General features: G+C 45.5%; 1 pseudogene; it reads left to right on the plus strand.

Annotated features, from left to right (window-relative positions):
• Window positions 1-16966: 16966 nt before the first annotated feature.
• On the plus strand, window positions 16967-59547 carry LOC144683206 (histone chaperone ASF1A-like; annotated as a pseudogene).
• The last annotated feature ends 6948 nt before the right edge of the window (window positions 59548-66495 follow it).

The following is a 66495-nucleotide window of genomic DNA, read 5'->3' on the forward strand; positions in this document are numbered from 1 at the left end:
TGGCCCAAGAGACATTTGTGAAGGTCGAGTTGCAGGTCAGGTGAGAGTAATTTCCCTTGACATTAAGGCAGCATTTAACGAAATGTGGCATCAAGGAGCCCCAGAAAATTTAAAGTCAATGGAAATCAGGGGGAAAACTCTCCACTGCTTGGAGTCATACCTAGCATAGAAGAAGATGGTCATGGTTGTTGGAGGCCAATCATCTCAGCTGCAGGGCATCATGGCAGGAGTTCCTCAAGGTTCCTGGGCTCAACTATCTTCAGCTGCTTCATCAATGACCTCCCCTCCAATATAAGGTCAGAAGTGGGGATGTTCACTGATGTTTGCACAGAGTACGTATCCTTTGCAACTCCACAGATACTGAAGCAGCTCATGTCACATGCAATAAGATCAACGTTCAGACTTGGGCTGATGAGTGGCAAAAGACATTCATGCCAAACAATTACCAGGCACTGACCATCTCCAACAAGAGAGAATAGCCTTCTCCCCTTGACATTCAATGGCATTACCATTGCTGAATCCCCCACCATCAACTTTCTGGGGTTCCCATTGACCAGAAATTTAATTGGACCAGCCATATAAATACTGTGGCTATGAGAGTTAGTCAGAGGTTGGGAACTCTGAGGTGAGTAACTTATCTCCTGACTTGTCACAGCTTGTACACCATCTACAAGGCACAAATAAATCTGGTAAATCTGCATCAGAGCAGTGGGACTCATTCAAGAAGGAAATAGGGAGAGTACAGGGCCAACATATTCCAGTAAAGAAAAAGGGTGGGACCAACAAATCCAGGGAACCCTGGATGTCGAGGGATATACAGGATTGGATAAAGAGATAAAGGGAGGCTTATGGCAGATACTGAGGGCTCAAAACAGCAGAAGCCCCAGAGGAGTATAGAGTGTGTAGGGGGGAACTTAAAAAGGAAATTAGGGGAGCAAAAAGGTGGCATGAAAAAACATTGGCACATAAAATAAAGGAAAATCCAAAGTTATTTTACAAGTACATTAAGAGTAAAGAGGATAACTAGGGAAAGAGTAGGGCCCATTAAGGACCATAGTGGTAATTTGTGTGTGGTGCCAGAATACGTTAAGTAGGGTTCTAAATGAATACTTTGTGTCAATGTTCACAAGTGAGAGGGATGACGCGGGTATGGAAATCAGGCAGAAGGACTGTGATATAATTAAAGAAATTAGCATAAAAAGGGAGGAGGTTCTAAGTGGTCTGGCAGGCTTAAAAGTAGATAAATCTCCAGGCCTGGATGAAATGTAGCCCAGGCTGTTGAGTGAGGCAAGGGAGGAGATAGCAGGGGCGCTGGCAATAATTTTCAATACTTCTCTGGCCACAGGAGAGGTGCCAGAGGACTGGATGACAGCCAATGCGGTATCGTTATTCAAGAAGGGAGGAAGGGATAAACCAGGGAACTACAGGCCAGCCAGTCTAACCTCAGTGGTGGAGAAACTATTGGAAGCAATTCTGAGGGACAGAATTAATCTACACTTGGAGAGGCAGGGATTAACTAAGGACAGTCAGCATGGTTTTGTTAAGGGGAGGTCATCTCTGACCGATTTGATTGAATTTTTTGAAGAGGTGACCAGATGTGTAGATGAGGGCAATGCAGTTGACGCAGTCTACTTGGACTTCAGCAAGGCTTTTGATAAGGTCCCGCATGGGAGACTGATAATGAAGGTAAGAACCCATGGGATCCAAGGCAATTTGGCAAATTGGATCCAGAATTGGCTGAGTGGCAGGAAGCAGAAGGTGATGGTCGAGGGGTGTTTTTGTGACTGGACGCCTATGTCCAGTGGCGTTCCACAGGGATCGGTGTTGGGTCCCTTGCTATTTGTAGTATATATAAACAATTTCAACGTGTATGTAGGAGGGTTGATCAGTAAGTTCGTGGATGACACAAAAATTGGTGGGGTGGTAAATAGTGAGGAGGATAGCCTTAGATTACAAGAGGATGTAGACGGGCTGGTCAGATGGGCTGATCAGCGGCAAATGGAATTTAATCCAGATAAGTGTGAGACGATGCACTTGGGCAGGACAAACAAGGCACGGGAATACACGATGAATGGTAGGACCCTAGGAAGTACCGAGGATCAGAGGGACCTTGGTGTACATGTCCACCGGTCCCTTAAAATAGCGGGACAGGTAGATAAGAAGGCATATGGGATGCTTGCCTTTATTAGCTGAGGCATAGAATATAAGAGCAGGGAGGTTATGTGGAACTGTATAAAATGCTGGTTAGGCCATAGCTAGAGTATTACGTGCAGTTCTGGAATCCGCATTATAGGAAGGATGTGATTGCACTAGAGAGAGTGCAGAGGAGATTTACCAGGATGTTGCCTGGGCTGGAGAGTTTTAGTTATGAGGAGAGATTGGATAGACTGGGGTTAGTTTCCCTGGAGCAGAGGAGATTGAGGGGGGACATGATTGAGGTGTATAAAATTATGAGGGGCATTGATAGGGTGGATAGGAAGGAACTTTTCCCCTTGGTGAAGGGATCAATAACCAGGGGGCATAGGTTTAAGGCAGGAAGTTTAGAGGGGATGTGAGGAAGAATTTTTTCCCCCAGAGGGTGGTGGGAATCTGGAACTCACTGCCTGGAAGGGTAGTAGAGGCAGAAACCCTCATAACATTTAAGAAGTATTTGGATGTGCACTTGTGATGCCATGGCATACAAGGCTATGGGCCTAGTGCTGGAAAATGGTATTAGAACAGTTAAGTACTTGTTTGACCGCAGCAGACTCAATGGGCCAAAGCGCCTTTTTCTGTGCTGTAGACCTCTATGACTCTAAATCAGGAGTGTGATGGAGTTTTCTCCACTTGTCTGTTTGAGTGCAACTCCAACAATGCTCAAGAAGCTTGACACCATCCAAGACAAAGTAGCCTGCTTGTTTGACATCCCATCCACCATCTTTAACATTCACTTCCTCCACCAACGTGGCTAAAGTGTGCACCATCTACAATATGCACTGCACCAACTTGCCAAGGCTCCTTCGATAGCACCCTCCGAACCCATGACCTTGACTGCATAGAAGAAGAAGAGCAATAGGCACATGGGAATACCTGCAAGTTCCTCTCCAAGTATGGTTGAGTATAAGCACTGTAAAATGCCTTGACTATGGTACTTTGATGAGAACTCACCTCCTGTGAAAAATCTGAAAAATACAAAAAGATTCAGATGGTGTGGTAAAAATATATAGTCACCTATGACTCTAAGAAATACCCAATGGTATAGGAACATTGCCCTTGATATTCCTTGGTTAATGGGAAGGTAACTATGCATCAGTGCATAATAAATTACCTGAAGAGGGAAATGTCCAGGCATAGAGTGAAAAATGGCTCATAGTGGAGATGTTTAAGGCAGATGTCAACTTCACAGTTACAGGCAAGGTTGTACTAACTACTGACTGCAATTCAAAATTCTCCTGCAAGTCAGAACATAGATTAACTGTCATCTGTCTGCTTAGTTTAAATCTATGTCTGACTTGTCTTCACTAAAAGTCAAGAAACTCCAGTGGGACAGATAAACTGACAGGAAAGGATATAGCCTCCTCCTCCATCTTCTTCCCATGGCAGCAGCTGCCACTTCCATCATAATGTATCCCTCCATTGTCACTCTGTGTCTCCTTGCTGAAATTTCCTGGTCTGCTTTAAATGGCTCTAGTATTATTAAACGAGCTACACTTAAATGAGGCCTAAAACTGACTTTGATTTTAAAGTAGCAATTTAAAAAGCTTACCTCAAGGCAATCCACTTGCTCTGTGAACCACAATGGTTTTTTTAACACTTTTAATAATTGAAAACAATTTGTCTTGACATAGTGCACCTCTAATAGCACTGAAATCTTACTTGAAAGTGCAAGCCATACATGACATGGTCATTTTGTCGAAAGCATGAGCACAGGCTCTGCATTTTAACTGTGTTAGCCTTCATGTTTGATATGGCTTTCTGTTACTTATATTACAGTTTTATATTCTTTAGCACTTGTAAAATCAGTCTGAACATTACAATGATATTAATATAGATTGGACAAGCTGAAGATTAGATATTCTGTTTCTTTGAGCTCTGAGGTAGCCTACGGTTTACAGTAATAACACACAGACAATAAAATTGAATTATGAAATCCTTCAGACAAATATTAGAGCATACAATTTAAATGAAAATGTTAATACTGGTCTTGTATATGTACGACAAAACGCAACACCCTGTATGGAGAATGTGTGACATGCAATGCATTTCCACTCACTTAATTTAACAATTTTCAGCTTCCATCAGCTCTCCTTTAATACCCTTACAGTGTGCTACCTGGAACACAGACTTTTACTATAAAACTGCATCAGCTGCAATGGAAATAACCTCAATGCTGCAGTTTCTCATCATTCCAGAGTATTGTTAGATTGATGGGCCAGATTTGCCTGGAAAATAACCATGTGTTAACAATGTACTGTTGTTATTAATGCATAAATCAGCCAGCAAGTTCAGTGGATGAAGAGATACAAAGTGAGCCTTCAGAACTTGTTGATCAATTAACACTGCTTTGCCATTTACCTCGCATAAAGAGCATTTTACCTTAGCCTTCCTGTTATTTTAAAACTTGCTGTATTTGCACATTAATTGAGAATTAAACTTGCCACAGAAAGTTAGGGTTCATAATTAAGGGTGCAACTAACCTTAAGTCATTGTCAACCAATCTGTCCAATATAGAAACAAAACAATTGAAATTGATAAATTTAATTCCTGCATGGAATAAATTGTTAGGCTTGGATTTTTCCTACGCTGGGCGGGCTGGGTGGGAGCAGGTGCGGGCCAGCACAGAGCCGATCGTCGCTTGTGATTGGCTCTGCACCACTATTTTATGCGGGCGGGCCAATTAAGGCCTGCTCAATGTGAATTGTGGCTCCTGGCGGCGGGAGGCCAATGACCACTGGGTCCAATGGCGACCCAGTGGCCTATTCAATAACGATGCAGGCAGCCTTCAAAAGGCTGCCACTGATGTCACAACAGGAGGATGTCAGATAGCTCTCGGAGAGCAGGCCAGGCAGGAGGGCAGGTCGGCAGGGCAGTCTGCCCTGAGGTTTTTGGATGAGTGCCTTGCTGCCCTCCTCAAGGAGATGGCAGCACGCCATGAGATCTTTGTGCCAAGAGACGGGAGGAGGAGGCCCCCCCCACATAACAAAACGTGCCCGGGAGAAGGTGGCAGAAAGGGTCGGCGCCCACAATGTGGTGAGATGCACCTGGGCGCAGTGCCGCAAGCAGTTTAATGACCTCTTGCAATCAGGAAGGGGGAATACCGTGTTTGCATAGGTCACTGAGCACAGCAGTTAGGTTGGCCCCACCTGGTCACCCCTCCACCTCAGAATTTTGTTTTTGCATTCATTCATTCACAGGATGTGGCCATCACTGGGTGGGCCAGCATTTATTGCCCATCCCCAGTTGCCCCTGAGAGGGTGGTGCTCAGCTGCCTTCTGTATCTGCTGCATGTGGTGCTGGAACACCCATAGTACTGTTTTGAGACGAGCTCCAGGATTTTGACCTAGCCACAGTGGTGAAGCGCCGAAACATTTCAAAGTCAGGATGTTGAGTGACTTGGAGGGGAACTTCCAGGTGGCAGTGTCGCCATCCGTCTGCTGCCCTTGCCCTCCTAGGTGGTAGTGCTCGTGAGTTTGGAAGGTCTTAGAGTGTGATTGGCAAATGTGATGGAGGCAGCATCTGGGCAAGGGGGTCAGCCCTGGCTGCTTGGAGTGAGTATATGACAGCTCCAGGGTCACGAATTGAATGAGCCCTGCAATGTTTCACTCAGGTAGGGGTGACAAGGCTGCAATGGCAATGCAGGTACAGGGTGGACTAATCAATGCTCCTCTCTCCTTTCAGGAGAAGACAGCCCACAATAATGCCGAGCGGCTGTGGATTGGCAGAGGGCAGCCCCACCTTCTCATCATGACCAGATAAGAGCAGGAGGCACTGGAGCTGGAGAGGCGCCATGTGCCGAGATCAAATGGCTGCAGTGAGGTTGGGGAGTCACTGGGAGGTAAGAGTGCCGTGCACTGAGGCCACAATGTCTGTCAGTGCAAACATTCCACTGTTGACTGTATATTGATTTCAGCATCCAACATGGGATTCCCATTGATAATGAAAGGAGGAGCTCATCCTGATCTGGGTGCCAGGTATGCACATTAACAGCGTAATGACTTCTACTAACCAAATGTCCTTCTTCTTCCTTTCAGCCTCACCGGAGCATGCCCGGACTGAGGAGGCAGGGGGACTGCCGCTGACCCCTGAGGGCACAGAAGGTATAAATGCACCAGCGTCACACCCTCTCAGCCAGGCAGGCACCAGTGCAGATACCAGCACCTCAGTGGGGATAAGATTGTCGGCTAGTATCTCGGTGGACAGCGGTGAGGGCACTTCACACTCGCTTGAGGTGCAAGGGGAGACAGAGAGTGCCCAGGGCACCGGCAGTCGGAGGACTGCTGAGGACCAGGAGCATGCTCAGTCGGTGGCTGATGGAGTCTCTGGAGTCGTCCCTGAGGCAGCAGATGCTGGACGTCCAGCCGGGTGTGCGGGAGGATCTGGCAGAGATACATGAGGGAATGTGTGCCATGGTCTCCGTGATGGAGGAGTCCATGCGGAGCATGAGCAATACAATGACCCTCATGTCCGAGTGCAATGCCTCCTCCATGGAGAGATTGGCTCCTCCAGGAGAACAATCAGGGCTTCCTGTGGATGCGCTCAGACCTACAAGCCCTCACAGCGGCATTGACCTCGGGTGGTCAGTGTCAGTGTGGGAGATGGATTGCACACCCAGTATCCCAGCCAGGTGCACATCCATCAGTGGTGAGCAGGGAGGTCCAAAATGAACTTACGTTGGTGTACAAGTCACCTGTCACCTCTGCAGGCTCCTCTCAGGGCGGTCCGGATGATGGCTGCAGCTCCTCCGCCCCTCTGCCAGTGACCGTGGCATCTGATGAGGCTGCGGTGACTGGGGAGATGCCAGCCATGCCACTAGCTGCTCTCTCCCAGTTCGGGCCAGCACAGGCTCCACGGGCCAGAGGATGCCCGCCGAGGTCATCAAGGCCAACAGAATGAGCAGGCTGTCTCCAATGCCAGTACCAGCGAGAGGGGAACACCTAGATGTAGCACCTGCAAAAGTAAATATAAATCATCTTAGGCACAACACGGGGTTATCACTGGTGGTTTTCTTTTGCCACCCCCCCATTTCAGTTGTTTTTCAGTAGGTGTGCTGCTCAACACCTTTTAATGGACTTTGATTTCTGTATGCAAGTTGACAATCATTAAATGTTTTAGTTCTCAACAAGCCTCTGGGTGCTTCATTAGTTCTGCAGGTGAAGGGGAACCCATGATGCTATGAGTGACTTGTTTGTCATTGAGCTTTATTTACAAGGCACATAGTTAATGTTCCTGACCAGGCAAATGTTGCTCTCAGCTATTGAGTATGGAGCCTGCAGCCCTGGCATGTGTTGGAGGTTCATCTTTGATAGGCTAGCTGAAGGAGCGTTGGATCAAAGCCTCCTTGGGGTCCCTACCTCCCTGGGGCTTACCTGGGTCGGCGTCTATCCCCTCAGCATTCTCCTGAGCATGTTCCTCCTTGGACTCACCACTGGACTCATCATTTGCTGCCAGAGTATCTGCGTCTACATCTTCCTCCTCCACTGCGTCCGCCCATTTCAGCACCAGATTGTGGAGAGCGCAGCATGCAGCCACTATCAGTGACACACGACCTGGGGTGTATTGGAGTGCGCCCCCTGAATGGTCCAGGCATCGGAAGCACATCTTGAGAAGACCGATGGTTCTCTCTACCACTGCCCTTGTGGAGGCGTGGCTCCCATTGTACCACTGCTCGGCCTCTGTTCTTGGATGGCGGAGGGGTGTCATGAGCCACCTTTTGAGGGGATAGTCCTTGTCACCCAGCAGCCAACCATCCAGCCGAGCCAGAGCACTGAAGAGCCTCGGCACCTGGGAGTGTCTGAGGATGTAGGCATCATGGAAGCTGCCTGGGTATCTTGCTCAGACTTGCAGAATCTGCATCCCATGGTCACACACTATCTGCACGTTCATGGAGTGGAAGCCCTTCCTGTTGAAGGCGGCTCCTGGCTCACCCGCTGGCGCCTTGATGGCCACATGTGTGCAGTCGATTGTACCCTGGACGAGGGGGACTCCAGCAATTGCTGCAAAGCCTCTGGCTCACTCAGACTGGCTAGCCTTGTCCGAGTGGTAGTGAATGAAAGTCAATGCACGCCTGAACAGAGCGTCTGTCGCCAGCTTGACACAGCTGTGGACAGCTGATTGGGAGACTCCACAAAGATCACCCACCGACCCCTGGAAAGAACCGGAGGCATAGAAGTTGAGGTCAACCGTGACCTTCAGTGCCACTGGCATGGGGTGTCCACCCACACTGTTGGAGCTGATCTCAGGGCCGATCATCTGACAGATGGAGGTCACTGTCTCCCTTGAGAGATGGGACCTCCTTCGGCACTGCACCTCAGACATATTGAGGTAGCTGCATCACTGCCTGTAAACCCTGGCGGCAGGATAGTGGTGTCTTTTGCAGCCCCTTCCGCCTTGCACTTCCAGTTGGCCCTGCGTCCCTTGTGCCTGCGCCTGTCCTCCCAAAGGTGGCTCCCCTGGAGGCTTAATAGGGACACCTGGGCTTCTCCCCCTTCTGGCCCTCTCTTCCTCCTTAGAGGAGGTGCCTCCAGTAGAGAGCACAATCCCCATCCCAAGGGTAAGGGAAGGCTGTCTGATACCTGCAAGGCCCCAAGTGTTAAGATTCCTCCAGAGTCCTCAACTGAAGCCTGTTCTTTCTGTCAAAGTAGCTCTGAAAAGAATTGAAGTTGTCCTGTTCACACAAGCAAGTAGCAATAAGTTTAAAAACTAAAGTACTAACAACTCGCTTTAGCGAGCCCACTCACCACTCTTAACCCGCCCGTGGATGAGATTTTAAAAAATGTGGCCTACCTGCCTGCCCTTTGTGGCTATGCGACACACTGAAAACCGCGCGGGCTGCGAAAGATCGCTGTAAGTTACTGCCTCAAGGGCCTTAACTGGCCCAGTTAATTAATGGCGGGCGCGCCTTGGAACTCACCGGAACACACCCGCCCTCCGAAATATCGTGATGGCACAGTGACATCGGGATGCACACCCGACATCATCGTGCATCATTTTACGCTTCGGCATGTCGGGCCCTCCCCCGCACACCGACTGGAAGTTTCAGCCCTTAGAGATTTGTACAATGTCAAATTTAAATCTTTTTCTTCCATTTGCTTTCCTTTTTTCCCCTTGTCTCTCTCTCTCTTAATCCAATATTTCTTTTCCTCTTTCATTTCCCTGCTTGTACCTAATTTGACTTTAATACACCTTCCTCTGTCATTCCTCTATTGTTTTCTCATTAGATAAGAAATTACACTTTTGGCCCTATCATTTATTCATATCCTGGATTTCTCATTGCCCTCGCACCCAGCAAGTTACAGGGCAAAACATTTTTAAGCTGAATGTTGCCGGGAAAATGGCACACACGAGATGCCCCACATACTTCAGCAAGATTTGTTGTTCAATTATATTCCTTTTTCAGTAATAAATTTAGAGTTTATTTTGGAAGTTTTGCTTCCGATTATTTCACTTCCATCAAATCAAGAAATAGGGATCTGACAGTGAGAGAAAGATTCCTTCATACATTGGCCAGGATTTTCCAGCCCCGCAGCGGATGGGACTTACCGTGGGCGAGGCGGCGCCCCAGCCAGAAGTCCACTGATTTGCGGCGGCGGGTGGGTGCGGGAAATCCCGCCGATTGTGTGTTGTAGTCATATACACAATGCTGAATTACATGTTCATGGTTTTGCTGTCCCTGGTGCACAGCGAAAATCTTCTCGCAATGTGTGGAGAATCAGATTTGGGCTAATCCCTTACATGCACTTTCCAGCAGATGAATGAAGAAATAAAGGAAAGTACTTGCATTTTAGCACCTTTCACATTGGTAGGCTGTCCCAATGTGCTTTACAGTCAATGAAGTACCTTTGAAATGTATCACTGCAATGCAGGCAAATGTGGCAGCCAATTTATGCACAGCAAGGTCTCATAAACGTCAGTGAGATAAACAACCAAATAACCTGTTTTATCAGAGAACTATTGGGGAACAGGAGAACTCCCATACTCTTCTTCAAATAGTGCCATGGCATATTTTACCTGAAAGAGCAGAAGGGACAATAGTTTAATGACTCATTCAAAAGATGGCTTCTTCAGCAGAAGAGCACTCGATCTCTCTGAAGTCTCACTTAGTTTATGCGCTCAGACCTCTGGAGTGGGAATTGAACACACAACCTTCTGACTTAGAAGACAACAGTTCTATAACTTGGACAAGGCTGATACCAGCTAATAGGTAGGAACTTTATTATTATCATCAATAGAAACATGTTGCTGAAGCTTTTTGTCTTGCACTCATCAGGAGAAATGCTAGAATACCAAATTTCAAATGATCACAACAATTTATATTACAGGGGAAAATAGTGCTGAATGGTTGGCAAGTTGACTCTGATTGGCCAAGGCATTGCCATGGAGAAAGCAATGGAGAACTATAGGTTCCCAAGCTCCCAGTAATTCAAAAAAGATGCTGGGCTTGAACATATTCCTTTCGCTTGCAGAGAATGGATCCCTGTGTGTGAATGTATGTTGCTTTTAGAAAGAATAAATGAACCACATTACAAGCTTGACTGATTTTCTTAAATTGGTTGTCAGTATAGCTTTAGCACACTCAGGATTGTTCAGCAGTAGATGTTTTGTTTTGGGTAAGCACAGGCTGGTTGAGTATGGTCTGTACTCTGCCTATTACAAACAACTGAAAGAACATGTTATTTGATTTGATCAGCCAATTGCTGGGATGGATGGCCTATGTACTTGGCATTGCACTGGCACTGAAATTCATACATGATGTTGTTCAATTATGTGGTAAGAAGAATGTCTTTGAGGACTGACGGCAACATCCAGTTAGTGGAAAATACCACTCGCTTAGCCACTGCGTAGAAGCAGCGTAAAACGGCTTTCTTAACCAGTTGTTCAAACTTTTGAGATACTTTGCCCTTTCAGGGTAATTTGAAGCAGGCCAGACACTTTTCAGCTTCAAAAGTGGCAGCCATTGGCCCATTTGTAAGTTTGCGTGATACACAGCGAACAGTGATCTGATCAGGATGGACATGGCCCTGCAGAATAGCTTGATGCACTCTTTCTGTATCAAGCTTGCAAGGTGAAAAAATCTGCAGGGAAATCACAGGTATGTTCAAGAGCTATAGAACGGTGATATTGTGGTACTTTAATTACCCAGTTATTATTTGGGATAGTGTTAAAGGGTAAGGAGGGGGAGGAACTTATGAAATGTGTGCATGAAAATTTCCTTGACCAGTGTAATGTCAGTCCAAATAGAAAGGAGGCATTGCCGAATCTGATGTTGAGCATGAGGTGGTTCAAATGGACCAAGTGTCAGTGGGGATCATCGTATAATAAAGTTAGACCAGTAATGCAGAAGATAAGCAACAGTACAAAATAGAAGGTTTAAATTGGAAGAGGCCTAATTTCATTACAATGAGAAGGGATTTAGCCAGGGCAAAATGGAACCAAAGACTTACAGGAAAAACTGTAATAAAGCAGTGATCTTTAAGGTGAAGATGATTCAGGCACAGGCTAGGTATATTCCAAGAAGGGCAAAATGGAGGGGAACCAAAACCAGGGCCCCTTGGGTGACAAGGGAAGTAGAGAATATGATGAAACAAAAAAAGTATGTCTGATACGTGTCAGGTGAATTCTTCAAGTGAGAACTAGGTCAAAAGCAATAATTTGAGAGGGGAACAGAAAAGGAAAATAAGATTGAGAAAGGGAAAGTTTGAGAATAGAACAGGAGTCAACATAAAAGGAAACCCAAAACTCTTCTCCTGGCAAGTAAATAGTAAGTAGGTCATAAAAGGTGGATTGGGTCCCATTAGGGACAAAGAGGGTGATATATTCTTAGAACAGGAATTCCCAAAGTGTGGTCATGACAGTTGATCATTTGGGGTTGTGAGCTCCAAGGCAGCAATAGTGACTGTTGAGCGGAGGCTGTGGCCAGTACATGATTTTTTTTCCCCCAAACAGTTTTTCAATGGGACAGCTTTTCACTGCCCTGATTGATCGTTCTTTCAGTGCACAGATTGGCCATTCAGTTCAGCGCTCCAATTGGCTATTTGAGGATTGTCTTGGAAGCACTCATAATGGACGAGATACTTTGAATGTGTGCTGTGGTGAATGACCGGACAGTCCTGGGATCAGCACCAAGACGGCATTACAATCAGATGCATGATTTTTAGCTCCAAGACCCCATCAGAGTCTTCAAAACTATTGTGCGAAAGCCATTTGTTCTTGTTCAACAACTACTCATCAGCCCCCCTGCTGAACAATTCCCCCCATCCTGGCTCTCACTCTGGGGTCGCACCAATTTCCAAGCATTAAAATGGGATCACAGTATGAAAAAGTTTGAGTAGCACTGGCTGAGAGGCACAGGGGAAGGCTAGAATACTTAATGAGTATTTGTATCGGTATTTACTAAGGAAGATGAAGCTGACAAAATATCAGTAGAAGCAGAGATGGTAGAGGTAATGTATGGGGTGAAAATTGAGAGGCAGCATGTACTGGAAAGGCTGGCCATGCTTGGAATGGATAAATCCCCTGGTCCAGATGGCTTGTATCCCAGTTTGTTAAAGGAAGTAGGTATGGAGATAGCAGAAAGGCTTACAATAAGCTTCCAATATTTCCTAGGTAAGGAATACATGTGCTGTGCTGTAGATGCACTGTACTTGGATTTCCTGAAGATATTTGATAAGATGCCACATCAAAGATTATAGCAGAAAATAAAAGCTCATAGTGTAGGGGGTAACATATTGGCATGGATAGAGGAGTGGCTGGCTGGCAGAAAACAGAGAGTATGCATAAATGGGTCTTTGTCTGATTGGCAAGATGTGACTAGTGGGGTCCCGCAGGGGTCTGTGCTGCGATTTCAACTTTTTGCAATTTATGTCAATGACTTAGATGAGGGGAACAAAGACATGGTAGCTAAATTTGTAGATGACACAAAGGTAGGAAAGAATGTTGTGAAGAAAACATAAGTGGCTCCATCTTATCTATGTTAGGCAGGCTGGGCGGGAGTGGGTGGGGGCAAGGGGGAGGGTGCGAAGCTGATCACTGCCCACAATTGGCTGCGTGTCGTCATTTTACATGGGCTGGCCAATTAAGGTCTGCCCAGCGTAATATGTGGCCGGTAGTGCTCAGCGCTACTTGTGCGGGTTGGGGGAGGATGGAGAGTCATAGCTGCCTCAGGGAGATTAAGTTGGTAATGAAAATTTTGAATAAATAACCTAAAAAAGTATTTAAACATGTCCCCTCATGTGACAGTGTCACATAAGCTGGGACATGTTTGTGCATTTCACAAAATTTATTTAATTAGTTTATTAAACCTTCAGGAAACCTCATCCCGTACATGGATGAGGTTTCCTGAAAAACACGAAGGCCGCTTGGGCTCTTCGCCTCCCCGCCAACCTTAAGGTTGGACGGGCAGCACTGTTAATGAGCTAAATTACTTTCCTAATGGCCTTAATAGGCCTTTGACAGTTTGGTGAGCGTGCAGCCGCCTCCGGCACGCACCCGCCAAATGCAATATCGAAATGACACCCGACGTCATCTCGCATCATTTTACACATTGGTGTAAACATGCCAACTTTGTGTTCTTTTTCGGGCGCACTAAGTCTCTCTAAATACCAACACAATGTGTGCCATCTCCAAGATGCACTGCAGAAACTGGTAAAACCCCCTTCAACAACACCTTCTAAACCCATGACCTCTACTACCTGAAAGGTATGGGCAGCAGATGCATGAGAACACCACAGCCTGCAAGTTTCTCCTGAAGCTACACTTTACCCTGACTTTGATCTACATTGCACTTCCTTCACTGTCACTGGGTCAAAATTCTGGTATTTAATCCATAAAGGCACTGTGAGCCTATTTAAACTATATGGACTGCAGCAGTTCAAGAAGATAACTAACCAACATCTCAAGGGCAATTAGGAATGTGAAACAAATACTGGCCTTGCCTGTGATGCTCACAGCCCATGAATAAATAAAAACAACTCTACCTTGTGCCTTTCTCTTTTCAGATATCCAAGAACTGGGATCTTGTCAGCTGGTCATTCAAAAGCTGCAGGTTAAAGAGCAAGAAAAAGTGATGATGAAGAAGCACCGTCGCTTGCTCTGACATTTGCAGCCATCAGCTCCGATAATGACACTGTTCATACTTTAGAGGATATCTTAGAGGTAGAATATGTATGTGGTAAGACATGGGCATCCTGCAGCCAAGACAAGAAACAAGGGTAATGCAAGTGCCAGCATGAAAGAGAGCCACACATGAACTCTGCTGCACAGAATTCAGATGAGCACTTTGATGGTTCAGTCTACAGAAGAAGTCTACTGAAATGTTTGGTGCATTGGCAGGCCTGCCAGAGAGCCTCTGTCCAATGTCAAGTGTTATAAAACCATGTTTTATATCCAAGTGGCTTTATTTACTGAATGGGCTGAAACCACAGGATGAATTTTAAAAAAGACGGTCAACGGTATTCTTTTAAGTGGCCTAAACAGCAGTTCTTAAAATGGCCGAACGATTACATTACTTCACCTTGAAAATTACAAAGTCACCAAAAAGGACACTTCAAGTGGACCACCAAAACAATCAGCATAAATGAGTGTGAATGGCTCATCTCCTGAACTACTCATAGGCTAGACACAAAGGGCAGAATTTTACGCGTCGGCAATCGGGGGCGCGGCCCGCTCGCCGACACGTAAAATGACGCGTGGTGACGTCAGAGGGAACTCCCAATTGAGGCCGTTGACAGGGTCAATTAAGTAATTAAAAGACCTGCCCGTCCAACTTTAAGGTTGGCGGGCAGGCCAGGAGCCCCAGCGCGAACTAGAAAAAACATGAAACCTCATCCACGGGCAAGATGAGGTTTCATGTAGTTTGTAAAAAATTTTAATAAAGGTTTTGTAAAAATTATGGACATGTCCCAACTCATGTGACATTGTCACATGAGGGCACATGTAGGGAAAATGCTATTTTTCTATTTTTATCTTTTTTACATTTACAGCCAATCCCCCTGAGGCTGCACTTAGCCTCAGGGAGATGAGTGCGCTCTTTCGTGTGCATGCGCGAAAGAGCGCACTCTCAATTTTGGGATTCCCCTCCCACCAGCACAGGGAGCGCACAGCGCTCCCATGCGGACATCACTCTGGGCGGGCCTTAGTTGGCCCGCCCACATAAAATGGTGGCACACCCGCCCTTCAACTTCCTCCCCTGCGGGGGGAAAATTCAGCCCAAAGTGTTTATTCAAGTGGATGAGGGCTGATCTATTAAACTCAATCACTTTAGACAGTGGACCCCCGACTGAGAGAGGGATCTACTAACCATTTAATCTAATCACTGTAAAAAAATAGACCTGGAATGAGGGTTCCCCAGCTTGCTATGAGCACATTTAGTAACCAGCTAGTTTATGATTGGAGGTCATGTGATAGCAAGCTAATTCTTTGGGCAGAATTTTGCCCTTGATGGGTGGGCGGGCCCGACCGACTCGGCAGCGGGCGAGCAGCTGATCGCCACTGCCGAAACGGGCCCCGCCGCCATTTTAAGTGGGCGGGCCAATTAAGGCCTGCCCAGTGGGCTGCTTGACGGGAAGCGCTATGCACTTCCTGTGTGGGGGGGAATTCCCCAACTGCGAGAGTGCGCTCTTCCGCGCGCATCGCACATCTCCCTGAGGCAAAGTGCTGCCTCAGGGAGATCGCTGAAAGGCTGTCAAACATTAAAAATAGAACAATAAGAAATTCATTAACATATCCCCCCTCAGGTGAAAATGTCACACGAGATGGGACATGTTAATGAAATACACAAAACCTTTATTAAACGTTTTTAAATCTGATATCAAACCTCATCCTGCCACCGGATGATGTTTGTAAAAAACCCGCCGCCCGTTGGGCCCGTGCGCCGAGCCAAAGTTTGCACCGGCCCCTCAAAATCCTGGTCGATTGGAGAGTTAATGGCCTTAACAAGGCCTTTAATTAATGGCAGGCGCGCGTCCCGCTGCATAGTGTACCCGCCGACCGAAAAATCGCGATGCCGCACACTGACGTTGTGATGTCAGCGCGCGACATTTTAAGTGCTGGCGTGCAGACTCTGCCACCTGCATGCCAGCCAGAAGATTCAGCCCTTTGTGTTAAAAAAGGCACTGCTTTTCCTGAGTCAGAGTCAGATAAGCCATGAGTGGGAGACAACGGAAAGACAATTCGTGGTCCCACTCTCTCCCTCTCTCCAGCCATTCTGAAAATGCGTGCCCTGTCTGTAGTTGTCCAGCCAAACACTGTGGCCAGCGCCTTTAACACAAACCAAAAAGCTGCTGATTTCAGAGGGAAAGACATAGATCATCTGTCAAGGCTTCAAATTGTCCCTGTGCAGAATCCAGGAAAAAAATCATTCAATACATCCAACGCATCAGCCTACGGAATCCATATATGATTGATTTTCTTTTGGACACGTGTGTGTGTGTGTGTGTGTGTGTGTGTGAGAGTGAGTGATTTAGAAAACTTTTATTTTTTATCTATTGGGTTTTAAGGCTAATAAACACTGCTTTCTTTTCTTTTAAAACTTACAAGAAGACCCGTCTGTGTTTCTTTTACAGTCACAGCACTTAAACAGTTAAACACTCAATAAATTGACAAGCACATTCTTTCAAATAAAACGCCTGTTGCGGTAAACCGAGAGCCTGAAAAAGAGGGGAGCCATTCTGCCACATCTCATTGGCTGTAACACAAGGAGCAGAATGTAGAACCTTCCTTTCCAGCATGGAAGCAGTGGCTAACTCCAGTAGCACACTTGGGAACTAACACGATGCAACAACTGATCACCAATGTCTCAGCTTCCATTCCAGCACAAGTAGAAACCACCCAATGTCTAAGTGTTACAGTGGGACTTCATACTTCTGCCAGGCAAGGTGAGCTTGCTGCCATGCAAGCTCAGACCCCTGCTAACATGGCTGTGGATACCAGTATTCAAAAGTGGTTGCAGTGTGTCATAGCAGTTTAGCAATCTGTCCTCCAACAGAATACGAGGATTGCTGAGGCACTTCCCCAGGGGATTGGCAGTGGTTCTGTGGAACATGCATCTGCTGTACTCTCAGAATGACAGCAATCATCCTCCCACCACTGCCACTGCCACTCTACCAATGTCCATGCTGTTGCTCTCGGCCAGCCAACCTGGACTGTTGGCACCCACACCGAGATGATGTTGCTTGTGTGTGTCCAGCAAGGTCATTTACAGTTCCTTCCACTGAATATCAGCAGCCTTCTGCCAGAAATGCTGCAGCCACTGGGATAGTACTGAATAGGAACACTAAGAGAGACAAAGACATGTGGAAGACGGCACTAAGGGAATGCACAAGGATAATTAGTTGACATTTGTGTTCAATATGGTATGCTTTGATTTATAAATTTGGTTTGGAATGTTTATTTTGTGTTGACTTTTATTTTTGCATTGTGGCCAAGCAGATGCTATGATGGTCAGTGACAGATGGAAGTTAAGGTATGGTGGGTGGGGAATTGGGGTTGCATTGTTTATCAACAGTTAGCCAGAAAGGGGTTGACTAGGTTGCCTCCTGCCTTCCTCTTCTTGTGCCTCTTTCTCGTTCGCACTCCCCGCTTCCTGCTTCTCTACTAATCACCATATAGCAAGTGGCAAGGACTGCGGCCTCATGACTGTGAGGTTGTGCAACATACAACAAACCACCATGAATCTTGACATCTGCTCTGCTAAATGTTGCAAGTATTTTTCATAAAAATAAAGTATATTTATAAATGAATGAGGTATTGAAGAGATACTACAGACCAAAAAATGATCAAGTTTAGACAGAAGTTGGAGACTAAAAGGAAAATTTGCCTATAATGGCTCGCTTACTTTATTTCTCAGCTTTAACTGAAGGCTAGTTGACAAGTTGAATTTTTCAACCTTGGAGAGAATGCTTCCAAACTGGTACCAAAGTGCTTCAAGAAGGGAAAAAGGTATTTCCCTGATACCAACTCACTTGCTTCTTGGTAGCTACTGGGTTGATAATCTAATTTCTGAGATGCTGCTGTAAACTTGGGCTATTTCGAAAAAGTTAATCTAAACAAAGTCGTTTGCATTGCCTGACTTTCATTAAGTCTGAGCTGCTGCCATCATAAACACTAATGAGGTCCACTAGTAAACTTGTAGTTCTGCCAGCAACCTACTCATCCACCGCCTCCTGATTCCATCACAGTCATTGTTCGAACACATAGATCCTATATAAGTGACTTTTGGCTCTTTTTAATGTGGCTTTAAGGAGCACAGGAAAAAACATTGTTTAAAATTTGGCAACTACTAATACAAAAACAAAATACTGTGGATGCTGTTCCCATGTGTGGTTACATACATAAAACTGCTATTTTAATTTTTGAACTTTCGTTTTCCATGGGCCAGAAAATCACAGCCAGATCTTTCCTTGCCTGAGTAGAATATGTTACAGGCATTTGTTTTTTTTTGCTGCAGTTGCCTTCAACTGAAGGGAGAAACTACAACCATTCAGGATCTTCTTCTAACGTAGGTCTGTAACATAACCCAAGGATGTTTGAAAGAGATGTGTTTTCAGTAACTGTTTACAGATCACACCAAAGATGCCAATGATGTTGGCTATAGTTTCATAGATGCTGGCACCTTCCCTGTTGCCCTGCTCAAGTGAGAATTACTCTTTGCCTGTAAGACCAGGCGATATGTTTGGCATGTTGTTCAATCACAGGTCACCTCACAACCAGGCCTGATTCTGGCCATTGCCCAAAATCCACACACAGGCGGACAGTGATCATGAGTGGGAGGCCTTCCTGGCTTGGAAGCTGAGAAATTGTGGCGACCCTTCCTCCACCCTCCATTACAACAGCGGATGAGATCAGCGAACTTGGCATAGATTGGGGATTGACCTGGACTTGCATGGTTCGTATGGTTCCGCAACACTCTAGGACATATTTAATCAATTCACCACTTGACGTTGTTCTGAAAAATGTTTAAAAAAGAAAATTGTTTGCACATGTCTAAAGTAATATTTGGCATTGAACTGCCCAGCTGCATCCAGGATACTTCCCCTTAATTAGCCTCACAGCTGCAAATACAGAACCCAAGCTTTGTATCTGTGTCTCAGTACAACTAATCCTGCAAAAACATGCATTCTCTCTGGGCTTTTTCAGCTGTAATGCTTAATAATGGGTAAATAACAAAACATGGGTTTTCTCTGGTAACAAATTGGAACCAAACATAAATGGGTTTAGAAAGAGACCGTGCCTTTATGACATCTAAAGTAGCTGCATTTATTTCACTCTATGGACTTATTTTCCCACTTGCAAGAGTGCATCTACTGTGACCCCTGATTTTTCTCCTGAAGTGCTGGTGACAGAATCTATTTATCCATGGGCAAACGTTTTTTAACCCAAAGACTATATTCTTCAGTATCCCATTAGTTCATAGGAACAAAAGAAAAGATAAGGCCAATAAGAACAAGAGATTGTGAAGTGAGAGGCTATAGGTCTTGGTCCATTCCCTGTTTGAAGAGCAGAAACAATTTGATTCAAAAAAGTTTAATTCCCAATTCCATTAGGTGGAAGCAGAAGAGTTTTTTTGGACTGCTTTTAAAATGAGGATTGGTGATTTACACTCACTCTCCATCCATGATTGTGAAGTTGAGCTTCAGGCCCAGAGCCAATTCGTTTTCTTCTTTCCACCCCCCCCACCCCCACGGCCAGTCTACCCTAGCTCTCACTGCAACCACCTCCGCCCCCCCCCCCCCCCCCACCCCCCCACCCAACCACCACCCCATCCTCCAGATTTACAGTCCTACCTCTGAACTCACCATTTCTCTGACTCTAGCTTCATGTATCCTTCCCTTCGACTGGGTGGAAGAGCCTTCAGCGACTGGAGCCTACTTTCTGAATTTTCCTCCCCAAAATGCCCTGCCTCTTCACATTCTACTGCTTTTAAAAAAAAAAGCTTAAATTCAGAAAGATCAACCTGGAAGTTTCAATGTGACCCACAATCCGGTTTGATTGCATTAATTTCACTTTAGTTTTCAGAGCAGTTCCCAGACAAATAGGAAATTAAAACCAATAATAATTTGTTTTTAGCACCTGTGGTGAACCGCGTACAGGAGTACAAGGCAGAGATAATTCTCCTTGAATTGCAATCAAGGCAATCCTGCACTCCTTGCACATGACATATAGGCCCGAGAACTGGGGTTGCAATGTTTTCAACCTATGCCCAGTGTCATAGCCCTAGATTCAAACAGCACTCTGTGGGAGCGCAGCTCTCTGAAGGGAGCTTACAATAATCCTGAATAGTGCCAAAGTTTCCATTCACTGTAGATGGAAAAACCTAAGGCTCAGTTATTTTCTTTCCTTTATCTAGGGATTATCCATATAATTTGCAATAAATAAATGAGGAATCAGGACTTTGAGAAGGAGCGGGGTATGAGAAGAATATGAATTGAATGCTTTTGTTGAATGCAGTTACTCTGGGAAATTAATTGAAGTTCATAATTATTAAAGTTCTCATCAGCTTGAAGTTACCCATGGTTAATATTGGAATTTAGTGTAATATTATGGTTTTTCTGAGACTGGCAACTGTCTAAGGCTGAATCAGACTGTTCGCACCGTGGACTAGAGTTTTATGTGCAGCTCCGAGAAGCGGCCACCTGGACTGGAAGAGGGTGATGCTGGCGATGTCAGACTGATTCCCGATTGCATCGCTTTCTTGCACCAGCAGGCATGGAGGAACACAATTCCAGGGGTGGAGGTGGGCACTGAGGTGGTGGTCACAACGTAAGCTGATGCTGATGGATTTGCTGATGCCATCTTTAAATGTCTTGCCAGCATCGAAACACAGCGGAAGCCTTCCCCTACTGGAGTCTTCCCCTGTCTGAAGCCTTCTTTGAAGCTATCCTTCTCTGAAGGCCCAGCCAACAATCCAGCCCTGCCAGTGGGGGAAGGCCAACAGGCCTGTGAAGCAGGCATTGGGATGGCCACAGGAAGGGGGCACTTGTTGGTATGGTGGGAGGAAGATCCCAGATGGCACCACGGTTCAGTGACAATTCCCTGCATGTTCTCCTTCAGGTGACTCAGCAAAAGCTGGAGGTCCTCTTCCCCAGGTTCAGAAGGAGGAGACGTCCCCGCCGAACAAAGTAAGCCAGACTAAAGGTCATGGAGGAGGTCAGCAGCCACAGAATCACCTGGGAAACCCGGCTGCAATGTTGCAAGTGCATGAATGAGATTCTCCGCTCCACCAAAGAGAGTGCCCTATACATTGGCTCCCTTTGGTGTTAATGAGTGGATAAGTGTGAGGGTGCAGCTGCTGGGGAGGGACAGCCCACCCAGCCAGTGGTAATGGGGTCAGGCTGCAGCAGCTCCTGTAAGAGGAATGGATGCAACTCAGTCAATAGACACTAGTCTGCCAGTCATGACCTTGCTCTGTTGCTCCAGCTTGGCTGAATGTTGGACGCATTGAGTGGCCCAAAATTGGATAGCTAGCATGCCACCTGCTTAGGCATTGTGTCTGTTATTGTCCAGTAACTGACACTCAGCTTCCTTGTTCCTGCAGAAAAAGTGAGCCCACAATGCCAAAGAATGGGCCTGGACCAGCTGCGGGATGCCATTCCTGGCTATCCTCACTCCCATGGAAGAGGAGGCTCTGAAGGTACTGACAGGGCAACATAGCGGCCCCTCCATCATCAACAGGGAGGCGGATTGCGGGAGCAAGAGGGTGACTAAAGGGTTGCTTCATGCCCAGGTAGAAGGGAGCCTGAGGTCAGCATGGGGAATGCAGTTCCTGTCTCCTGCCCTGTACAGACATTGATCTAAACATCAGCTGATTCTCGAGGTTTGAGCCCTTTGATCTTTCTGTTCTCTCACCCAGGTCAACCACAAGAATATAGACCTGCCATCATTGGGGCGCAGCCGTCCACCTCTGAAGGAGAGGGGACTTCAGAGGGTGCAGCGATCCACCAGTGCAGATAGCCTCACGTTGGTGGGTATGTATTCGCACTTAGCTTCGGGATCACAACCTGGTGAGAACACTACACACGTATCTGACCAGCTGTTGGAGGCTGTAACAACTGAGACCATTGACACTTGGAGGAGTGTGGGACTCCAGGCTGATGCTGAGCCCCAGGCTGATGATGTGCCTTTGGAGTGACAAATGGCAAGGTGGCAAATACTGGAAGTACAGCGTGAGGCACATAAAAATCTGGCAGAGATTCCAGAGGGTAAATGCACCCTGGCTCGGAAAGTGAAGGAGTCTACCCAGGTCACGAATATGAGTCACTGAGCTATTTCTCTCCTACCTGCATGAGTGGCCTCCTCCATTGTGTGACTAGTGACTCATGGAGAGTCAGATTCAGCTGAGCAGTCAGTGGATGACAGAGGTGCGAGCAGACCTGCATCCCATCATCTTGACCATGAGCTCAACACAGCAGTGGTGAAGCAAGAGGGGAACAAGGTGCCGGGAGCCTCCCCCGCCAATTTGTCCATTTGAGGTTAGAAGGAAGGTACAAGTGCGCCTTATGAAGGAGGATGAGCAGCTGCTTTCCACATGTGGGTGCTTCTCTCAGGGCCCATGTGCTGTGGATGGCAGCTCCTCAGTCCATCTGCCAGTGACACCAGTGCTTCAAGTTGCTGCAATGACAGAGGGAGGCCCTGCACCTTCAGGGCTCTGAAGTGCTGTCGCCCCCTTACACTTTGAGCAAAATTGGAATGGACCTGTAAAATCCTGGTAAATTGCCACTTTAAGAGCTTTAAATGCCTTGTTTTCAAATCTGCGCACTGTTTTGACTGGACATGCTGTCTACCCCTCATAAAATCATTAACTGGCGTGATGATGTCGGAACTCCATTCCAAAGCCACCCACTGCAATTTTATCCCCCTCCCCCCAAGCAATCCGCAAAGGGGCCAGAAAATCCTGACCTTGGTGTCAGCTTTGAACACAAGATTTCAGCTTCTGACTATGTATCCATGCTATCACTGGGACTGTCAATTTCCACCAATATAACATTTCCAACTCTACCCCTCCCTCAGTCTATTTGCTGTTGAAACATTCATCCATACCTTTTTACCTTTAGATTTGATTGTTCAATACACTCCTGGCCAGCCTCCCAGTTTCTACCCCGTGTAAACTTAAGGTAATCCAAGTCTCTGCTGCCCGTGTTGTAATTCACATTAAGTCTTATTCACACAGCTGATGTACATTGGCTCCCATTTAAGCAAAATCTCAATGTTGATGTTCTCATTTTCCTTCCCAAATTCCTTCATGGTGTTTTCCCGTTCTATCTCTAGAGCCTCTTTCAGCCTACCGCTAGCTTCCCAGATATCTGCATTCCTACAATTTGGACCTCTTGCATATCACAGACTTTAATTGCTCCACTATTTCGTGGCTCTGCCTTCAGTTGCAAAGGCCATAAGTATTGGAATTTTTTTCCTAAACCTCTCTACCTCTCTTTTCTCCTTTAAAGCACTCCTCAAACCTAACCCGTTCATCAAGCTATTGGTCATTGCCTTACTATCTCCTTATATGGCTCAGTAGGTGGCTGGTTAGCTCAGTTAGCTAGATGGCTAGCTTGTGGTTCAGAATAATGCCAATAGTATGGGTTTGATTCCTGTTCCAGTTGAGGCAGACTTGGGACCTGCTTCCTTGCTCTGCCACTGAGTGTGGAAGGCAATGTCACGTGATGTTCTGTTAAGGGTCCGACGAGTAAGCCCTAAGCGTGGCTATCCAAGAGGTGGGGCTTCCTGATGAGAGCCCCGTTTGAGCGTGTAGCACCTAAAAAGTTCTCTGTAATAAAGTTTAGCTGTTTCTTGTTGAAACCTGTCTGCTCTGTCGAGTCATTACATTTGGCGACAAGGGTAAAATTAGCCCCAACATTGCACCTTGTCTTGTTACTGTGAGTACATCAAGTTTTAAGAAGAAAACGATTACTCACCAGTCAGACCACTCTTCAGCAAAATCAATCCATATGATAGGACTGTGGACGACGGGAGCCAGTGTGTAGAATGCCTCGGATTTTATTTCGTAGAGAATGAAATTACCGCAGAGCAAAAGCAGAAAGCCATTCTCTTGGGTGTATGTGGCAGTAAAATAGGCAACCTCATTCACAACCTGACAGTCCTGAGCGCGTCCAATTCTCAGCCCTATAATGAATTAGTGGACCTCGTGAAAACACATCTCCAGCCGAAGCCGTCCTTAATAACATAGTGTTTTAAATTTAATTCCAGAGTTAGGGCTCTGGGAGACTCCATCGCAGCCTATGTAGCGAACCTCAAGCAGTTACAGAGCACTGCGACTTCGGGGAACATTAAGTTATGCGCTGCAAGACCGATTAGTTTGTGGAGTTAAGAATGACGCAATACAGCGCCGTTTACTCACAGAGATCAACGTCGACTTTAAGCGCTCCCTAGAAATCTCCCTCACCATGGAAAGTGCTGTGAGAGACTCACAGGCTTTGCAACGCAAAGAACATGACTTCGTACTTCATTTTGGGCGGGAATATGCTGGTGGGAAAGCACACTTCCAGGTACCTTAATGAAGGTAGATAGCCAATAAACCTGGAGTGGACATCCAGTAAATCAAGGTCATACACAGGAGAATCCATTCAGGTAAAGAGGATCGCCAAAGCACCAGTTTCTTACAACAGACAGCCTAGCTACCTGTAATAATTGTGAAAGGAGAAGGACCCAGTCTTTAAGGCCAAGACTGGCTACAGAAGATCAAACTCAGCCGGTCTGAGATATTTCACCTCAAATCTGATGGAGTTCCAGAGCGTCTAAGAAAATACAACATGTTTTATCAGGATGAACTAGCGAAGTTAAAAGGCATGCAGGCCGAGGTACATGTGGAGTTACAGGCGACACCTCACTTCTTTAAAGCAAGACTTGTGTCTTACACATTGAAAAGCAAGGTTGATGAGGAGCTGTGCCCGTTAGAAAAGCTGGGCATTATCCAACCTGTTCAATTCTCGGAATGGGCTGCGTCCATAGTTCCAGTGGTTAAACCCAAGCATATGTATCTGTGACTATAAATTGAATGTAAATAAGGCAGCCAAACTAAACAAGTACCCTATCCCAAGGATGGATGACTTATATGCCAAACTGGCAGAAGGCAAGTCCTGTAAAAAATTGGATATGAGCCATGCTTCCCAGCAACTAGAGCTGGTTAGCACATTGAGGGAGTACGTAACCATTAATCACAGAAGGGTCTCTATCAGTACATCAATCTACCCTTCGGTATCTTATCGGCGTGTGCTTTCCTCCAGAGAACAATGGAGAGCCTTTTGTGAGGACTCCCACAAGTAATTGCATATCTAGATGATGTCCTCATCATAGGGTTAACCAAGGCAGAACACTTGACCAACCTGGAGGAGGTGCAAAAAAAGATAACTGAGAAAGAACCACCATTGGCTTTGGGGGCCACAACAGGAAGAAGCCTTCGTGAAAGCAAAGGAATTGTTGCATTTGTCGTGTCTATTGGTACACTACGACCCAGCAAAGAGCTGGTATTAACATGTGATGCCTCTCCCTATGGGGTGGGAGCTGTGTTATCCCATAAAATGGAAAATGGGTCTGAAAGGCCCATTGGCTATGTGTCAAGAAGCCTCTCCACAGCCAAGAAGGGCTATTCTCAGCTAGGAAAGGAAGGTTTATCAATGGTATTCGGAGTGCAGAAATTCCACCAGTACCTGCATGCTTTGCCATTTCACCATTGTGTCAGACCATAAACCATTAATGAGTTTATTCAGCGAGGACAAGGCCATCCCACCAATAACATCAGCAAGGATACAACGATGGCCCCTGACATTATCTGCGTACGAGTATACTTTTATGTACCATCCTGGCCTACACAATGTAAATGCAGATACACTCAGTTGTCTCCTGTTGCCAGACAGTATTGTGCATACTCCTGTTCCGCAGGAATAAGTGCTGCTATTGAATTTCTTAGATTCTTAGTCTGTGTGTGCAAAACAATTGGAAATTGGACAATCAGGGCTCCAGCATTATCGAAAGTCAGAGACTTTGGGCGTAATTTTCCCAATTTGCACGAAGTGCGGTAGCGGGCGGGTAAAAGAGCATGCTGCCCACTGGCGGCAATGGCGGGTTTTCACACCGCATCATCCCAAAACCGCCTCATTATTTATGCACTCCAGGAAACACGCTGTTTCTATGGCAGGTGGGCTCCTCATTCACCCACCCGCCATCACCCCTCCGTTGCATCACGCCGGGCACCATGTTTCATTGTTTCCGGCTCACCACTGCTGTCCAGGAGACATGGCTCTCGAAGGCAAGAAGACTGCAGCCCCTGGGTTTAATGATGGGTCCCTAGAGCGACTGCTGAATGTCGTGGAGGCCTGCAGGGATGTCTTGTACCCCTGCTCTGGACGCAGGATGGGCAGCAATGTGGCCAATCAGGCTTTGGAGGCAGTGGCAGCGGTGGTCAGTGCTTCAGAATGATCTTCTCCATTCCGCCAGGGTAAGTCACTCTTTTCATCACTCTCAATGCACTCACTCAAACCCAACACACACCCACTGGGCCCTCACTCACTGCCAGCTCAAGGGACATTACCATTCACTCTCTCACACTCACCGTCATTGTCCTCATCCCATCCATGGGATGACTCACCACCCGCACAGGCCAGGCACATTTATCATCTGGCTCGGCAGGCGTCCTGCTTACACTTTCTCCATCTCTAACCATGCAGGACAAGCTGGCACTCAACAACAGGGAGAGGTTGCAGAGGTGGCGGAATGCCCAAAATCAAGGTCCTCATGGACTTTGAAAACAGAGCCATCCAGCTGGCTGGCGAGGATCTGGACTGGTCCTATGCTGATGGTGAGGTCGGCGGTGCTCTACCAAGTGAGCATCCATCAGACAACCATGCTGTGAATGATGTGTCCTCTTTCGCAGGCCACTGCCATGCACTAATTATCTCTCCTTGCTTCTGCAGGCACAAGATGAAACCTCTGAAGAGGAATCTGGAGGCACCCTCCTTGAAGACTCATCACAGCGCTCACCCACACCCTCCAAAATCTCGGTGGGACATAGCTTTAGAATAGCCCTGGGATCACAATTTGGTGAGAACATCACACTGTCTGATCCACAGCAGGGGACAGCTGGGACTTCCCAGGTGTCCAGCACTTGAAGGACCGTGGGGGCCGAAATTTGCTGAGTCTTGAGTCAGATGACAGGTTGCTGGACTCGGCCATGTTACAGTTGCTGGAGCTGCAAAGGCAAGCTCGGAAATATCAGGAAGGGATGTCCACTGCACTCCTCAGATTGCAAGGCACGATGGAGGAGTCCATCCGCCTTCAGTCTGAGGTGATAGTGCCGGCATGCCAATGCACCAAGGTCAACACTGGTAGGATGGGGGCTGCCATGAAGACCTTGGTCCAGGCCATCACTCCTGCACTGCTGCACGGGCTGAACTCCATTGCTGATGCCATAGTTGGCCTCCAACAGTGTGTATGCGAGATAGGTGCCGGGCAGCTCAATTTCACTCTAGCTACCCCTGCTCCTCAAGAGGTCGCTCTGTGGCCCCCGGGCACCATAGCGAGGAGGATCCACAGGTGCACACTCCGGGCCCATCCATCCAGGTGATCCTGAGCGTGTCCAGTCAATCCGACTCCCCTCTCCCCGTGACCTCAGCAGCCCTGCCTCCACAGGCCAAGGAGTGTGCCACTGCTACACAACAAGACCCTGAAAGCAGGCCAGGGCTCTCCAAGTCTTGACCCTTGTATGTACAAGTGATTGACACCCGCCAAGGTCATCATAGACTGTGCGTTGCAGTCAGCAGGCTGCCTCCACCTCCACTGTAGATGTTCGGCAAGCACCAAGACGTAACAGCAGGATTAAGAAAGTTAAGGAGAATTAGTTGCACAGCCTAGGCACGGGTGTCAATCACTTGTATATACTGTTCACTATTGTCAATGAACTTCCAAGAATGCCTCCCTGCCTATGGCTCCTTGTTCTGATGAGCAGTGTTCTTGTCACTCAGATGTGAAACCTTTCTGCACAAGATAAATGCAGGTGTCTCAGTCCAGGGCCTCTTCCCTGTGCTCTGTGCAGCCTTCAGACCACAGTGATGGTCCAGCCTCACACTCCCTGAAAACATTACTGATGCCTGCACCTCAGTGGTGCTGGTCATTGCTGCCAGAATGAAGTGGCCAGGCGCCACTCTCTGTGTGCTGTCAGCATTTTTAAGGTGGGATTGGCCCCCATCCCTTCAGCATCTGTGACCACTGATGCTGTGCTCTAGCTCCTGAAGGATTCAGGTGCTGAAGGTGGACAAAGCATCAGATGCTTCTATTTCATGGCTGCGTCTCTGTGATATGACCCTGATCACGGAACGCAAGTGAGCTGCCCTTGACTAGACAGGAGTCAGACATTCTCAGAGGCTGTGTGAAGATTTATGGAGTGTCCTCAATGTATGTCATAATCATCCTCCTGCAATCGAGCGACTATTAGGGCCTCCCCGTTGAAGCGCCAGGTGTAAAGGGTGCAGCAGATGATGATCATGCATGACACCCTCTGCGGACTGTATTGCAGGGCTCCACCAGACCAGTCCAGGCACCGGAATCTCATCTTCAGCATCTCGATGGTCCCGTCCATCAAGATGCGAGCTGCAGCAGGAGCCTCATTATACCGTCACTCTGCTGCAGTCTGAGGCCGCTGCATGGGTGTCATCAGCCACGGCCTCTGTGGGTAGCCCTTGTCCCTGAGTAGCCACCCCTGCAGCTTCTGTGGTGCCAAATCCTGCAGCAACTGGCATATGTGAGCAGCCAGTACCCTAGACATTCACAGTATTCAGCGACACTGGTTCTCGGTCATCTGCAGGAATGAAAGGCTGTGTCTATAGACCCTGTGTGTTGCTAGGCGCCACCCTGCGACGGCTCGCTGTGGATCTTGGGCGGCGTGTGCGGGAGCCCCAGCTGCTCCTTCTTCCTGAGGTTGCTGCTCCTGTCTCTGCGCAGCCAGGAGCCTCAGTCGCTCCCGCCTCCATTGCCTTTGTGCTCTGTAGGCCATCAGACACGCAGCTAGTTCACAAGGCTCCATGATCCTGATGTACTCTTGCGGGATGAGAGACACGTGATTAGCATGGGTGTACTAAGAACCTGAACTGGTTAGGTGTGACAGCCCCTCTCCAGCCCCGGAGAGTGCTGGCCACCACTTGGATGGCCAGAGATTAGTGCGCTGCATGGCTGCCCTGTTAGCTTAAACCATAGGGTAGGCTGGTCCAAACTGGGATGCTGAAATTGCAAGAGGCTGTGAGCTCCTCCAGCAGTGACTGCTACGTGGACAACTTTAGCCAGAGGAGTGGGGGGGGCGGGGTGTGGTGGGGGGGTTGGGGGGGTGGGGGGGGGGGGGGTGGGGGTAGAATTTGGTGGTACTTTGACGCCTCTGCATTGCTTGAGCGGGCAGATAAGCTAGGAGCCCAACCCCAATCATATCAATGTGGCTCACCTGAACTGTCTCAGTTGCAGAGGAATGGTCACTTTCTACAGGTTTCGCAAATGCGTGGCCACTTCCTTCACCCACCCTATGTGCCCACACCGAATGCTTGTGCGCTATATTCAATGGCTGGGCTGCCCTTGACCCCCCAACCCAACCCCCTCACAGGTTGCCTCAACGGCAGGACTACCCTTAACCAGCCCCCACAAGTCACCTCAACAGCAGGGCTGCACTTGCCCCCCGACTCTGCCACCAGTTGCCTCAGAGATAAGGCTGCACTTGCCCCACCTGCTCCCCCTCTCTCTCAAAAGTCACTTCCGAGGCAGGGTGGCATTTAACCCCGATCCCCCGGCGCCCCTGAAGCCTGCAAAGCAACAGGCGACCTTGCGAGCTCTGCAGAATTTTGCTGTGCACTCGCCTCCATTCATCCAAAATACAGGCCACCAAGTGCACGTTGCCTGTACTGTTGTGAAACATGTTGGCGTGCTTTCCCACTGACATGGACGGATGATCCAGTGGGGGTGCAAAAGCCTGGCGGGATGGCCTGATAATGATATGCTGATGTATGACAATGAGGTTCCCGACGACCAATGGCAAGAAAAGCGGCCCACCATTGGCGGGCTGAGCGGACAATCGGGACCTGCCTTCCTTCTGTCATGAAACTGATCACGCCATATTGTCCGCTCATGCCACCTAGCACACCCGCTGCCAGCGGCCACAGAAAATTCCGCCCTTTGCCTTAACAGGATGGAAAAACTTGTCTGTATCTGAAGAATTGAGACCATTCCATGTCAGACAAAAGGAAATGAGCTGCCAAGGCAGTGTTTTGTCATGGGGGCCAAGAGTGTTGGTCCCACCACAAGGCAGAGAGCCGCTCTTGACAGAACTTCATAGTTCCCATCCGGATATATCAAAAATGAAAATGCTTGTGCGAAGGTATTAATGGTGGCCAGGCATTGCTGGAGATATTGAAAACTTGATCAAGCACTGTCTCCACTGTCAGCAACAACAGAAGTTGCCTGTTCCAGCTCCCCTGCACCCGTGGGAGTGGCCTGGTCGACCCTGGGTTCGACTCCATATCGATTATGTCAGACCATTCTTAGGTACCATGTTCTTGATAATTGTAGATGCACATTCCAAATGGATGGATGTCTATCAAATCAAGTTGCCAATGTCAAACGCAACTATCGAGAAGCTACATCACAATTTAAGCATGCGTGGCCTACCTGAAATTGTCCTTTCTGATAATGGCACTGCCTTTGCCCGTTCAAAGCTTCAGAAATTTATGGATCTGAATGGAATCCAATGTATTAAAACAGCCCCTTACCATCCCTCATTGAATGGCCTAGCCGAGAGGGCTGTACAATCTCTTAAGTCGGGTATGGAAAAGCTTTCAGAAGGCACTCTGAAATCTTGACTTTACCGCTTTCTTTTCAGTTATTATACAATACCACATTCGACTACGGACTCAAAACCGTCTGAATTATTGATGAAACACTGCCTAAGTACACAATTACACCTGGTGTTTCCACATTTAGAGGGGAAGGTAGAGTGGAATCGTAGGCCAGAATTTTCCCGTCGGCGATTTGGGTGCAGGGCCCGCTCGCCGAGGGGAAAATGATGCGGTATGACATTGGGAGGAACCCCTGACGTCATCCCGGTCCATTTACATTTTTAGGAAGGTGGGCAGACAGCGAAATCAGCTGTTCACCTGCTGACCTGTCAATGGCCAATTGAGGCCATTGACAGGATCATTAAGCTCATTGAAAGACCTGCCCGTCCAACCTTAAGGCTGATGGGCAGGCCAGGAGCCCCAGCCGGCTTCTGAAAAAAGATTAAGGCCAGAATTTGACCTTGATGGGCGGGCAGGCCCCACCGGCTCGGCGGCGGGCGGGCAGCCGAACTCCGCCGCCGAAACGGGGCTGGCCGCCATTTTGAGTGGGCGGGCCAATTAAGGCCCGCCCAGCGTCCTGCCCGACAGGAAGATCTATGCACTTCCTGTGCAGGGAGTGAAGGGATTTCCCATCTGTCAAAGTGTCAAAGTGCTCCCTGAGACTAAGTGCTGTCTCAGGGAGAGCGCTGAATGTTTAAAAAACTTTAAAAATAGAGAAAGAAAAACATTATTAACATGTCCCCCTCCTGTGACACTGTCACACGATATGGGACATGTTAATAAATATGAGCAAAACTTTAATAAACTTTTTAAAAACTGAGATGAAACCTCATCCTGTTGAAATTAATAAACCTTTAATTAACAAACAATTACTTTATCTGTGAGTCTTTGTGTTGTCGATAAAAAGTATTCTTTAATTCCTCACTGTCCTTTTAATATAAATTAAGTCATGAATAAAAAAACAAATTATATTGATGCAGCTTTGACAATTCACAGATCTGTAGGCATCAACTAGTAAAAAAAAGCATCACTTTGAGCTAAATTTTTGATGCTAAATAAAGAGGCTTTTTTTAGTACCTTTTCTCCATTTGGATTACAGATCATTACTGATTTACACCATTTCTACTATGCTAAAGCTTGGGACATGAATTAATAGAATCACTTTCATTTTTCTATGCTGGGAAAGGCTAGTGCTTTAAAATGAATATTCTTTCCCTTTTTAATTTCAAGTATTCAATTAGAGCCTCATCATTTTGAAATTGGGTCCTACAATTTGTATTGATATGTTAGGAATCTGAAGCTAAGAATTAAGCTGTTGAACTGCCCATTTGATCAGGATGAAATGATCACTCCTGCTAACTAAATTACTTTTAGACTATACAACTGAACTGGTTCCTAGATTGGACTTCTACAATGGATGCACACAACTAGGAGTGGGCTGAATTAGACAGTCTCATCCAAAAACACTTTCACATCTGCCTTTTCATTGCGGTTAAGGGCTCAGCAAGTTTTGGATAACCACACAGATCTGGCAAGACATATGTTTCCATTTTCATATTCTGCAAAGTCTATTTGCCAGCTCTCCTTCATGGGGAAAATTGCAACTTCTAAAATTTGGAGGTGACATTTTGATCTTTTATATCTCTCCTCCTCACTGGGAGATGACTTAATTCAATCATTTGCTTACTAGGCAAGTGTTGCCTCAAAGGTTGTGACATTTTTACATATTTACAGATATGCCATTTCTTTCTCGTATCCACAACTGTGAATTGGGTCTGCAGTGTCCAAAGCCATATTGTTTGTTGATAGGTTTGGCTGATGAGGCTGGGTTGATTTCACAGCTATATGTTTTTTCTCTTTTTTGTCTTTTATACTTCATCCTGGGCAGAATTTTACATCCCGTGGGTGGGCGCATGCCTGACCTGATCAGACGTAAAAAGCGTGTGGTGATGTTGGGTGAGCGTCCTGATGTCATCGCACACTTGCGCGATATTTTGGTCTGTGGGCACGCGCGAGAGTCGGCAGTGTGCCCGCCGACAATTAAGAGGCCTATTATAAATTAATTTATTAATTAAATGCCATTTTTTGCTGCCTGTCCAATGTTACGGTTGGCGGGTAGGTGAATCGGCCATGAGGCCTTTGCATTTTTGAGGGAACCTCATCCACCGGCGGGATGAGTTTTCCAACATTAATTTTAAAAAATAACAAAATGTTTTGGCATAATTTAATATCTATATGTGCATTTGAGTGAGTCCTATCTGGGGACATTTTTTTCAGAATTTCAAAATCTTTATTTTTGATTTTAAAATTCCTCAGCTCCCTGAGGCAGCTCTCTGCCTTTATGGAGCTTTAATTGCACGCAGCCCCATGTCTGCACAGACTTTAGCACTCACCCTCCTCCCGCTCTCCCCCACCCCCGCCCCCTGGCAGCACTGAGCTTCTCAGCATGCGCTTCACGATGGCTGTTAATTGGTGAGCCAGCGTGAAATCACGGTTAGGGGCCAATTGCAGGAGGCGGGCCGTTTCCCGGCCACTTTCGGGTCCGCCCATCACTCCCGCCCAATGACCTCTAACTATTTCCAGTTCTGTCAAAAGGTCAACAACCTGACACATGAACTCCATTTCTCCCTCCAAAGATACTGCTTGACCTGCTGAGCATCAGCATTTTCAGTATTTATTTCAGATTTCCAACATCTGCAGTATTTTCTTTTTGTTATGTTAACAAAGGAAGTTAAGGATTATATAAGATTAAAAGAAAATGCTTCTAAAGTTACCAGAAATAATAGTAAGCCTGAGTATTGGGAGCATTTTAGAACACAACAAAGGAGGACCAAGAAACTGATAAAGAAAGGGAGAATAGAATATGAATATAAACTAGCAAAAAACATGAAAACAGACTATAAAAGTTCTTTGAAAGAGTCACATGTGCTGTGGGTAAAGGGGAACTGGTGGATGTACTGTACTTAGATATCCAGAGGGCATTTGATAAAGTGCCACATCAAAGGTTATTCCAGAAAATAAAAGCTCATGATGTAGGGGGTGATATATTGAAATGGATAGAAGCTAGCTAACAGAAAGCAGAGAGTTGGCATAAATGGGTCTTTTTCTGGTTGGCAGGATGTGATGAGTGGTGCACCACAGGGATCAGTGCTGGGGCCTCAACTGTTTACAATTTATAAAAATGACTTGGATGAAGGGACCGAAGGAATGGTGGCTAAGTTTGCTGATGACACAAAGATAGGTAGGAAAGTGACTTGTGAAGAGGTTGTAAGAAGGCTGCAAAGTGACATAGATAGGTTAAGTGAGTGGGCAAAGATCTTGCAAATGGAATATAATGTGAGCAAATGTGAAATAGTTCATTTTGACAGGAAGAATAAAAAGGAAGATTATTATCTAAATGGTGGGAGATTGCAGAGCTCTGAGATTCAGAGGGATCTGGTGTCCTAGTGCATGAACCACAAAAGGTACAGCAGGTAATTAGGAAAGCTAATAGAATGTTATCATTTATTATGAAGGTAATTGATTACAAAAGTAGGGAGGCTATGCTTCAGTTATACAGGGAACTAGTGAGACATCTGGAGCACTGTGTACAGTACTGGTCTCCTTATTTAAAGAAAGAGTAAATGCGTTAGAAGCAGTTCAGAGAAGGTTTACTAGGCTAATACCAGGAATGGGCAGGTTGTCTTATGAGGAAGGGCTGGATAGGTTAGGCTTGTATTCGCTGGAATTAGAAGAGTAAGAGGCAACTTAATTGCAACCTTTAAGATCCTGAGGGGTCTTGACAGGGTGGATGTGAAGAGGATATTTTCTCTTGTGGGAGAATCTAGAACTAGGGGTCACTGTTTAAAAATATGGGGTCGCTCATTTAAGACAGAGATGAGGAGAATTTTTTTCTCTCAGAGTGTTGTGAGCCTTTGGAACTCTCTTCCTCAAAAGGCGGTGAAAGCAGAGTCTTTGAATATTTTTAAGGCAGAGCTAGGTAGATTCTTGCTTAACAAGGGGGTGAAAGGTTGCCTTGGGTAGGCAGGGTAGGCTCTTGTATGTTCGTATGCTCTATAAGTATCTAAAAAGGAAATGTTTGGTGTAGACATTACAGGCCGAGTCAGGAGAATTTATAATGAAGAATAGAGAAATGGCAGAGAAGCTAGATGACTACTTTGTGTTTTTCTTCACTGAGGAATATACAAGAAATATCCCAGAATTAGAGATCCAAGGGACTAGAGAGGAGGAGGAATTGAAGGAAATTAGTAAGAAGTTTGCAGAGGAGAAATGGGACTGAAAATTGGTAAGTTCCTTGGGACTAGATAGTCTACAAACCAGAGTATTGATATATTCTGGAACAGTTCCTGCAGATTGGAAGGTAGCAAATGTCACCCCACTATTTAAGAAGGGAGGGAGGGGAAAAAGGGGGAACTACAGACCTGTTAGCCTTAAATCAGTAGTAGGGAAAATGCTGGAATCTGTTATAAAGTGTGGAATTTTCCGTCATCGGGCGTGCTTGGTGGCATGAGTGGACAATATGGTGCGATTGGTTTTACAATGGCGGGAAACCAGTTCACGATCGTCCGCTCAGCCCGCCGATGGCGGGCCACATTTCCCGCCATCGGACATCGGGAACCTCATTGTAATACATCTGCATATCATTATCAGCCCACTGAAATCGTTTCCTCCCCCCGCCCCCCCCTGCACCGCTGGGTCATCTGTCCATGTCGGTGGGAAAGCACGGCGACGTACTTCACCACAACACATAAGCGATGTTCACTTAGCGGGCTGCACTTTGAGGGGAACTTGGAAGTGCGTACACAGTAACGTTGTGCAGCGCTCACCAGGGTTGCCTGTTGGACTTCAAGCTTCAGAGGTGCTGGGGGGTCGGAGTTAAGGGCAGCCCTGCCGTTGAGGCGACTGGTGGCGGGGGTTTGGGGGGCAAGTGCAGCCCTGCCATTGAGGCAACTTTTGGGGTGGGTTAAGGGCAGCCCTGCCATTGAGGTAACCTATGAAGGGGTTGGGTGGGGGGGCAAGGGCAGCCCAGCCATTGAATAGAACGCACAAGCATTTGGGTTGGGAGTAGGATGGACGAGGGAAGTGGCCACGCATTAGGGAAATCTGTAGAATGTGGCGTTTCCTCGGAAACTTAGACAGTTCAAGCGCAGCCACATTGATTTGATTTGAAACAAAAACAGAATTAGCTGGAAAAACTCAGCAGGTCTGGCAGCATCGGCGGAGAAGAAATCAGTTAACGTTTCGAGCCTTCATGGGCCTTCGGCAGAACTGAAGCATAGTTAGAAGAAGGGAGAACCAATTTATATTTCTCCCTTCTTCTAACTATGCTTCAGTTCTGCCGAAGGGCCATGAAGGCTCGAAACGTTAACTGATTTCTTCTCCGCCGATGCTGCCAGACCTGCTGAGTTTTTCCAGGTAATTCTGTTTTTGTTTTGGATTTCCAGCATCCGCAGTAGCTTTTAGCTTTTTGTTTTGATTTGATTTGAGTTGGGCTTCTAGCTTATCTGCCCACTCAATCAACACAGAGGCATCAAAGTGCTGGCAAGTTTTACAAAGCTTTTCACACCATACCACATCACATCCCCTGCACCCCCTGGCACAGGCAGCAGTCATGAGCATTTTATTGGACAGCAGAACAGTTGGACGACTGCACATGTTGTACCTCGCTAAAGCTGGCCATGGAGCAGTCACTGCTGGAGCCCCTTGCAATGTCCGCATCCTGGTTTGGACCAGTCTCCCCTATGGTTCAAGCTAACAGTGCAGCCTTGCAGCACGGGTTAGGAGAATGCCTGCGCCTGAGCTGAGAGCACAGCATGCAGTCCAGTGGGCAAAGCTGCTGCCAATCAGTTGGGTGTACTGGGACGGAGGTAGTGGGGTTTTGGGTAGCCAAGTAGCGTACTAATCTCTGGCCATCCAAGTGGTGGCCAGCACTCCCCGGGAAGCATTAAGGGGCTGTCACACTCAACTAGGTTCTTAGTGCACCCATGCTAACCACGTGTCTCTCTCTTTCATCCTGCAGGAGGAATACCTCAGGATCATGGAGCCTGGTGAACTAGCTGTACACCTGATGGCCTACAGAGTGCGAATAAGACGGAGGAGAGAGCGACTGAGGCTCCTGGCTGCACAGAGGCAGGAACTGCAACCTCAGGAAGAAGGGGCAGCTGGAGCTCCTGCACACGCCACCTAAGAGCCACAGTGAGCCATCGCAGGCAGGCACCTAGCAACACACAGGGTCTATAGACTCCACCTTTTACTCCTGCAGATGACCAAGAACAAGTTTCACTGAAGACGGCACATGTCATGGGGACTGGCTGGTCACATCTGCCAGCTATTGCAGGATTTGGTGCCAAGGGGACATGGAGGGCACCCACTGCCAGTGGCTGTGAAAGTGACCATCGTACTCAATATCTACACCAGTGGCTCCTATCAGGACTCGACAGGTGACCTCTGTGGGATATCACAAGCCTCCACCCACAAATACATCCATGAGGTCACGGATGCCATCTTTGCGAGGGCACACAACTTTGTGCATTTCGTCCGGGACCAGGACAGCCACGATGCAAGAGCGATTGGATTCGCCCAGATCTCATGTTTCCCAAAGGTGGAGAGAGAGTGATTGACTGCACTCATGTGGCGCTCAGATATCCGTCGCTACACACGGTGGACTACATCAACCGCAAGGGGTTCCATTCCCTGAATGTGCAGCTGGTGTGTGACCACCAGAAACGCATCCTGCAGGTGTGCGCACCGTGTCCAGGGAGTGTGCACAACGCCTACATCCTCAGTTGCTCGCAGATCTCTGCAGTCTTCCATGGTGCACAGAGGCTGCAGGGTTGGCTCCTTGGGTACAAAGGCAACCCGCAGAGGCCGTGGCTGATGACACCCGTGCAGCAGCCTCAGTTTGTAGCAGAGCGACGGTATAATGAAGCTCATGCAGCAGCTCACAACTTGGTGGAGCAGACCATCGTGATGCTGAAGATGAGGTTCCGGTGCCTGGTCCGGTCTGGTGGAGCCCTGCAATATAGTCCGCAGAAGATGTCACACATTGTTGTCGTCTGCTGCACCCTTTACATCCTGGCACTGCAACGGGGAGACGAGCTGGCTGAGGAGGAGATGGAGAAGCTGGAGGAGGAGGACGCTGACAGGGATGAGGATGAGGAGGTCCTCGGAGGCGATGATGATGGGGATGAGGCTCTCGCACTGGCTAGGTGAGGCAAGTTTGCTCGGAAGCCCTCATAGCTGCTAGATTTGTGGAAGATAATGACGACATGCAGAGAGGTGACCCCATAGATCCTCAAATTGCATTTTTGAACGTTTGACTCCAGTCTGGCTTATGGCAGCACGAATACCCTCTGTGATAATGCTCCAGCCATGGAGACACATTAGAGGCCCTAATTGTCGCTCGATTGCAGGAGGATGATGATGACATGGAGTGAGGACATTCCATCAATCTTCACATAGCCTCTGAGAATGTCTGATTCCTGTCTGGCCGAGGGCAGCTCGCTTGTGCTCTGTGATTAGGGTTATATCATAGAGAGGCAGCCATGAAATTTTAGAAGCATCTAATTCTTTGTCCGCCTTCAGCACATGAGCCCTTCAGGAGCACAGCATCAGTGGTCATTGATGCTGAGGAGATGGGGGTCAGCCCCTCCTTAAAGGTGCTGACAGCACACTGAAAGAATGAGAGAACTCTGTAGTGCCTGCCCATTACATTCTGGCAGCAATGACCAGCATTGCCGAAGTACAGGCATCAGTAAAGTCTCCAGGGAGCGTGAAACTGACCATCGCCTTGGTGTGAAGGCTGCACAGAGCCACAGGGAAGAGGCCCTGGACTGAGACACCTGGCTTTATCTTGTGCAGAAGGGTTTCATATTGAAGTGAAAGAACACTGCTCATCAGATCAAGGAGCCTTGGCAGGGAGGCATTCTTGAAAGTTTATTGACAATAGTGAACAATGTGTACAAGTGATTGACACCCGTGCCCAGGCTGTGCAACTAATTCTTCTTAACTTTCCTAACCCTGCCGCTACGTCTTGGTTCACACCGAACATCCACAGCGGAGGCAGAGGCAGCCTGCTGACTGCAACGCTCTGTCTAAGAAGACCTTGGCGGGTGTCCTCTGGAGGGCCAAGACTTGGAAGGCCCTGGCCTGCTTTCAGAGTACTGCTGTGTGGCAGTGGGACCCTCCTCAGTCTGTGGAGCTGGAGCTGCTGACGTCATATCAGTTTGGGCTGGAGACTTGAGGAGTCACCTGGATGGATGTGCCCGGAGTGTGCACCTGTTGACCCTCCTCCCTATGGGTGCCCGGGGTCCCCAGGCAGACTTCTCGAGGAGCAGGGGTAGCTGGAGTGAGATTGAGCTGCCCGACACCCATCTCATGTACACACTGTTGGAGGCCAACTATGGCATCAGCGATGGAATTGAGCCCACACAGCAGTGCAGGAGCGAAGTCCTGGACCAAGCTCTCCATGGCGGCCGCCATCCTACCAGTGTTGACCTCGGTGTGTTGGCATGACAGCACTATCACCTCAGAGTGAAGGCGGACGGTCTCCTCCATCATGCCTTGAGACCTCAGGAGTGCAGTGGACATCCCTTCCTGATATTCCTGAGCTTGCCTTTGCAGCTCCAGCAACTGTGACATGACCGAGTCCAGGGGCTGGTCATCTGACTCGGACTCAGCAAATTTCTGGCCTCCAGCAGTCCTCTGAGTGCTGGACACCTGGTAAGTTCCTGCCACCGCCTGCTGTAGATCAGACAGCGCGATGTGCTCACCAGATTGTGATCCCGAGGCTACTGTAAAGCTAGGTCCCACCAAGGTCTGTGTCTCCGCACTGGTGGAGGGTGTGGGTGAGCGCTGTGATGGGACTTCAAGGAGGATGCCTTCAGATTCCTCTTCAGAGGTTTCTTTAAGGCTTCATTGGAGGCCCTGGGTCATGGACTCAATCACTGTTTCCCAGATATGCCTGCGAAAGCAAGGGGAGATAATTAGTGCATGACAGTGGCCTGTGAAACAGAACACATCACTCACAGCATGGTTGTCTGATGGATGTTGCACTGCTGGACCCTCACTTGGTAGAGCAGTGCCAACATCACTGTCAACACAGGATCAGTCCAGATTCTTGCCGGCCAGCTGGATGGCTCTGTTTTCAAAGTCCATGAGGACCTTGATTTCAGGCATTCCTCCACCGGTCTGCAACCTCTCCCTGTTGTTGTGTGCCAGCTTGTCCTGCATGAATAGAGATGGAGAAAGTGTAAGCAGGATGCCTGCCAGGCCAGATGATAAGTATGCCTGGCCTGTGTGGGTGGTGAGTGGTCCTATGGATGGAGTGAGGACAATGATGGTGAGCATTAGAGAGTGAATGGTGATGCCCCTTGAACTAGCAGTGTGTGAGACCCCTGTGGATGCATGATGGGTTTGTCAGTGTGTGAGTTGAGAGTGATGAGAAGAGTGACTTACCCTGGCGGAACGAAGGAGATCATTCATCCTCTTGCGGCACTGTGTGGCTGTCCTCTTCTGAAGGGCAGTGGGCCTCCCAAGCCGGGTTAGTGCTGTTGCTGCCCATCCTGCAGCCAGAGTGGGGGTAGAGGGCATCCCGGTGGGCCTCCATAGCAATCAAAAGGCACTTGAGAGACACATCACTGAACCTGGGGGCTGCAGTCAGTTTCGGTTTTAGGGTCACGTCTTCCATGCAGCAATGGTGGCTTGGAAGCACAGAGATGTGTGCTTCTGGCTGATACTTTAAATATGGCGCCTGGTGCAATTCAGCAGAGGGGTGATGGTGGGCAGGCGAATGAGAGCCCACCCACCATGAAAATGGCGTGTTTCCCGCAACTGCATAAATAATGTGGCGGGTTTGGGACAAAACGGTGTGGAAACCCCCAATTGAGGCCTTGTGTAGACAGGTAGTGACCAGGGGGGTACGGCAAGGGCTGTGGTGCGCACCAGCTGTTCCCAATATATATCAATGACTTGGATGTGGGGACCAAGTATAATCTTTCCAAGTTCGCGGATGATGCAAAGCTAGGTGGGAGTGTGTGTTGTGAGGAAGATGCCAAGTGGCTTGAAGGGAATTTGGACAGACACAGTGGGTGGACTCGTCCCAGGTTTGCACTAAGTGCGTTAACAGGTGGGAAAACGGCATTCACACGCTGGCCGCAAATGCGGCTTCTCATGTCATATGGTCCCAAACCAACCAGATAATTATATTCCCAGGAAACATGTTTTTTCGATGGCGGGTGAGCTCCCATTCACCCGCCGTGCCATCACCTCACCACTTCATCATGCCAGGCACTATATTTAAAGTGCAGCCATGCACACACCTCTTAGTGCTGCCAGCCCAGGACTGCCACACAGAAGACAGGATGTCCCCAACGGGCAAAAAGACTGCAGCCCTCCCGGTTTAGTGATGCATCCCTTGAATGCCTTTTGGGCGACATGGAGGCCCGCCACGATGTCCTCTACCCCCACTCTGGCCACAGGACGGGCAGCTGCATCACCAATCCAGCATGGGAGGTGGTGGCAGTGGGAGCCAGCGCCAATGCCCTGCAAAAGAGGACAGCCACCCAGTGCTGCTACAGGATGAATGGTCTCATTCCTTCTGCCAGGGTAATTCACTGTTCTCGTCACTCTCAACTCACATACTCACAAGCCCATCACATATCCACAGGGACCTCAGACCTCAAGGAATAACACCACGAACTCTCACACACACCGTCACATCTCCATTAGGCCCATAACCTCTCAAGCAAGGGTCCTCATTCTGTCCATGGCTCCGCTCACCTCACAAACATTCCACGCAATGCCATGTGCCCTGCTCACACACTCTCCATCTGTTTTCATGCAGGAGAAGCTGGCTCACATCAGCAGTTTGCAGACTAGGGGTGGAGTGGTCCACATTAGGTCCCTTGCTGACGTTGAGGAGCGTGCCATCACGCTGACTGGTGAGGAGGTGGACCACGCCTACAGCCACGGTGATGTCGTCGGCAAACACCCACATGAGGATCCTGCATCCCATCATCCATCTCTCAAAGCAACTGTGAGTGTTCTCTCTTCTGTTTTTGACTCTGCTGCCATGCATTAATTATCTCTACTTTGGTTCACAGGGAGCTCTGCCAAGCAACCGACACCCTCAGCCAACCAGTCGCTCAGCTCTATCCACATCCTCACCTCCAGCCAAGAGGACTCCTCCTCCATTGAAGAGCTGGAAATAAGCAGCCTGGAAGACCCGTCACAGCGCTTACCCACACCCTCCACCAGCACAGAGACACACATCTCAGTGGGACCTAGGTATAGAGCAGGCTTGTGTTCACAATCTGTCGGTCACCACATGGACAATGTCCGCAGCAGGAGGAGGCAGGTTTGGATGAGCCCCCTGGCACTCAGAGAACTGCTGGGGAAGAGGTGTCTGTGAGGTGTGAGTCAGATGACAAACCGCTGGATTTGGCCTTCCAGCTTGTACTGGAGAGTCAGCAGAAGGCGTGAGAACCTCAGGCAGATCTGTTGGAAGCCCTCAGTAGAGTGGCACGTGAATCGGAGGAGTGTGTCCGCCTGCTCTCTGATGAAGTGGTGCCCATATGTACTCATTTGGAGGTCCCCATGGGGAGGATGACGGACACCATGGAGACCCTGGTCCAGCAGAACACGGAGATGGACACTGACCTGCACTCCATCATGGTAACCACGGGTGAGTTCCTTCAGTGACAATGCGAGAGGGAAACAGGGCACCTTGATGTCCCTCCAAGTGCCCCTTCCCCTCAAGGACAGGACCCTCTGGCACCTGAAAGGAGGAGGAGAGGCAGCTGGACACTCCTGGGTCATCCATTCAGTAATCTCAAGCGCTGTCTGCTCCCTCCGAGTCCCCTTTGCCTGTAAGCCCCTCCAGCTCGTCCCCTGTCACTGTTGAAGGAGCAGCAGGCCACGAGAGTTTCTGGAGGGAGAAGTGTATATGTAGCAGGGCCTTTCGGAGCCTCGTGCAAGCATTCTCCCACGCACATGGCTCCTTTCCATATCACACTCACCTCAATGTCCTGAGCATTTTCAATGCTGCCTGCTGGGGTTCACTTTCAGTTGTCCATCTGAACTAACCTGCATCTCCACGCACCCACTGATCACGCTCCCATGCATGGTGGTGATTGAGCTTTTCGTGTGCTCCCCCATCTTTTTTCACAGTCACCAATTTCCTTTCCCCCATCACAGTCGACGCCTCTGGCATCACCTTCCACCTCCCCTCTGTGACCTACCAGTCAAAGCCCTTTTCCTTCAGGGATGTCCAGGTGAACGTGCACGTTCTTTTCCTTCCCAAAAATCCCACCCCAATCAACATTAACTTCCCGACCACCTCCTTCCCACCCCTCGGGTCCGTGCCGGCCTCCGAGTCCCCACCAACTGCCCTTGCCGTTCTTTCTACTGCTACCATCGAACCCTCACCCTCCCACCCTACCACCTCACTCTGCCCTCGGTCATTCTCACCATTCCCTCGTTCCACTCCCACCCTCAGTTTACTCCCCAGGAGACAGCTATGGACTCATCAGAGCCCTCTCTTGCATGTTCATCTGGACAAACCCCCCCCTCCAAACCCCTTCCTCCCTTTAAACCCCTACCCGCCTTGGAACCCCTTCCCCACCTTGGAATGCCTTACCCCCCCTCGGAACTCCTACCCTGACTCCCGGAATTCCCACCTGCTTAGTCCACCCCCCTCCAGCCTCCGCCGCCTTAGTCCTCCCCCCTGCCCTGGATTCCACCCCCACTTAGTCATTCGTTCTTCCTGTCTCCTTCAGAAACCCTTACTTCTTCAGCCAGCCTTAGTCCTTCCACCTGCCCCCCCACCCCCACCGACTCTTTCCTCCAGCCTTACTTCTTCTTCCAGCCTTACTCCCTTGCCTCTCCGCACTCTTTCCTCCCCCCGGACTCCCTCCCCTCTCCACACTCCTTCCTCCCCCTGGACTCCCTCCCCTCTCCACATTCTTTCCTCTCCCCAGATTCCCTCCCCTCTCCACATGCCTTCCTCCCCCTGGGCTCCCTCCCCTCTCTGCACTCCTTCCACTCCCTGAACTCCTTATCTTACACCTTCCACCCCCCCTTACATCTGCCTCCTAAGTTGCTGTCTTCTCCCCTGTTACTCCCTCCTCTCAACATACTTCCTTCCCCCTCCCAACCTCCCACTCCCGACACCTTCATTCCCTGCCCAACCTCACCCCATCCTGACACCTATTCCTCTCCCAGTCGATCCTAGACCTTCCTCCTCCACCCCCCAGTACATCTTACTCTCCTAAATGCAGCTGGACCTTCCTCTCCACCCCCTCAGCCATCATCCATTGTGACCAGACCCACAGTGACTTTCCAACTTCTGTGCACTGCCTTGCAGCACAGCCGTATCCATGAAAATCCACCCAGCATGCCATGAACATTCCTCCTGTGTGCATTGCTGTCGGGTTCGAGCATCTTCTGCTCCTCGGATGTCCGCAATGTGAGGAAGGGCCTGGTGGTAAGTCCTGACTTCTGCATGTCACGCCTGCCAAGATGTGTTCTGCGCTGGTGTGCAATCACACCAGCGGGGGACGGATGATTCTGGCGGGCTGGCCTTATAATGATATGCAGATGTACTACAATGATGTTCCCGACGTGAAATGACGGGGAACGCGGCCTGCCATCGACGGGCTGAGTGGACGATCGCATACTGGTTTCACGATGTCGTGAAACCGATTTCTGGCCTTCTCACCATATTGCCACCGAGCATGCCCGACGCCAGCAGGCACAGAAAACTCTGCCCAGTGAGTGGGCAAGAACATGGCAGATGGAATATAATGTGGAAAAATATGAAGTTATCCACTTTGGTAGGAGGAGCAGATGTGCAGAATATTTCTTAAATGGTGAGAGATTAGAAAGTGCAGATGTACAAAGGGGTTTGGGTGCCCTCATCAATAAGTTACTGAAAGCTAAAATGCAGATGCAGCAGGCAAATAGGAAGGCTAATGGTATGTTAGCCTTTATTGCAAGAGGACTTGAGTACAGGAGTAGCAACGCCTTGCTTCAATTGTGTAGAATCTTGGTTAGACCACACCTATTAAAGTACTGTGTACAGTTTTGGTCCCCTTAGGAAGGATATTATTGCCACAGAGGGCGTGCAATGAAGGTTCACCAGACATGTTCATGAGATGGCGGGTCTGTCCTATGAATAAAATTTGGCGAATCTGGGCTCGTATTCTCTAGAGTTTCGAAGAATGAGAAGTGATCTCCATTGAAACCTACAAAACACTTAAAGGGATAGACAGGGTAGATGCAGGTAAGATGTTACCCCTGGTTGGGGAGTTCAGAACCAGGGCACACAATTTTAGAATAAGGGGGAAGCCACTTAGGACTGAGATGAGGAGAATTTTTTTTTACTCAGGGGTTTGTGAATCTTTAGGATTCTCTACCCTGGAGGGCTGTGAAAGCTCAGGCGTTGAGTTTGTTTAAAGCAGAGATTGACAGATTTCTAAATACCAATGTGTCAGGAACAATGTATAGCTTTAAGTTTAATTTATATTTTGTATTTAGGTGTTAAGAGAGGTGAAACCTGGTTTTAGTTTCATTTAGAGTTTTTTTTGAGCTGGGTGCTGGGAAGTCTGGGACCTTGTTTGAATACATGCATTTTTAATGAAGTTTTACAATTCTTGAAGTAAAGAGATGGATTATCAAGGGGCTAGTGGTTTAGTGAAATAAAAAAAACATAAAATAGGAAGAACTGTGCTGTTGCCTAGTGACAGTCATCCAGAGAGACACAGAGAGAGAAGGGGCAGAATTTTCTGCCTGTCGGGCCCGACCCAATCTCCGGTGGGCAGGGAGACGATCCTCGACGGAGAAGTGGGCCCCGCTGCCATTAAGGCCCGCCCAGCGTGATGTCCGCCGGGAAGCGCTAAGCGCTTCCTGTGCGGGCCGGAGGGGGATTCACCAAAAACGAGAGCGCGCTCTTTTGCACATGCGCACAAAAGAGCGCACATCTCCCTGAGGCTAAGTGCTGCCTCAGGGAGATCGCTTCCACATTGAAAAATATTGAAAATAGAGAAAAAAAAAATTCCCTAACATGCCCCCTTCACATGAGATGGGACATGTTCATAATTTAAATAATAACTTTTTAAAAAATGTTAAAACCCTGCATGAAACCTCATCCCACCAATGGATGAGGTTTCAGATTTTATGTATTTGCCGCCGGGGCTCCTGGCTCGCCTGCCAACCTTAAGGTTGGATGGGCAGGTCCTTTAATTATATAAATGATCCTGTCAATGGCCTCAATGCGCCCCCACCTTCCTGAAAATTTAAATGGGGCGGGATGACGTTGGGGGTTCCGCTCGACGTCATCCCGCATCATTTTACCCGTTGGCGAGCGGGCCCCGCCCCCTGCTTGCCAATGGCAAAATTCTGTCCAAGGAAACATAGAAGGCTGGTCAGTTAGTGTGTACATACCAGAGAGTGCAGGCAGAAATCCTGCTAGCCTGCTGGGGAACTGAGTTTAGGGAACTCATGTGTTTGCTCTGAAGTTGAAGTAATAGTGAGTTTAGATTGTGGTTTTTGGGTGTCTCAGAGAGAGATATCAGCTGAAGGAAAGCATCTACTGGATGCTCAGAAGTCTGCTGGAACAAAACTGAAACTCCTCTAACCCAAGCAAGAAACCTTGGTATTGAGACAGTGGTAAATCTTCATTGGGTTTTGTGTCTTTAAGAGTTGCTGGGATCAAATGAATAGTGTGAGTTTGAATCATTTTCTGGTATCTGTATTGAAATATTCTAACCATTTTGTCTAGTGTAATATAATTCTTTTTTCTTGTTTAATAAACATTTTATTCATTGTGTGAACAGGATACTGGCAGATGCTTGTGAATGTGTTCAGTAACTGATCTCCATGGTTTCTAAAAAAATACAATGCTAGGATCTGCCAAGCCAAGTTTCAACCTGGGATTTGACTTGTCCAGTCAGCTGGGATCATAACAAATGACATAAAGGGATATGGGGAAAGTGTGGGAAAAAAGGCATTGGAGTAGATGATCAGCCATGATCGTATTGAATGGCAGAGCAGGTTCGATGGGCTGAATGGCCTAATCCTGTTCCTTTGTTCCTATCTTGTTTTTACTTTGTTTGTTGGGCCAAGGTTAATATTAAAGATATAAAATCACTTACAAGATTTGAGTAGGTTTCCTGTTAAAATAATTTGGGTTTGTTTCAGAATAATATTTTATCCATTTAAATCACAATAAAAGTCTGGCAGAATAAAATTTTCCTGGATCTGCCAACATTCCTACGGGTAAATGCTTATCCTACAAAACTAATCTATGAGGTTTCCATCTGTTTTGATAGCCTGGTATCATCCTTAGCTGCTTATATTAAATGTGTTTTTTTTTTACCTTTCTTGTAATATTTCTATGTTGTATTAATGTAAGGGTGTTATGACTGGTAGATAATGTGTGCCAGGTGGATCAAATCCATGAGGGAAACTTGATCACGTGGTCACAATAGTTTTGCAATTTGTATTTTATTACGAGATGCGTGCCCTTAATTCAGTAATAATAAGTCCACCAAGACTCTAGAGATTTTTACAAAAGTTAAATTAAACATTTATTAACAAAAGAAAAGATTTCAAGCACATACATAGGTCTATAAATTACTACTATAATAACTCCTAAAACCCCTAATTAATCTGGCTCCCAGTTACACTCCCCATTAAGGTAACAGTAAACAAAAAAATTGTTTTCATATAGATTCCAGCCAGTTAACACAATACCCTGGACAGTAGAATTCAAAGTGGCTTTTCCCAGCTTCAGTTTCTATAGACAGCAGCTTAATGCACAAATACTGGAGCCTTCTCAAACTTGTGTTAGATCTTGCAATGCCTTCCATGACACATAGCCTCATTTCCCTTTATACATGCTTCTCCCTTTTAATGCAAATTCCATTGTTCCGATATGTTTTTGGAACTTTACCTTTCTCATAGTATAAATCTATTCATGGTGCTAATACCATCAGTAGCTTTTGGGAAAAATAAACACACTGCTTGGCCTAATTTCTCTGGCTAGGTGTAACACCCTACTATCTCTTTGAAATTCACACTACTCTGATTTATCTAAAAATGCAAATTCTCCTCACTCCACCTTCTAAAACTTCAGCCATGTTTACACATTTCAAACCTAGCTTCTTTTGATGAGTCAAAGCCTCCAGGCCAGCTGTCTCCAACACAATTAAATCCCTCCCCATACACACAGAAACTGTACAAACCCCACTATTAACCTACTTTTACAATTAATCATAATAATATGAGAATTATTATGCTTTCGTGACAAAGGGTAAATGTTAATGTTTTAGTGCTCCTGGTGAAAAACAAAGCTGCTATTCATGAATTTTCAGGGCAGCTACCATTATCTCCTGTTGTTAGTTAAACAAATGAGCAGAAAATCAGGGGCAGCAAGCTTGTGATTTCCCTACATTGCGAATCCTGTTCCTTGCCAGGAGTGCCAATTGGCGTTTCTGCCCCGTAAGCTCTCAAGCTAGATTTAATGAAAATTCATTAAAAGGGAGAGGAACCATGGAATGTCAGACCATATTTTCATTCAGTTTAGCTGTTTTCCATTTTTTTGACAATTATGCAGCACTTATTTACTGACTTATTATTTACACACGTAATCCTCTTTTTATTAGCGTTGCAGCTGCTGTCTCTTTTTCTTGCTTTTTTATCACTTAGCTTTGTTTCCCTGCTTTTAGAATCACAAAACCATACCGCATAGAAGGAGGTCATTTGGCCCATCATGTCTGTGCTAGCTTTTTGAAAGAGCTATCCAATTAGCCTCACTCCACCAAAGCCCTTAAATTCCTTTATAAGCGTTTATTCTATTTAATTTTGAAAGTTACTTCTGAATCTGCTTCCTTCAGGTAGTGCATTCCAGGTCATAACAACTTGCTGTGCAAAACAATTTCTACCATTTTGCCCCCTAGTTTTTTGACAATTATTTGAAATCTCTGTCCTCTGGCTACTGACCTTCCGGCAAGTGGCAAATTGTTCCTCAGCATCTACTCTTATCAAAATCCTTTGTAACGGACGTGAGGACGAGGTGAAGTGAATTATTATTACTGTTCCCCTTTACTGCCCGTGGCAGTGATATGTTTAACTTCTAATTTAATTTGTTTTCCTTAGTATCCTTTCCCGTTCAGAATGGGCTGTGGTGTGTTTCCCAAACCCTGGTTTATGAGGGCCAATGTTGAAAATAACCCCACAGAAAATTATTTAAGGTGAAACAAAACTAGGATTTATTAACATATTCAAAACCCGAGGGATGGGTTCATGACACACATTAACATTCATGCGCATTCAAGACAGAAAGGCAGGGAAAGAAAGGGAAAGAAGTTACAAATTGCGAGTTACAAAAAAAAAATCAAAAAGGTATTGGCATTAATTCACGTGAGTAGAGTCCAATAAGTCAATGTCCAATGAGGGTTCTTTCAGGTGGATTTGTCTGACAGAATTCCTAGTCCTTGTCCTAGGAACTCAGCTGAAGCAGTTGAAGATGCAGCAAAGTATTCTTGTATTCTGGGAATTAGTCACCCTGTAGGCAAAATACAGGATTCTTTCTGGGGATCTGACTTTGAGAGAGATGGAGGTCAGAGGCAGGCTATTAGCCTGGAGTCTGGTTTTCTCTCCTGAGGTTAAACCATAACTGAAGACAGATTTCAAAAGCTATGTAATTAAAGCAACTGAAACAGCTCAAGTCTTGGTCAGGTGACAGCTAACGGTGTACTTTAAGGGTATTAGGTGAAACTCATTGTATTTTGAGTGGGTAACTGTGGAACCATTAGTACAGCGTTGGAGATCAGGAGTCACAAATAGTTCTGCCTTTGTCCAGAGCTAACTGGTACAGGCGTCTCACCTACTAGTCCTTTGTGTTGGCTTGGCTGGAATGTTAAGACAATACAAGTCACATTCCAGGAGGCTGATGCCTTTGTCCATTGGAACGGCTTAGAATCTTCTAGAACAACCAGCATGTGACCAACTGTGGCCATTTTATCAGCCCAGCGATTGCCTATTTTAAAAAAAAGCTTAAACCAGAGAATATGGAAGAGAAACAAATTTTTAAGTTTTTTTCTTCATGCCTTCTCAGCATATCACCTTCAAAATTTTGATAACCTTCAAGTATCCCCTTCCTCTCTCTGCTCTAAGGAGAAAATCCCAGCTTCTTTAGTCTTTCCACACAATTAAAATCCCTCATCCCTGGTATCATTTTGGTTAATCGCCTACTCTCCAAGGCTTATAACATGCTTCCTAAAGTGTGGAGCCCTGATTTGAACACAATGCTCTAGCTGATGTCAAACCAGTGATAAATAAATGTTTAACATTACTTCCTAATTTTGGTACATTATTGGTCTTATGAAATGGCAAATGATGTGTGCCAGGTGGATCAAATCTACAAGGGAAACTTGATCATGTTATCACAACGGTTTTGCAACCTGTATTTATTTCAAGATGCATGCCCTAAATTCAGAAATGATAAGTCCACCAAGACTTCAGAGATTTTTAAAAAAACTAAATTAAACATTTATTAACAAAAGAAAAGATTTCAAGCACATACATAGGTCTACAAATTACTACTCTAATGACTCCTAAAACCTCTAATTAATCTGGCTTCCAGTTACACCCCTGTTAAGGCAACAATAACAAAAAAACAGATATTAAACTGATCCAGGCAAGTCAACATAATACCCTGGACAGTAGAATTCAAAGTGGTTTTCCCAGCTTTGGTTTCTGTAGACAGCAGGCTTAATGCACAAATACTGGAGACTTCTCACACTTCTGGTTACAATGCCTTCCCTGACACATAGGGCAACATCTTCCGGTCGGCGAGTGGTCCCCGCTCCCGCTCGCCGACGTGTAAAATGACAGAGGGATATGTCGAGCATGCATCCCGACATCCCGAATCGGCTACGCGCCTGCTGAACTGTCAACAGCCTATTAAGGTCATTAAAAAACTAATTAACCTGATTGATAGACCTGCCCGTCCAACCTTCAGGTTGGCGGGCAGGCCGGGAGCCCAGGTGGGCCTCGGAAAAAGCATGAAACCTCATCCACTGATGGGACGAGGTTTTATGAGGGTATTTAAATTTTTATTAAAGGTTTCAATAAAAGTTATGGACATGTCCAACTTATGTGACGGTGTCACATGAGGGGACATGGCAGGGAAATTTTTTAAATACCTTTATTTGAAGTTTTAAATCGGAGATGATTTCCCTGAGGCAGCACTTTGCCTCAGGGAGATCTGTGCGCTCTTTCGCGCACATGCGTGGACGTCACGCTGGACGGGCTTTAATTGGCCTGCCACACAAAATGGCAGCACCCCCCCCCCTCCCCCTCCAACGGGGGGAATATGTTGCCCATAGCCTCATTCTCCATTATACATGTTTCTCCCTTTTAATGTAAATTCCATTGTTCCTATATGTCTTTAGAACTTTACCTTTCTCATAATATAAAGCTTTTCATGGTGCTAATATTGTCAGTAATCTTTGGGAAAAATAAACACACTGCTTGGCCCAGCTTCTGTTTGAAAGTCAAGCTGCCCTGATTTATCTAAAAAATGCAAATTCTCCTCACCTTACGTTGTAAGATTTCAGCCATGTTTATGTATTTAGCATTTAAAACCTAGCTTCTTTCAATAAGTCAAAGCCTCCAAACCAGCTGTCTCCAATTTAATTAAATCCTACACACACAGAGTAACTATCCAAACCCCAATATTAACCTACTTTTACAATAAATCACAATAATATTATGAAAATTATTATGCTTTCATTACAATTGGTTCCATTCATATGTATTTTTAGCATATGTATTTTTAAACTTGCCCTGCCACCTTCAAAGATTTAAAAGTAAAATACTGTGGATGCTGGAAATCTGAAATAAAAGCAGAATGTGCTGGAAATACTCAGCAGGCCTGGCAGTATCTGTGAAGAGAGAAACAGAGTTAACAATTCAAGTGGAATATGACTCTTCTTCAGAACTGGGTTCTGCAGTTCTGAAAAAGAGTCATTTTCAACTTGAAACTTTAACTCTGTTTCTCTTGCCACATACGCTGCCAGACCTGCTGAGTATTCCCAGCACTTTCTGTATTTACTTTCAAAGCTTTGTTGTGTTACATTCAATTTTTCAATCCACTTGCACCTTCCCTTTACAGCTGGGTCATTTCAATTATCTTGGTTGTCTTTAATCTGAATACTTTAGAATTTAGTGTCAAATGCTGAAATACCAACCCTTGACCTGAGTGTCTTTTGAACAACTGCTATTTATATCCACAGCTTTTTCACGCAATGCATTTACAATGTGCTCGCAGCATGTTAACTTGGCAATGACCTGTATCTGTGCTCTCTGCGGATTCTGTGCTACTTGGGTGCCTCACAGCTGACCAACACACTGTGTCTCAAAGATCTAAATGTTTAACTGGAGCTGCATAGCAACATTGTCACAATGCTAACTACCATCCAGACTGCAGAAAATGAGAAAACTTGATGTTGAGCTTAAGTGGATGATTTTGTGACTTTGTGCTACTATTAATGCTGTGTGCTTTGTGAAGAAACACTCAGGCATTTATTTGATGGAATAGACATAGGCATGATTCTCTGTAGGAAGGATAGAGTATGTGTAAACACCTTGGCTAACCCCAATTTAGTGTCCAAGAAATCCTGTCAGAAAGACATGTCCAACCTACTTCAGTTGAAACTGAGTCTTAATGGGAAACCAATGTCGGGATATAAAAGCAACAGAAGCCTGTGTGTTTGCCAACCAGTGGGATGCGCAAAAGACATGCCCAATGATCTGAAAGAAGTTTATGGACCAAGGTACATGGGTTCTACTCTCTAGCAGCACAGTAACCAGTAACAATGTCTAGATCCTACAAAAGGGACAATCTGTTGAGTTATTTGTCCAAATTGTGGATGAAACTGTGAGTACGTTGTTTGAATGACCAGCTATAAACACATGCATGAAGTTGCCTTACAGAAGCAAAAAGGCAATCAAAATTATTAAGAATGCAAAGATTTCTTATTAGAATACCAACAGAAGTCTATAAAATGCAGGTGGGGAGATTTTGTCGTCTTTAAGGGCCCAAAGGATAAAATCGTTATTATAGTAAACGGATGAAAAGGCCAGAACCATGGCTGTGATAGCTATTGGGCATCTCCCTCTTGTCAATTGTTCTGAAGATTCTGACTAGGATATCACTCAATTGCCACCTCAGCAGTGTTCAGACAATATATTGCCAGTAAAACAATGGGCCCATAACAATGATAGATACAGTCAATATTCTTCTTGTCATGTGTCAAATGCGAGAAAAAGGCAGAGAACAGAGAATGGATCTCAATTCAGTCTTTAGTGACCTGACACAAGCATTCAGCACATTCAGGAGGCCTGGACTGTGTTAATAATTGTCCAATTTGGATGTCGAGAAAGATATATTAGATTGTTTGCTCTCTACATAATGGTATTTTGGATAAAGAGTATATATATCGGCCCCTTTCCAAACTAATTAATATTACTAGCATAGTCTAGCCTGATTGATATTTTATTTTTGCAACAGTGATTGATGATCTTACAAAAGTACTCAATGCAGTTGTTTGCATTAGATTTTGTACAGCTGTGAAGTCATCATTTTGATTATTAGACTAGGCATTTTGACCAAAACCACTGAGGAAGTTATTCCCGAATTCCTCTTTGCTGTGGATTGGTAACAGCTTGTGAACAGTAATGCAGAATTTTAGGCTTATCATCAAATTAAAGACTAGTTGTGGCTTGTCCCCTAATCAGTAGGATGTGCTTCCTTTAACGAGAGGCTGTCAAGTGCTGGGTTAATTTAAGCAGAGAGTAGCTGTCTTTACTGTATTCAACAGGTATAATTCATTCATAGCCGTTGCTATGTCTGAAAGTGTTGCCTTTGGAATTGCATATGGGGTTGCTAATGATTTTGGTTATCTTTATATAGCCAAATCTATAAGTTTATAACTGAATAATCTACTGGTTGTAACAATATCGACAGTTTTCGCAAGATTAATGGAAATGAGAAAAGCCATTTGGCCCAATTTAGCTCATATATGCAGAAAAACATTATAGTCCCCTACTCTTTCATTAAACTATCCAAATGTAAGAGAGGAGTCAAATAAGAGGCAAAATTAAGGATGGCAAGTTAATAACAGATCAGGAAGGCCGTTGGTCCATTTTAATTCATTCTTTTGGAAATATTCTACAGTTCCCCATACAATATCTGCTTGTTCCTGATGATCTTAGGCTTCTTGCCTCCACTATTCTATCTGGGAATTAATTCCACGTACAGTAATTCTTTGCTTGATGTTGTAATTGTGTTCCTGAAAAGAGCAACTTTAAATAAAACATGCTATGCAAATCAGATTTCGCCATTATAACCAATGTGAAAGCTGTAAAAATTAGATGCTGTAGGACCTCCCTCATCAGAAAAAAACATTAAAACATTACAATCTGTAAGTTGAAATACTTTACATTACTAAATTCCTATATTTGTAAATGAAATAACCTTTAAAATAAAAAAAATTAAACTGTGAAAGAAATATGCTGATTTGTTCTACTTGACTGGCTTACCACCTCTCCCACCCGCTGACTCTCCAGCTCATTGCCTCTCCAGTTTGCCACCTCTCCCATCCCTTGACCCTCTGGCTTGCCGGCCTCTCAGGCTCACCAGCCCTCCCGGTCACTGCAGATCGTACTTACTGAACCTCCCTCTTGCTGATCCTCCCTCTTTCTGCCTCTCCCGCTCGGCGCTTCCCTCTCCTGAACCCTCGCTGTTAACGAGGGCTCATGAGATGTGCAGTGAGTGGCAGGAAGAGAAACTTTGAGTTGCAGAGGTAAGCCACAGGCTGGAGAGGCAGCTGGAGGGAAGGTTGGTGAGAAGGAAGATCGACAGCAACCAGGAAGGTTGGCGAGAGGGAGGGTCAGCAAGAGGGAAGGCTGGCAACAATCAGGAAGTTTGGAGGAAGGGAGGGTCGGCAAGATGGAAGTTTGACAGTGTCCAGGAGGGTCAGTGAGAGGGAAGATTAACAGTGACCGGGAGGATCGGCGAAAAGGGGGTCAGCAGTGACTGGGAAGATCAGGGAGCAGGAGGGTCACTTCAAAATGGCTCCAATCAGGTTACGCAACCCTAAGTCAGATCTGGTGTGAAATGACATTACAATGAAACTCCCAACAATTGAACCCTGTTGATCGACAGATGTTAAAGTGGAGCAACTTAAAACGGGGCAACTTAAAATGGGGTCTTATTGTATTGGTCATTCTTTTGAATGAAGAAGACCTGCTATTAGTCTTAAATTGAACTTTCAATAGTTTGTATCTTTGTCCCCTTGTCTTACCCTGGCAATTTAATTTTAAGCAATATACATTTCCCTTTTGCATATGCTTAACTGCGTTGTATACACCAAGGTTACCCATGGTTATCCATCAAATGCTTCCTTCCCAGGCTGAAAAGCTCACATTTTTCCCATCTTTCCCCACAGCTCACACCTTTGACATTTTGGCTCAATGTTTTTGCCCTTCTCTGTAGTGCTGCTAATGTTCGAATGTTTCAGCTATTTCTCAGCAGTCTGAACTACTAACAGACTGAATGATTTGATGATGACCTCCCACTTACATTCTACTGTTTTAGCTATGCAATTCAATATCCTGTTGGCTTTATTGATTGCTGCTCTGCAATTTTTTTCCAAAAATAAACTTTATGCATAAAATTCCTAAAAGTAACTTACATAACAGCTCAAAATTGACATTATATAAAGTGCAATACAGATCAGTTTCCTTCATTACAGCCCATGAGATGGTTCACTACACTTGTCATTACAAGTTATGTCTACAATGCACATTTAGGTATTGTGGCAAACATTCTTTGGTGCATACAGCCCAAGAAGATTTACATAGGTGACAACCCCTCAGTATATTTTGATGGGGGGCCTCAGACAGTGGTCTTTCCCCATTGAGTCTTTGCGGAGGTTGCCCCAAGCTTTAGTGCGTCCCTCGGCACCTAGTCCTGAACCTTGGAATGTGCCAGCCTGCAAGATTCAGCCATTGACAGCTCTTTGTCTGAAAGACAGCGGGTCTCGAGCAGACAAAAGAGCATCTTTCACTGGTGGTTCTCCAGCAGCAGTTGATGTTTATCTCGATGTGTATCCTGGGGAACACCTCATAGAGCACAAAGCCCTGAATGGAGCTGCTAGGAACTGTTTTTAAAAATTCTTTCATGGGATGTGAGTGTCAGTAGCAAGGCCAGCATTTGTTGACCATCCCTAATTGCCCTTGAAAAGATGGCCACAAACTACCTTCTTGAACCACTGCAGCCCATCTGCTGTGGGTATAACCATAGTGTTGTTAGGAAGAGAGTTCTAGGATTTTAATCCAGCAACAGTAAAGGAATGGTGATATATTTCCAAGTCAGGATGGTGTGTGGCTTTGAGGGGAACTTGCAGGTGGTGGCGTTCCCATGCATCTGCTACCCTTTGACCTTCTAGATGTTAGAGGTCACAGGTTTGGAAGGTGCTGTTGAAGAAGGCTTGTTGAGTTGTTGCAGTGGATCTTTTAGATAGAATACACCACTGCCATGGTGCGTTGGTGGTGGAGAGAGTGAATATATAAAGGGGTGAATGAGGTGCTAGTCAAGCGCCTTTGTTTTAGATGGTGTTGAACTTCTTGAGTATTGTTGGAGCTGCACTCATCTGCTCTAGCACATTCCTGTCTTGTGCCTTGTAGTTGATGCACTAGCTTTGGGAAGCCAGGAGGTGAGCTATTCATGGGCCCAATTAAGTTTCTGGTCAATGATAACCTCAAGTATGCTGATAGTGGGGATTTCAGCAATAGTTAAACCATTGCTGTCAAAAGGAGATGGTTAGATTCTTTCTTGTTAAAGATGGTCTTGTATGGCACTAATGTTACCTGGTACTAATATTACCCAAGCCTTAATATTGTCCAGGTCTTGTTGCATATGGACATGGACTGCTGCAGCATCTGAGGGGCTATGAATAATATTGAACACTGTGCAATCATCAGCGAACATCCCCACTTCTGACCCTATGATGAAGAAATGCCATTGATGAAGCAGCTGAAGCTGGTTGGGCTAGGGCATTACCCTGAAGAGCTCCTGCAGAGATGTCCTGTGGCTTAAGTGGCTTCCAACATCAATAACCATCTTCCTTTCTGCTAGGTATGACTCCAACCAATGGATGGTTTTCTCCCGATTGCCATTCACATCAATTTGGCTAAGGCTCCTTGATGCACATTTGGTCAATTGCTGCCTTCATGTTTGGCTCATGGCTGTAATGAGGTTTGGAAACAAGTAGCCCTGGCAGAACCTAAACTGAGCATCGGTGAGCAGGTTATTGCTGTGTATGTGTCATTTGATAGCACTGCCAATGACACCTTTCATTATCTTGCTGCTGATAGAGTAGACTGATGAGGCAGTAATTGGCCAGATTGGATTTGTCCTCCTTTTTGTGGATAGGACATACTTGGGCAATTTTCCACTTTGTTGGATAGATGTAAAGGTTGTAGCTGTACTTGAACAGATGGCTAGGGCATGCGGCCAGTTCTTCACTACTACTGACGGGATGTAGTCAGAGCTCATAGTATTTACTTAATCCACTGTCTTCCGCCATTTCTTGATATCATGATGACCATTGACAAAAACCTCTGCCTCTCTTTCTGGATCTGCTTTGCAAAGATGCATTATGGAAGGAGGTGGACCAACAGTCTTTCCCCCTGCCCTCAGCTGCCTCAAGGGAAGCTTGCGTAGGTGCTGATACTCTGGGCATGCAGGAAGGATTTGAAATTTTATCACTACAAGCCAAGATATATCTTGGTGCTTTTTTGAAAGTCCTGGCGATGAGGCATTCTGCCAAATGCATTTGACAATCTGTTCAGGGAACCATCCAACAGGGTCCACTGTCCTCTTTTCCCACAGAGCCTCAAGGATGTTATGTGCAGATCACTGTCTGATTGTTTGGGCATGTTGAACATTAAGTTTGAAAAGACTTCTGAGTCTCATTCAAGTTAGCTATTTCAACACAATTCATGGAGAATGTGTGTCATCTATTTTTCCTCCCCTACCTGACTGGAGTTCTACAGAATTTTACTGGAAGAAAATAATCTTGCGTTCATCCTCATTTTTAATCCTGTTAGTATTCATTATGGTTAACATCTCTTATTTCTTACTGTTGCATTACTTATTAGAATCTCTCCCAGTTCCACAGCTATAGCTATTCTCTTTTGCTGGTACCTCTTTCCCCTTCCAGCATGCTTCTGCAAGTACCTATATTCATCAGTGTGCCCCTCACATTTCTTCCCAGAGACGTTGTTTCCCTTTGTTTAATTTCACCTGAATTGGTTAATCCAGTTATGAGTACTGTTTTTGAGAGTGTGTTTGTGGATCCTAGGCATGCATTTATACTGGATGCTCCCTCTATGCTTTCAAAATGTTTTCCACTTTGTCTTTATTGAAATGTTAAATGAACCCAGCAATCAACCTTAATGAGTTCTTGCCTCACATGCTGACATTACCTTTTGTGAAATGTTTACATGCCTGGTTCCCGGCCCTTTGTATATCTGAATCCTAGATTATGTCACATGTCTTTCTACCCTATTCGCCTACCTGATCATTCATTGCTTATGTTTCTGTGTATCTCAATAAGGTACTTGTCGTTATAATGAGGTTGAACTGGAGCGTGTGTTTCAAGTTTTTAGTGTCCATTGGAATTCTTCCCATTTAATCTGTTCCTATACAAGTGTTGTGAAATCATAAACATTTTTCTTAAGAATTCATTTTTGATTTTGCTACACCCTTATCTAATCTATAGAATGTAGATTAAGTCTTTGCCCCACATCGTGAGTCACAGTTACATCATTTCAACAGATACAGATAAAAGGTTAGAACCTGTCACCATTTTTCGACCCTTTTCAGTTTGAGATTACCTTCTATAGCAATGAAGAACAGTCCAAGGATTTGGAATGGAAAATCGTTTTCACGGATTCAGCTGAAAATTAGGAATATGACCAGGTCTTGTCCTCTGTACTTGTGGAACTTGTCCTTGGTAGAAGCCACATGTTTGTTTTTCAGGTTAATGCTGCAAATTCTTCCATTCTTCCAGATGCAGATGCAGTTGGAGTAGTTATCATTTTAATAAACTGAATTTACCGAAGTCAAGAATGTATCAGGGTTAGGTATTATGTAAATAATGCATACAACAATCCAGGGCTGTGTGAAAATCATCTGTGAAACAAGATTTCTCTAAGCTCCAGTGAAACATTTTGGCATCAAATCCATGAGTTACAAGGTTCCATATCAACTGGGATGACAGTCATGAAAAAAATAAATGATTCTGAATACACAAATCCTAATATGCAATCCGTTCTTTTCACTAGTATATTGCCTTCAGCTTCAAAGGGCTTCGAAGTGACATCAGGGAAAAATAGAAAAAAGTTAAAGCTAAAGGTATTATGTTTGAATGAAGTGTTCACAATGAAACAGATGAATTATTAACACAGATTGAAATTATAATAGTCATTACGGTATGGTAGCAGAGTGACCAAGGTCTGGAACTAAATACTTCAGAACACTTGACCTTCAGAAGAGAGAGGCAAAATGAAAAGAAGGAGGGATAGCCTTGATAATAAAGGATGGACTAAAGGAGAGGAAGAATCTTAGCTCAGAAAATCAAAATGTAGGGTCAGTTTCGATGGAGTTAAGAAACATCTAGGGCAGGAAACATTTGTGTGAGTGATGTAGAAAGCTGCAACCAATGTCCGTTGGAGTAGAAATCAGGAAATTAGAGATGCAAGTAACAAGCATAATACATGGGACTTTAATCTTCATCGAAACTGGGAAAACCAAATTTACTGTAATAGTGTGGAGGGCACGTTCATGAAATATACAAACAATAGTTTTCTACATCAATATGTCAAGGAACCAATTGGGAAATAGCCTATTTCAGAAAAGTAAAACACTGCAGGTGCTGGAGATCTGAAATAAAAATGGAAAATGCTGGAAATACTCAGCAAGTCTGACAGCATCTGTGGAGAGAGAAACAAAGTTAATGGCTAGGGTGTTCTGGTTGTCGGCCGGGGTTCAGCAGGGGCAAGCGGGAGCGGCCGCAAATCAGACCGCTGCCCACGATCGGGATGCAACCACCATTTCACGCTGGCTGGCCAATTAACGGCCAGCCTGTGTGGGGGGAGGAGGGCGAGTACAGAACTTTGCACTTGCATGTGGTGCATGTGGTGACACAGTGAAAGCTCTTTCAAAAAATCCTTTAAAGAACAAAAGCTCCAGGTCCAACTGCGCTAATGACAGAATTTAAAGATACATTAAACTTTGTGTTACCTGGCACTCTACCAAAGAACTGAAGCTTTTTGAAAATAAATAATGAAAAACTTTAATATCATGTCCCCTCATATGACTCTGTTGCATGAGCAGGGACATGTTACAAATTAGTTTGAATTTTTTTTTTAAATCACTGATCGAAACCTCATCCCACCCACGGATGAGGTTTTGCAAAAAATCCAAAGGCCGCTTGGCCTTTTTTACTGCCCGCCAACCTTAGTGTAAGGTTGGGCGGGCTGTGAAAAATTTCATTTAATTAGATCTTTAATGGCCTTAATAGGCCTGATAATTGTCAGCGGGAGCGCTGCCTACTCCTGTGCGCACCCGCCGACTGAAATATCGTGCGAGTGCACGATCACATCAGGACGCTCGCCCAACGTCATGGCACATAATTTTTCGCTTGTTCAGGTCAGGCACGCACCTGCCCGACGAGTGCAATATTCTGTCCAATATTTCAGGTCTGTGACCATTCATCAGAACGTTATTTTAGATCTAGTATTGTGCAATAAAAAAGGGTCAGTTAATAGCCTTTTATGATAGGAGTCTCTAGGGATTGGTGATCATAAAATTTTAGAATTTATATTGAGTTTGAAAGTATTTCCTGATTTCTACTCTGATGGACATTACAACTACTGTTGTGAGTTTCTAAATCACTCACACCAATGTTTCCTGATCTAGATGTTTCTTAACTCCATCCTAACTGACCCTACATCTTAATTTATATCCAAAACCAGGGCCTCATATCTGAATAAAGCAAACTACATAGCAATGTTAGGTGAATTGACTAAGGTAGATGCAAAACTAGATTAGAAGATATGATGGTAGATAAGCAATGGCAAACATTTAAAGAATTAATTGGTAATATCCATCCTTTAAAGAACAAAAGCTCTATGTCCAACTGTGCTAATGACAGAATTTAAAGATACATTAAGCTTTGTGTTACCCAGCACTCTACCAACTGGAATTCGTGACTAAAATTTCTGATGTTCCCCTAATATGAAGCATTACTTTACCAACTGGAAGCTATTACAAAGTTACCTGGAACCCTTACCTGTATATTTTATGCTTTAATTAATGTTTTAATGTTCTGTTCAAGATTAGAAATAAAAAGAACACTGTTCTTTACTCCCTGAGTACTTGCATATTAATTCATGCTGCAAGTATTTCACTGTATTCCATTGGAAAATGGAACACTCCGTTAACTGGCATTTTTGATGATCCAGCACCACCCATTGTCACACATGGTGGATAATAAGGATTTTAGTGTATTATTACATTAAAGAAGAAGGCTTATAGTATTGCCAAAAAAGTATTTTGAGAATTGGGATGATTTTAGAATTCAGCAAATGATGACCAAGAAAGAGATAAAGAGAAAAGAGAATATGTTAACAAACGAGCAAGAGATATAAAAACAGATTGTAAAAGCTTTTACCTCACAGTTATGTAAAAGGGATGAGATTTGCAAAAGGGAATGTGTATCCCTTAGAGGCAGAAACAGGAGAAATATAAAGAGGAACGAGGAAATAAGAGACTTTAAATGAATACTTTGCATCTGCCTTCACAGTAGAAGTCACAGAATACATACCAAAGGCCTAGTGAAAATGTGGAACTTGGGATCTTATCTTTTAGTAAAGAAATAGTACTAGCGTAATTCATAAGACTTAAAGTCAACAAATTCCCTGGACCTAATGGCCTGCATCCTAGGGTTTTAAAATAGATAACTACAAAGATAGTGGATGCTTTGATTTTGATCTTCCAGAATTCCCTAGGTTATAGAATATTTTCCATGGGTTGGAAAGTGACACAGTTTTTCAAGATAGGAGGGAAAGAGAAAACAAGGAAATTACAGAGCATTTAGCCTCATATCATTAGTACGGATAATGCAAGAATTTACTATTAGGGACATGGTAACAGGGCCCTTAGGGAATCATCTCCTTTAGAGAGGCAGGGTCCACATGGGTTTATGAAAGGGAAAAAATGTTTGACAAATCTGTGAGTAGTTTGATAGTGGTATCTAGTAGGTTAAATAAAGGTGCATATTTGAGTATTCAAAAGGCATTCAATTAGGTGCCATACAAGAGGTTATTACACAAAACTAAGGCTCTTGGGATTTTGTGGAAAAACATTAGCATGGATTGCAGATTAGTCAACAGGCAGGAAACATAGAATAGGAATAAACAGGTCATTTTTGGTTTGGCAGGCTGTAATTAGTAGGGTAATGCAAGGATCAGTGCTTGAGCCTCGGCTATTTACAATCTATATCAATGACTTAGATGAGGGAAACAAATGCAAAGTTTCCAAGTTCACTGATGATACAAAATGCAAAGTTAAGTGGGAAATTATGCTCTGAGGACAGCACAAAGAAGCTGGAAAGGAACATAAACTGGTTAAGTGAATGGTCAAGGATATGGCAGATGTAATATAATCAGGGGAAGTAAGGTATGCACTTTGGAAGGAAAAATAGAAAAGCAGAATATTTTTTAAAAGGTAAGAGACTGGAAAATGCTGCTATTGGGAGGGACCTGGGTATCTTTGCACACAGGTTGCAAAAAGTTAACATGCAGGTACAGCAAGCAATTAGGAAAACTAATGGTATGTTTGCCTTTATTATAAAGGGATAAGTATAAGTATAAGAGTGAAGAAATCTTGCCACAATTGTATAGGGCATTGGTGAGACTGTACCTGGCATACTGTGTACAGTTTTTGTCACTTTACCTAAGGAGGAATATATTTCTGTTAGGGGGAGTGCAATAAAGGTTCACAAGACCTTCCTGGGATGAGGAAATTTTCCTATGAGGTGAGATTAGATAGACTGAGCTTATATTCCCTAGAATTTAGAAAAATACAAAGTGATCTCATTGAAACATATAAAATTCTTAAGGGACTTGATAGGGTAAATGATGGGAGGATCTCTTCCCTGGCTGGGCAGTCTTGGTATCACAGTCTCAGAATAAGGGGTGGACATTTCAGGCAAAGGTGATTTCTTCATAAATTTCTTCACTCATAGGGCTGTGAATCCTTAGGATTCTCTACCCCAGAGGATTGCAGATGCTCAGTAATCAAGTGTATTCAAGACAGAGATGATTTTGGAGATTGTTAGATAATAAGGGATTTTGGGATAGAGCAAGATGTGAAGTTCACATGGGAGATCAGCCAAGATCATATTGATTGGTGGAGCAGGCTCAAAGTGCCTAGCAGCCTACTCCCACTTATATTCCTTATGTTCTTAATAACTCTCAATCTTTAGCAGCCATCGTAGGTACAAAATCTTTTGCTCTTTCAAAAAAACATGACTACATGCCGTCATATATGATCTTATTACATAGTTGAAACATCCTGAGGTATTTCACATACACTGAATTTTAATGTGCATTATTACTCTGTGACCAAATGTAGAATTCAATTTCAATACAGTAAAGGCATACAGACAGCTAAGAATCTATTTCTCCTTTTGATGTTGGCTGAGGAGCAAATGTTGGCAAGGACACCAGGAACTCCTCGTACTCTTCACTAAACATTGCCATGAAATCTTTTCTATCCACCAGAACTATGGTTGCCAGCTTTGCACGGGTGTATTTCTGGAGGTTTCAACACATGACCTCTTGCCCCCAACTGCATACCCCTGAAAAACACCATTTGTCCCGTTTCCAAAATTTTTCTAATAATTTAAGATGTTCAAGAAAAAGATAACTAGAAATATTAGTGCCTCTACAATGTTTCTCCTGCATTGGTCATGGAAGTGCCCAAGAGATTCACCTTCAATTCCTGAGAAGTTGGCAACTCTAACCTAAACAGGCAGATAGAGCATTGGTTTAAACATGCTATCTGAAGGGCAGCATGCCTGACAATGCAGAGTATCCTCATTATGACACACAAGTGTTGATTGGAGTCCTGGTGTGGAGCAGGAAACTTAATTCTCTGACTCATCAGTGAGAATGTTATCAGTGAGAGCCAGGTTGGTCTCCACTGCCAATTCCTGTCTCTTTCTACAGCCTGCTCTGTGGATTCATTTTGAGGCCTGCTCGCTCTTCGTTCATGCAATCACAGCATGCAGCAGTGCAAATGGCCCAAGAGAACGAAGGGGGTGAGAAACAAAACAGCTGAGACGAAAGGGAAGGTTTTTTTTCCCATATTTTTTCTTCATAAATGTAGGAGAAAAGAAGGAGAATATTCAAAGATGAAATAAAAAAGCGAAGGAAAGAAAAAAATAGAAATGAAGAATATGAATGAGAATGATGATCACTGTTTTGCGGACAATGGAGTAGAAATTGGTGTGTGGTGTGCTCATTTTTCAGGCATAGAACAGATGCAAAGCATACCAATTTAGCAGTGTGATGATATGTGCTCAACCTGTACACTGACTGGACCCTCTGCTAAATCCATCAGGCTCACGTTTTAGGTACCATGAACGACTAATGCCTAGAACAGGTGATAGACCACTTGAAATGTTAATTAGGGGCCTAATACCTGATGAAGGACCCCTCCACAAATGCTGCTAACAATGAATGGGCATTGAGCCTGTCCTGCTCAGGATTCTCCCCTTTTGTCTGCCAACTAAAGGTAAATTATCTTTAATTTTGACAAAACCAAGTGCTCTATTGACTCTATAGCTCTTGTGATGGTGCTTCAGCCCCACTCCCAGGACTTACCTAATGCTGATGAGACAAGCAGTCCAACGTTGATGTTTCTTGTGAAGTGAACTGTCTGTGGAGGTGAAACTTGAGTCAGTTGTTTGCCTGATTGTGTAGACAAGGCCTGATGACCAGTTCTTCGTCACCCTCTGGACTGCTGTTTGGGCATGCACTGCAAAATCAATCTGCCCATTTGGCATTGGGGTAATTTGAACCAAATCCAGTAGGTGGGTGACATGGACAATTGGATGGAACATTGATTTTACACCCCAATCACAATAGTACTCTTTGTTGTCTTCAATGGGAGTAGAGTTATTTGGGGAGGTTGTGGGTGAGTGTGGTGCAGAATCAACACTGCACCTGATCCCATCCCAATGGGCAGGTTAGATTACAATTTTCCCCACTGAGTCTAGGGCCAGCAAGGTAACTGGTTATATGGTAAATTAAGCAGCAATCTAACTCTCTATGATTGTGAAAATTGGCTGTGCCATTGCCTTAACACCAAAAAAAGTTCATACCTTTCACCAGCATCACTGTGATCCATCCCACAGCGGAGACCAATATTACAAGTTGCAAAGTTCTGAAAGCTGGGAAATGAAAGGCAGCCGAGATTATATCAATAAGAGATGGATCGTTTGGATGGATCGTGTTGATTGAATTCCCAAGTATGTGCACATGAAGTTCAAACATGCCAAGTGTTCTTGGTGGGCTGAGGAAACGCTTTAAAGTTGTTTTAAAGCATAACCTGAGCTTTGATGCACAGCAGTCTGCCCAGGGTCACGTTCAATGCTAAGATACAGAGTAACTAACTTTGAAATGCAATATGGCAACAGGCAACATGAAAAAACAGTTGCTGTGGAAACAGCTTTAATACCTATGAGAAGACCTATCAAATGTTTGAAGTAAATATTCCTGTTCACGCGCAGTGAGAAGTTCTTTGTGTTTCACATATGGAACTAAAAAGCCACAGATGAGTCCATGGAACATCATTTACTTTCTCCCAGTCATTTATGCCATAAAGTGTTACAACATAAGTATTTGAAAACAGGAACATTTTAAAACAGTATGAACTGTAACTGAGTGAAAACCAGAGAGCTGCTTTGGGTATGATGCATCACATGCCTCTTCCAGTTCTGTAAAATTTTAGGATTGAGTGCTGAATATAAATGTGTTTAATCTATTCGAGAACTGACAGCCAAAGTACTGCTCCTGCAGTCACTAGCCCTCAGTTTTCTATCCCCCAAAGTGAATGGTGAGAAAGTTAGTGAGTAACAAGCACAGCAGGAGAAAATCCTGGCTAATTTGTCTATCTATAAAACATTGTCTCCAACTTTGTCTGTATAATTTACTTAATACATAATTCCTATAATCTTGTAGCAATAATTATATTCCTTCAGCAATAACCTACTTTACAACTTGCCATCCAAAAGTTACAAGTGCTCCTCCAAATACAAGTTAGCAGGGGAGTAGAACATGG

The sequence above is a fragment of the Cetorhinus maximus genome, chromosome 8, assembly GCF_964194155.1.
Source record: "Cetorhinus maximus chromosome 8, sCetMax3.hap1.1, whole genome shotgun sequence".
Lineage (NCBI taxonomy): Eukaryota > Metazoa > Chordata > Chondrichthyes > Lamniformes > Cetorhinidae > Cetorhinus > Cetorhinus maximus.